Source organism: Nycticebus coucang, chromosome 1, assembly GCF_027406575.1.
Source record: "Nycticebus coucang isolate mNycCou1 chromosome 1, mNycCou1.pri, whole genome shotgun sequence".
NCBI classification, from domain to species: domain Eukaryota; kingdom Metazoa; phylum Chordata; class Mammalia; order Primates; family Lorisidae; genus Nycticebus; species Nycticebus coucang.
Window position 1 is genome coordinate 172688068 of NC_069780.1, and position 72089 is coordinate 172760156.

The window sequence follows — 72089 nt, forward strand, 5'->3', positions numbered from 1 at the left end:
TGTGAATATATATACACTTACATGTATATGTATGTATGTGTGTATATAAACACGAACACACGTATTTTACTTCTGGCGGTTATTGATTCCATAATCTTGTCTTTTATAATCAAGATTGGAACAGTGAAGGGAAATCTAAAGCACGCATTCCTAAACTCTTTTTAAATGACAATGGAATTCTTAGAGGACACTGCAATTAAGCAACAAATTTTTTTCCCTATGAATGGATTTGCTTTTAAAATAGAGTTAAGATAATGTATCAGAATATATTTGAAATTTCTTATTCTTGTCTTTATGTTATGCCTTTAAAATTCATGCCATCCATCATTTTTATTCTGCATATTAACATGGTTAAAATTGGCATTCCCAGAAAAGTAACTGTGGGTGTCTAAGCAAGTGATGAATGTTACCATCTCAAAAAATACTCACTTGAGGCCTCATTCAATTTCTTTGTATATGGAGAGCTGCCACAGCACAAAGACAGCAGAAGTAACTAAGATATAGACACTATGAAGTGCCTAGTAACATAAATCTAATATGCTTAGATATCTAGAAACACCTGTACTACAGACTACTTATCCAAAAGCACAATTCAATGATGTGGTATTTTTGGTAGGCATAATAATGCTTTTCCCACCGCCACAACCCCTGCCATGCCCATAATGGGACCATCCTCTGAAACCTGTAAATATGCTGTCATACCTGGCTAAAGAGACATTACGGATGGGATTAAATTAAGATGTGGCCATTGGGGATTATGCTGAATTATCTGGGTGGTCCATGTGTGATCACCATGGAGCATAAAAGAGATCTAGAGGTTCTGAGTCAGAGACAGAGATGGGACAGAAGCCGAGGTCAGAGATGTAAGGTCATAAGCCAAAGAATGTAAGCAGCCTCTGCTAAAAAAACCAATGAAATGGAATCTTCCTAGGCCCTCCATAAGGAACACAACACTACTAATTCCGTGATTTTAGATGTTCTGACCTATAGAACTATAAAATAATATTTTTGTATTATATTTAAGACATTATTTTCATGATAATTTGTTAGAGCAACAAAACAAAAATGGTATAGTGTTTAAGACCATAAATTAGCATAAATATTAGGATTATATGCAAAATAGGACTTTAAAGCAAATACAATTCCTTATTCTAAAGGGTCTTAGTTCAGGAAATTCTATTAGATATGTTGGGAATCTAAATTTCTTTCCATTTTTTTTTCCTCAACAATATATAACTTTGATCCTAGCTAGATTCTTTGGGAAGTGCTTACAATGCAGCTTTTCAGTTTTTTTCTCATCAAGAGATGGTGTCTGAGTCTCTATTCAGTGAGTACAGCTTTGGCTAATAGAAATGTGCTGGAGCCTGCCCTTGGCATAAAAAAAAAAAAAAAAGAAAAAACAACAAACAAATGAAAACCTCAAGACCTCATATTAGCCAATAAAGATATGGAACAGAAGCCAGGGAGGGATTCCAACAAAAGCCAACCTGGCCCCATTGGCCTCTAGTCCACACAGCCGGTGGACTGTGGCTGCAAGAGCACATTCACCTGAGATCACTCAGCACCAGACAATGACCCCAAATAATCCCATATTAAATTATCTGAAGAAAACAATTGTTTTAATCTACAATTAATCGGTGAGATTGTTACAGAGAAGTGAGTGATACTCATCTCTTGTCATTAAAAACCACAAGCCTTTCAGTGTTTGAAATATAGAGCCCCAATATTCCCAGATAGATGAGAAATCAATGCAGTTCACATGGTTGGCATATTACTGGCATTTATCTCAAATATAACCTTGAAGTTTCAGTCTACATAGAATAGACGTTTTTGTGAGAAATCAACTTTAGTATGATAAGTACCTTAGATGTTTATCTGTACTGCATATTGCATCCCCATTTTTAAATACATAGACACAAATATAATTTATTTAAATATGCTATGATAAGAATGGTCAACATTTACTAAAATCTTACTACTTGTCAGGCACTATCTTAAGGGTTTTGTGCACATTTTAAATGTTTTTAATGCTCTCAAAATGATATGACTTAAGTGTCATGATTATTTTCACTTAAAAAACAAGAACACTGAAAGACAAACAAATGAAGCAAACTTGCTCCAATTACATGCCTTGGACTTTCCTTGGCAAATACTGATGAGTAAAAAATATTTCTAATCAATTTACCACATTTGTCTCCACAAAAACATATAAATAAACTATGACTGGCTTCTAATGTATTTGCTTTGAGTTGGTTCCATGTGCAATAAACTCACTCATTTTTTTTCCTAGATGTCATTTACAAGCTTCATGTAGTTATCTTTCTAATCATGTTTCTTTTTCTCAAAATCATTGAAATTTCCTGGAACTTATTAAGCTTCAGTGAGATGATAAGACCTGTTGGGGGTTGAATGAATCATGGGTAACATAAAAACCATGGATAACATAAAAACCATAAAAACCATTCCTAGCCCCAGATATGTGACCTTTGGGAATAGAGTCATTGCAAATGTAAATAATCAAGAAGAGGTTTTAAAAGTTAGGATTGCTCCCCAATTCAATATATCCCTGCTTTTATAAGAAGAGATAAATATATGGAGATACGCATAATAACAAAGTCATGTAAAAATGGGTGTAGAAATTGGAGTGATGTGTACATTTGCTTAAGAAATGCCAAAGAAAGCTGTCAATCACCAGAGCTAGGAGAAGAGCATGGAACAGATTCTTCCTCAGAACTGTCAGAAGGAACCAACATTGTTAGCACCATGATTTCAGCCTTTTAGACTCCAGAACTGTGACAGTATGTTTTTACTATAAGCCACTCTGCGGTATTTTGTCACAGGATTCCAAGGAAATTAATATAATACCCTTGACCTAAACTTTGCCATGAATATTTTTGTTCACCAAGCAGTTTTAGTGATACTAACCCTTGAATTATTCTTGCATTCAGGCACTATATTAGACTGAAAGACTCCTAATTCAAAGCTTACTTGAACTCTTAAACCCTACCTCTTACCTTTTAGAGATAGTGCCAGCTATTCTAATCTGGCAATACTATAAATTTGTGGCCTGTTTTTCTTCCTTTCATTTCTGCTTACAAATTGCCATTCCCCTTGTCTCTCCACGCTCATCTCTTACTTGTAATATTTTGTCAGATGCAGCCAAAAGTAACTAACATGGTCTGCAAAACTCCTGTTTTCCTACTTTTATCCCAAAAGTTTTAGGCTCAATAGTCATACAGGATACTCGCTAATTTATCAGAAAACTAAAATACTAAGTACATCATCACTGCAGTTTGCTAAAAATCTTTTCCAGCCCCAATGATCATTTTTGCTGCTGTTTACCCCCTTACTCACTATTCAATATTTAAGACCAGATATAATATCAAACCCTTTTGCTCATAAAATATTGATCTTTCTAGTTATATGGCCCTTTTTAAGGAGTTCTGGAAAGTATAGATTTTAGCAGCCCATATAGCCTATGGTTAGAAGGAGTGAGAGTTATTAGAAATACCTGTAAAGCTCAATAATGGAACACCTTGGTGGAAAGAGCATGGAGAGGGATTTAGCTCTCCTAACAAGTATGACAGCTCGCGAGATGAGAGCAGTGGTGAATTGGCAGTCTCTATACCTGTGGTGTCGAGAGGCACGAAATCAGCCTTATATTAAGCTGGAGGAGCAGGCAGTCGGGAGCATGTGCATTCTATCATGGACTCGCTTACTTACACTCTGTCTCCTCTCCTGCCTGCAGAACGCCAGCAGGGCGTCTCTCTGTTGAAGATTACTAAGCTCTGCTAAAGTCTAAGATCTATCTTTCTAAGACTGCTTTACTCTAAGACACACACTCTCTCTCTCCAGCTAAAGTAGATAGCCCTCATGCACCTACCAGACCCGAGCAAGGTAACTTAGTGGTCTGCGTCCGGAACCTAGTTAAGCCAGTCTTTGGCCCTGACAAGTGGTGTCAGGAATGAGATGTGACAATAGATGTTTTTATCTACGTTTAAACATTGGGAAGTATAGAAAATATACTTAGTATATTTTCAACTTCTTGCCCAAGTTGAAAAATAGAATATGGTATCAGTAAACTCTGGTAAATATCTACCAAAATACCTCTATTAAATGATACATTTATGGGTGGCACCTGTGGCTCAAAGGAGTAGGGTGCTGGCCCCGTATACCAGAGGTGGCAGGTTTAAACCCAGCTCCAGCCAAAAACTAAAAAAAAAAAAAAAAAAAAAAAGATACATTTAGTTAATGTTTCTGACTAACAGATGAAACTTTGTAAAATTTAAAGAAAACCATTCAAAAGACAAAACACAACAACAAAAATATCAGGCCTCTATAAAAATCAATAAAACATATGGTTATTTAGTGAATTAACATGAAGTTTATCAACAGTTTTTTGAATATTTCAAACATTTACTGGTATATTTCATATCTTGGATTTCTGCAATACTAGCAGGAAATATTATGAAACAGAGAATTAATAGCATACTTAAATTCATAGATGGGTGTAATTATTTTACCAAACAAGATAAAGCATATTACATACATATATATCTATGTTAGCTTATTAGTTATATATATAATTTTACATACGTTACTACGAAGATATGCCTTTTTCAACTCTGTGTGTGTGTTTGTTTATGTTCTTCTAGATTTCTTGAAAAATTGGCAATTTTAAGATGGTATCCAGCATATAGTTCCAGATGTCTTGTCCCAAGGGTTATTGGATGTGATTACAGCACATAAGGAGCACAGCTAGGGGCTCTATCCATCATCTATACTGGGTTATATTTACGAAGAACAGACTAAACTTCTGAATAATCATACTGACTAGAATTTCACTAATTTTCCAACATCTGCTCAATGAAATTTGCATAGATACCACATGTGATATCTAGCAGACAAAGCTTCAGACACTGCAGACCTTTGAAACTAGATTTTTGCAATGTTCTCTAACCAAACTACCGGGTCTACTTCAGGCCTCTCATGCCAGAGGGAAATTCAAACTCTTCCATTATTTGCAGCAATCTTACAGCTGGCTACCATGGAAAAATATTTAAGGCTAGTGGAAACTAAGAGAAAAAATTGATAACAGAAAACAAAGGTACTTAAAAAAACCCTTAGAGCCCTTAATCAATGGTAAATGAAAAAAAATTCTTAGACATTAGAAGGTCAAGTAAAACCTCAGGAAAATAAAAGATTTCTGTGTTTGTTTGAGTTTTAATGGCTAAAGAAGTATTCCGGCACTTACACATTTGAATGTATTCATTTAAAAGTATTAGAACTACATCTCTTAAAATATTAAAATAATGGAAATAAGGGATTAAATTGAATTTGATATTGCTGTTTGAATAAAAATGACCTGAAACTCTTCCATTTTATTGGCCTACTCAATTTACTTTGGGAGATGTGACAAATAAACAAACAAAATGTTTCTCATCAGAGGAATCAGTTTCTAACTTTGTGAAATTTTTTATTATTTTGAAATGTTCAGCTACAAGCTAGAAGTATTGTCAAAATTTCCAAAGTATTCACGTGGATTTTTTAAAAGTCACACAGTGCATATAGCAAATCCCAAATGTGAATACTTTTCTTTACCAAAGGATATGATAGAATACTCTGTACTACTATGACTCTTTCAAATGACTTCTCAGTTTCAGAAATATTTTAATTGTACATATATAATTAATTTTAATTGTAATTATTAATATAAACTTCCTGAAAGCATATATGGTTTTACAAAATGAAAAATAGTAGATCAGCAATAATGGAAGCATTTCAACACAAGAAATTGGCTTCACTCAAAATCTTAGTAATCATTTTTGTTTTTGTTTGAAATGAATTATCTCAGTGACATATACGAGGTCTGACAATTATGTTCACGACCTCATCCCAGAAAGAGTGCTGCATACCTCGTTGCTGAAGATCATTATGGTTACCTTCGAAGTACTTCTTTATGCCCTCACCCCATTGCCTAGTTTACTCTTCAAAGCAATTTTGGAACTCTTTTTCTGGAATGACTGTCAAAGCTTGTGCAAAGGTCTGACAAGTTAGTGAACTTACAAGCAATTACGTTGTCAGGACTGCATAAATAAGGACGTAAGGTTTCGTAACCTTGGTAGATCAGGGTCTTGCAGCTGTGCTGGTGCTGACATGTGCCATCTTACTGAGGGGTGTTCATTATTATTTTTATGTGTTTTGTGCAGTACGATGACGACTCTGATGGCCATTCAAGAAAAAGAGTTCCAAAATTGATTGAAAGGGTGGACTAGACACTGGCATTGGTGCATAACTTTCCAAAGGGAGTACTTCAAAAGTGACCATAGTAATATTCAGCAACAAGGTATTTGGAACTTTTTCTGAGGATGAGCTTATGAACTTAATTGTCGGATTTATTAATAGAAAATAGTAGAAATGTAGTAGATTTTCTTTTTGCTTATTTTTATTAAAAATGCAGATATAGTAAAAGCTAATGCCTGCATTAAATTTAACATTTTAATGAATGACTTTTCCATATAAAGGACCAGCCTACATATTATATGAACATTTACAAAACTCGAACCTCTGAATGTAAAATTATAAGTATATACACTATAAAATTTATTATAAAATTCAAAAAGAAACCACAATTTGTAAGATTTTTGCATATTTTTCAAGTGAATATGTATTTTTCTAAAGGTCTTCAATTCATGTTGCATTTTTTCCAATTTTATTTAACTTGATTTTTTTTGTTTTTTGTTTTTTTCACTGAAAAAGAAAAATAACCTTTCTGAAATTCTGTCTTTAAATAGAGAGTATAGTCCTAATATGTTCAAAATGTTCCTAGCCATAATTCATCTTCCATATAGGATTTTTAACCCTAAAATAAATACTAATGGTTTTATACCCACTCAACACTCGGGGTTCCCCAGGAATTTTTCTTTTCTTTTTTTCTTTTTTTGTTTTTAACATAAAATTGACCATCTTAACCATGTTTAAGTGCACAGTTTAGTAGTGTTAAGTATATTCACATCAGTGTGAAATCAATCTCCAGGTATTTTTCATCTTAAAAATGGAAACTGTGTACCCATTAAACAACAATTGCCACTTCTTCCTCTTTTCAGTCTCTGGAAACTATTGATCTTTTTTATTTTCCTGTAAAACTTCATATATGTGGATTCAAATGCTATTTGTCTTTCTATAACTGACTTATTTTCACTTAGAATAACATCCTCAAGTTTACTTTATGTTGTGACATGTGTCAGGGTCTTTTTTCCTTTTAGAGGCTGAATAATATTTCATTGCATGTGTGAACCACATTTGTGAATTCATTCATCAATTGATGGATATTAGGTTGCTTCTCCATTTTGACTATTGTGAATACTGCTTCTATAATACATAGAATGAACAGAGTTGTACAAATATCACTTTGAAATCTTGTCCTCAAATATTTCATTCATATATATATATATATATATATAGAGAGAGAGAGAGAGAGAGAGAATTTCTGCATCATTTTATACTTCCGATTCTTAATGTTTTGAAGAACTTCTGTACAGTTTCTACAGTGCCTAAACCATTTTACATGCTGGCCAAAAAGTATTTAAGGGTTCTGATTTCTTGATAACCTCACCAACACTTTCTTTTTTTTAAAAAAAAAAAAAAAAAAAAAAAAAAAAACAGCTATCCTAATGAGTGTGAAGTCATATCTCCTTGTGGTTTGGCTTTCCCTAATAATTAGTGATGTCACGCATCCTTTCATATACTCAGTGGCCAGATGGTTTTCCTACATTTGGAAACATTTTATTTTTGCTTTTGATATCAGATAGGTGTGTGAAAATGAAATGGATGGATGGATAGGTTGATAAGTAGGTAGATAGATTTGGAGAACAGTTTGAATCTACAATGTACTTATCTTATTTATCTCCAGTATTTCTCTATAGATAATCTTGAGTTTTCTTCATAGGAAAAATACTTCATCTGAGTGTAGCATTTTATTTTCTTTACTCGTATGCTCTTTATATGCAACTTTTAATTTCAGAAGGGTAAGTACAATTATCTTTCTCTTCAATACAATTGCATAGGTAGGGCTTTGGATTCAGAATTTATTTAATAAATATAATGTGACAATTTTTAATATCCTTCCTGAAAGCCAATTCCTTCATCCATTGACTATTGTGAATACTGCTTCTATAATACATAGAATGAACAGAGTTGTACAAATATCACTTTGAAATCTTGTCCTCAAATATTTCCTTCATATATATATATATATATAGAGAGAGAGAGAGAGAGAGAATTTCTGCATCATTTTATACTTCCGATTCTTAAAATCCATTTCTACCTAACACCTATCATTTCCCCTAAAAATAATGTGATATAATTTTAATTCCATTTGCATTGAGCTTGGACCTTTAATCAAACTTCTTCCTTTTCACTAACATCCTCCTCAGTAGAAAACAATGCAGTTTCAGTATAGGGAAATTTATAAATAACTATGCCCTCCTTAATGACTTATCTCCATCTCTCCTGGGACTAGTCATCAGAAAAAATGTATATACACATATTTCTTCTAATTTAAATTTTTCTTTCTCTCTCTTGAAGATATAAAAAATAAGTTTTAATTAGGGACTTGAAAAACATATATTACTGTTCTTAGCTTTCATGAACGACTTAAATCCTCAAATGTCTGCATATACTTTCCCTCATTTTATTAATGTAGGTCTTTAAAAAAGTTAATTTTCATATATCACATACATCATTCTGTAACTTAAAATTTGGGGGGGTTCTTTAATACCACCTCATAAGAATTATATTTGTGTACTATAAAATGTTTAATTTTACTCTTTTATGTTTAATAGAAAGTGCTCACTTCTTTAATTTTAGTATCAGTAAAACATCTGTATTAGTGGAACATATTTTGTTATTCTACTTTTTAATTCAGAGATGTAAATTTTGTAGAGCTAAGTGATTTCTTCAAGATTTCTCAATTGTGTGTCTGTGTGTGTATGCCCATAGAGACATACACACAAATATAAATATCAACTGGTAGGTCAGTAAAATACTTTCTATGAGCCCATGAGAAAGCAAATATTTCAAATCAATTGTGTGTCTGCATGTTTATGTTGGATTTCCTCAGATTGTACTGACATCATCATGCTGGTATAGGAAAATACCTCTTTATATATCTGAATCACAAGGAAAGAAATAAACATAAGTAAAGTTTATCAAGCCAGACATCTCAGTTGGAAATACATTACTCACTTGTGCTGTGTGTATTTGTGTATTTATGTATGTTTCCATATATGTGTGAAAATTTACTTATTGAAATAAAATATACTATGATTTCCTTTACAATGGTAGGCTTTAGGACTAGTATATAAGACACCATATTTCTTTAATTAGCTTATCTATGTTGAATATAATTAAGGAAGCAAAAAAAAGAACATGAAAAATATAACCTTCTGGGGATTAGAACATTCCTATTAAAGTTGGAGTCACTAATAGAGTCCCATGAGTATAATTAAATGTAAAACAAGTCAGTTGCATATATATGTAGCTGGCGAGGTAGCAGTTAGGTCAAGACCTGTTTAGTAAAATAATAAGAAAGCTAGTTTTTTTTTTGTTAAATGCCATGGTAAATAACATGCATAATTCCCCCCACTTATCTCAGTTTTAGCATAGTGTGGGATTAAATATATTTTATGTATTCCTAGGTGAAAATTAATAGGGAAAATAAATCTGTAATCATCACATATTCTTTTATAGATGAATAGTCTTCCTATTATGCTGAGTTAGTGTACAGAATTCATATTTGATGTAACTTAAACATTGGAGTTTGTTTATGGTTTATTACATAACAAGTATTGGTATAGAAATGGCACAATTTATCATCAAATGATCTTAACTTTTAATTGATTTAAAAGTTCTCAATATTTAAATATTTGGTTCCAAATACATTGATCCATCATTATAAAATAATTTCCTGTCCTATGAAGCACAATAAGGGTAAGGATTAAATAACGCCCTCATTAATTGTATTAAGGTTTAGTTATTATCAATTTCAATCTCGGTCTATCTCTCAATCTTGTTATTTTCTCAATTCTTCCAAAGAAAAGTTTTGTTATAAATCAACTAAAATTGAATTACATAATCAGATTACATACAATTATATTTTATCTAACATTATAACATACTAAGATTGCTTGTTTGCAGCTAAATATTAAACCTAACATATGTATCAATAAGTGTGTTACAAAGTAGGGCTCAAGAAAATTTAAATCTAATCAAAAATGTTTAAAGATGATGTCAGATTTTTTCTGAACCCTGGAGAAAACCATAGGAAGATTCCTCGCAAACAATAATTTTACTAATTTATTAATCTGTCTCCAAAATATAAACAAATATAATCATGAATTTATGGTCTATAAAAAGTAGTTTTGAGTAGTTCTCATGAATTTATTCTGACAGAAGCACTTCTGACAGTCTATGTCAAAAACCATGGATCCATTCTAAGATCATATCAGAATTAACCTGTTTCCAGTACAAATAATAATTAACCTGTTGCTTTATCTTTCTCACATAATTACTTTTTCTTTAATTTTGTGAACAATATTTCCTTTTTTAATTTTTAACCTATTTCCCCAGTTAATACTTGTCAGAATTCTTTGTTAGATTTGTTAATTTTCCCAGCTGTTAATGGTGGTGATTCCTTCCACACCTTCTATTTTTTACAAAAGTTCTCAGTGACTTCCTTTATTAGCACACGTACCTAGAAAACTGACTAATTTTAGCTTCACTCAAAACATCTGGCAAAAAGTTAAGCACATATTTACTTCTTCCTGATTTTTTTTGAACCCACAATTTATTGATTCAAAGTTCCATATCAGAGTACATGAATTCACTAGTCACAGAGCTTGCAATTGGTGACATTTTTGTTCTATAAGGCAAAAAGCTAAGGAAGATCCTCACTCAAACACTCAAGAGTTCTTCTGAGGAAAACTTAGAGGAAGAAATAGCTTTGAAGATTTCCCCATGGGACACAAACAAATATCACTAATGTTGTAGAGCTTTGATGGTGATAGCATTAAGTGCACAGTAAGTGGCCCTTGGCCCAGCAGAAAGAAAGAAGACTCATAGAGAATCTTCTAGAACTGTGTGGCTTGGAGGCCAGATGGAGTCAGCACGGGGCCATTGAGTACAGTAGAATATGTGTGACGGTTGAGTACAGGGCAGAATATAAGGTGACAAGTGTCAACCCAGCGATTGCCACTGCAGCCAGACAAAACAAACTCAGAACAGTGGGATCTAACATGCCTGGGTAGGCAGTGGACTAAAGACAGCAGCAGTGGCACCTGCAGCCAGGCCACCAGCCACTGGTCTGGATGTCGCTTTAGGGCCAAGAACTCATGCAGCAGCAGAATGTGAGATGGGGCCATCCCACAGCCAGGACCCTGTACCTCATGGGGACATCAGCCCTGGCATTGGCTTTCCTGACCTAAGACCATCTGTCTGTCCTGGAAGATGAAAATCAAGGCTCTCTGCAAATGGAGCCCTCCCTGAGGAGGGGAGGGTTCCAATGCACCCAATGAGGGCCTCTGAGACTTTGAGGGACCCTTGTTCCTGTCATTTTCTGTACAGTCAGACTTGAGAAGTGGAGGCTTTGACTCAAACATTCCTAAGCTCACCTTGTCTAGTGGAAAGCCAGGATCAGGGAGGAGCAGGTTGTGGAAGGGGGCAGGGGCACCCCACACCAGCATCTGCAGAGAAAAGCCGTCATAGCAGCGAGGGGTTCTGGCATCGCTGCAGGACAAGGACCATGGGCACCAGGTGGCAAGACTACTTCTCTGGAGCCAGCTGCTCTGAAAGCCATCAAATGACAACTCTGGCTGAGAAATCTAGAACAAATGTATGCTGATCCCTACCTTCTCCTTTCCACATGTCTCTGAGGCAGAGAAAATCAGGTCGTGCCATGCTCTTGGGGTCCACCCTACTGGGCAGCAGAAGCCACTCTGAGTCACCCAGGTGTCCAATGAAGTTCACACTGAACCAGTGGCTCTGCTCGCTGGACTTCAGTTCACACTGAACCAAAGGCTCAGTTGGCTGAACATAAGGTCTCCTCATGCTCTTTCTCCTTCTCTCTTCCTGCCCTTAGTCCCTCCACACTTGTGCTCTGCAGTAGGTGGAGCCCACATCGCCCAAGATCAGAGAAGGTTCCTGAGGTCTACTTTCCCACAGAGGCCTGAAGTTTGCCTTCTCATAAATTTCTGAATATATCTCAGGTTTAGGCTGGGTGTTTGCTGAGAGCAAGCTGGAAAAGACACTTCCTTTTCTCCATCACCATGAAAACACCTGAAACTCAGCCCTTTGCCCATGAAATCTGCTCTCACTGCCTTCATTGCTGTGGTGAAAACTTGGGCCCTGGGCCCCACTGTGCCATCCCGATGCTGCTCATGAAAAGCCAATCTTGACATCTTGGACACCATCTTTCCGACCCCCATTCTCACACAGAAGGACAACGGTCTAGTTAGTGGGCCTTGGTCCGGCAAAGAGCCGTGTGTGGAGCGCTGGTTTCTGGATGTGGCAGGCAAAGGCCTACATCTGCCCCAGGATGGTCAGGACCACTGGCACCTGCAGGGGGCTACTGACGGAGACCTGCAGGGGTTTGCTCTTCAGCAGGAAGTAAACTGTGTTAAAGAAGTGACTATCTGGAACGTGTCCACACAAGTGCTGTCTTGGTGCCTGTGTCCTCTGTGGCCCTGTGGTAGTGGCTGCTGGAGAGTTGCCTCATGCTCGATATGGCCTCAGCCAGAACCACGAAGAAGCCCAAATAGGGCTGAATGGTTGCATAGGTGTATTAGGCAGCTTGTCATTCCAGAAAGGCCAGGATACCCCCGTGGGCAAACAATTCAAGAAACTGTTTCAGTGCCAGGAGTTGTGAGGATGGAAGTCTACAATGGATTCATGTTTTATGGTCAGCTCATTTGCAGAGTTTTAACATCAGCATTGTGGTGAAGATCCTGAATGTACTCTGCCACGAGAGATGTGATTCAATATACCTTCCGCACCATAAGAGTGTCCTTCCAAGACTGAGCACTGGTAGAAGCAGACACACATTGATACAGACCCCACTGAGACCCTGAGTCCTCAGGCTGTCTCTGTGCTGTGTGATGTGTAAGACCACAATGGCCCATTTGCCTCCCAGAAAACTAGTTGGTGCAGAGGGACCAGAGCCGAGCTAAACCTTTTGTCCTTCTGCTTTTCTATGGAATATTTGTGCCACGCTGCTGCAAGACTGATGTCCACTTGGCTAAAGCCCACTGCTCTCACGGCCCCTCAACCACACTTGGATGGTCACCGCCACATTGCTGCAGCTATCTGTGCAATGCTGTGCCCTTGGTCCACCATACTTGCCAGTCCCCTCTGCTCATCTGTCCTTTGGTCCCAGTGAGTACCCTTATGATTTTCTGAATAACATTTTCTTTTTTCTAGTTTGCTTTATGGTAAGAATACAGTATATAATATATATTAATTAACATATGAAATACCTATTAATCAACCATTTGTGTTATAGAAGACTTCTGGTCAACCGTAGGTTATGAAGTTTTAAGTTTTAGGGGAACCGAAAGTTATATGCAGATTTTCAATAGCTTGAGTCTGTGCCTCTAACACTAGTGTTGTTCAAAGGTCAACTGTAAATCTGTCACTAAGCGATTTGATATTTTTAGTTCCTTATTGCCTGTGACCAACTCAGACCACTGTTCACTGTACCCAAGGCAACCAACCACTCTGGTTTAAGCCACCCTTAAGATAATAATGACATGGTAGGTGTCACCTAACCTCCAGCTTTTACCTTTGTTCTAGTCTAGTTTAGTCTCTATTACCCAGAGGGATCTTTTAAAATATTTTTAATTTTTAAAATTATTATGGTTATATAATAGATGTATAATAGATAATACATGTAGATAATAGATGTATAATAGATAATACATAATAGATGTATACACATGTAAGTTACATGTCATGTTTTGATACAGGCATATGATATGTAATAATCAAATCAGAAAAATTGTTCACCATCTCAAGCATTTATCATTTCTTTGTTTTAGGAACATTGTAATTCCACTCTTTGAGTTATTTTAAAGTATACCATAATTTAATATATATAGTCCCTTTGCTGTGCTATCAAATATTATTCATTCTAGGTAACTGTCTTACTATATTTTGAACCCAGTAACTATGAAAGGATCATTTCTCATTATGTCAGTTGTGGTCACCCTTAGTTCGGATTCATCTGATGGCTTCTGTCATATTCAGAGTAAAGTCCAGAATTATTCCTACAAAGCTGTGTGCGCTCTTGACCTTTTCATTACTGCCATCAACTCTGACACTACTCCTGTTTCTCACAGTGCGTCATTTACTTTGACATTTCTTTGGTTTCCAGCCTCAGACAACTTTTTCCTTGTTACTCTTTGCAATGACTGGGGTGAAGGTGAGGGGCCAGCCTTCAAATATGCAATTGATATACAGAAATATTTTAAATACATACTAAGCTGTGTGCCATGGAAAAGGTGAGATTTACCACTCCCAGAATACTCATTTTTTTGTAATTTAGAACAAAAAAAAAAAGAAGAAGAAAGAAAAGAAAAGTGAAACAAAAAGAAATTAAAATTCCGTAGGAAATCCTGTTGAATAATAATATCTTCCTATATATTAATAAGCATACACACATGCACATATATAATTAAGAAAACATGAACGAATTCCTATTTTTTCCAAGTTCATGTCTGTGTGTGTATGTTTGTATGTGTGTATGTTTAATTTTGATCAAAGGGATTTTTTCCAGCAGTGGTGGAAATGCTATTCTGTGCCCCGGGAGGCAACCCTGTAAGAACTACGACAAAGGACAACCTTGGTCACACAGTGGCAGTGAGATGTGGGTATATTCCTCTCGCAGAGGAGAGATGGATGAATGATTTCTTCCACCCAATTCTCCCTGCCTTCAGGTTTTGGCAGTTACTCCATCTTCTCATCCCTTGTGCTTCATATTAGATATATTTCATAGCTGATTACTATCCCCAAGATATTGTATTCTCCTGTGTAAAAAAGTTTTCATGAGATTTGAATTATTTCCTCCCTGAAGACTTAAAATATATCTACCTGTAAAATCACCAGGTTTGCTTTACATTTGTGTTTTGTTTTGCTTTTCCTTTTGGATGAAAGGAAAATGTTGTCAATTAAATGTATAGAAATTGACATTTGATGCAAATGTTGTCAATTAAATGTATAGAAATAGAGCCATCTTCTTGAGTTGATTTTAATATGCTATATTTTAAGATGATTGGTAACATTTCAAATTCATTGGCATACATGTATTTGTTTTCATTTTAATATGCATTGTATCTGCAATTATGTAACCCTTTCAGAAATACCTCTAAAATACTTGAAATAAATCTTAAGGACTGAATACATTTCTAGAATCCTTTTTTGTTTTAAGTTTTTCACAATTAAGTAGGAATGAAGAAACATTTTTGATTTTTTTGTATTTCAGGAATAAGTTAAACCATTTCATCAAACATATTTCATTTATTAATATAGTATAAAGTAAAAGTTTGAGTAATTCTACTTTGCTAAGAACTATACAAATTCTACAGGAAAAAATTAAGTGCTTTTGCCATTGTGTCGTGTACAGTTTTGTGCTTATAATAATGTGCATTTTTTGACAAAATAATTTTCGTAAGTATTTTTAACTATTATTGGATCTTGTTACATATATGTGCTTGAAGATATGTGTATGTGTATACATGTATATATTTTGAAGTTATCTGAATGGAACTTTAGGACATTTAGATAGCATGTGTTATTGAGAAACTGGGGATTATTCTTAGTCAATTAACTAACACCAAAAATAATTAAGGAAAATAAAATGTGAGCAATCAGATTGACTAATGTTAAGATCTCCCATATAATGAAGACAGACAGGTTCCTTAAGAATTTGACAAACTAGAGTTATTGGACATAAAATAAATAAAACCACTTTAGTGGAGGTTATGGTACCCTAGACATGGCAAGATGCAATAGAAATTAGGATAAAATACCTCAAGAACCATAGCATGAGTCAGTAGTCCTAAGGACATATGGTTAGACGAAAGAGGTTTTTTTAATATTGTGAGTGCCCAAAATTTGTGTGAATGCTAATAAAAATAACAAGAATAGAAGAAAATACGGTGTCAAATGAAAAGGGAAACTGTTTGAGGAGGCTCGTTCTGGAGTAGGTGGAAGTCAGTGGAATCAGTACAAGTAAGTGCAGGCCTTCAAAAGAGCAAGGCCTGTCAGGACACACACTACACATCTCTAGCAAAGACACACTGTGAACACCAGGACTAAGAAGGTAAACGTGCTGGGAAAAAATGTGTAGATTCTCATCTCCTTTCTTAAAATATTAAGATTTAGGTAACAGAAGAAAGAGCAACAGCAAAATCACCTGCTGAGAATATGAACTAGATCTCATAGGAATAAAAGGAAGAATTGTGGACAAAAGTAAGAAGTTACTTGTGATTTAGTGTCTTTATTTCTAAGTGGTAAGTTCACCTATTATGTTTCTTTTTTCAAATATCCTTTGAAATTCTGTTAAAAATGCAATATGAATATTATTGCATTCAACAAGGATGGGGTGATGCAGGTTGTTATGTGAACAGTGCCATATACCCTCCAAATTTATGCCCATGCAGAACCTCAGCCTTTGTTTCTGAAATAGGATCTTGGCAGGTATAATCAAGTGAAGATGAGGTCATACTGGCTTAGAGTGGGATTTAAATAAGATGACTAGTGTTCTGATAAGAACGGGGAGAGTTAGACAGAGGGACCCACATGGAAGGAACCTGGTCATGTAAAGAAAGATGCAGAAATTGGGGTGAAGCAGCTGCAATCCAAGTAATGCTAAGGGTTGTCGTTGTCATCAATTCCCACAACTAGGAAGAGGAAAAGAAGGGTTCCTCTTGCAGCCTTCAAAGGCAGCAGGACCTGCTAACATCTCAATGTCAGACTTGAGTTCTCCCAAAATGAGAAAGAAAATATTTTTGTTGATTTAAGCCACCCAGTTTGTATCATTTTGTGAAGGCAGACGTAAGGATACAGTCAGTCAAATACACAAAACAGGTAGAAAACTCAAGAGTGGAAAGTGAAGTTTGCTAGCGAATGGAGGTGCCATTTTATAAATTCCAGGTTGAGCAAAGAGGAAAGAACATACTGAAGAAAAATGTGAACTATGAAAGATGGTATGGTCAATGGATTCTATAATGAAATTAGGTAAAAATCATTATTAAGGAGGGATATTTAAATTAGAAAGGTAGAACAATAGCTCATGGTGATTGTGGCAATGTGGCTTTTATCCATATTTTAGAAATTTTATATTACTTTTCTAAAGACAAGTTCTGAGGTCTGACCCATGGGTTTGTCTAGGGAAGGCTGGAAAAAAATCACAGGACTTTGAAAGGTCAGGATTTTGGGCCACTGAAAACATTGAACCAGGCACATTTGGGGAAACACAAACTGCCAAACTCTTCAAGGAACACATTTTACTGTAAAAATGTATCCACATAAGAGAAAGAAGGACTCATAACAAGTGGCGTACTTTAAATTCATACACTTCAAATATAAATGTTATTATGTCAAAATATTAGCAAGGAATAATATAGACACATTCTCTACTGTCAATTTTTAAGGTCAAAATGTCAGAAACTAGCATTTACACATACATAAACACAACTTTATATTTTGATAAAAATTTAAAAAATCATTTATTTAACCAATTGAAAACATCAACTTGTCAGGAAATTATGACATAGTATCATCTTTGGAAATTTTAAGTGCTAAGTATATTTTTGCAGGGGTCATTACTTAGTCTGATACTATTAAACATTTTTTAAATTAATGATTGGGGTGATGAACCAGAGTGTATCTTTAGTAAATTTGCTGATGACACCAATTCCATAGGACAATTAACACATTTAAAAGCTGGATTAAAATTCAAAATGACCTTGATGAGTTGGAGAGGAGCCTGGATATAAACAAGATGAAGTTGATTAAGTTCATGTGCCATAATTCATTTAGACTATTTCACATTCACAGTGGCCAAACCATTATGCAACTCTGATTGGAACTTTTAATCAAAAGAGTTTGAACTATCTATCTTCATTGCAATGCAGTCACGAAAATGTGAAGTCAAGATTTTTATGCATCCAATTGGCATAAAACCTCACTAAATTATTAGCTTAATCAAAATGAGCTGCTGCCAGTGTTCTTCAAGACATGAATGCTAAGGATTAAATGGAAATATATCCAACAAAATCAAACAGGAAAGGTCCTCTTTCTGAACTGAGGAAAACAACAACAAAAATCTGTATATTGAAAAAAGCAAAAATACCATGTAAACTGATAATGATGTTCTAAAAAAACAAATGCATAAGTGTAAAAAATTTTGGTTATAAGGGTTTAGAATATAGATATACAATATTTGGGGGAAATTTTCATAACTGAATTATGGTGATGGTATCAAAGCTTTGAAAAATGAATTATATGGAAATAAAATAATTTATGTATGAGTAAATTTACTTAAGAAAATGCTATGAAAATTTAAGAAAACAATTTCAGAATTAACACTAACACTTTTTAAATGCATAATATTTAAAACTTTGAGGTCCAGCAACTAATAAGAATCTCACAAAAAATAGATGGACATTGTGGTGGGCAACTATAGTCCCATCTACTTGAGAGGCTGAGGCAAGATGATCTCTTGAGCCCAGGAGTTTCAGGCTGCTTTGAGTTATGACACCAGCACTCCACAAAGAAAATCACAGAAAATTATAAATTATGAGGATAGAAAATTTTCACACACATTCAGGAGTTTGTCAGTACCCTAAAACTCACCCATGGTACATTAGATCCCACTAGAGAGAACATGGTAAGAATTGCCTTCTCAGTACAGGTGGTTCCAAGACTCTTTTTCTTTAAAATAATAGACTATTTCTTAGAGCAGTTTTAGAACTACAGAAATATTGAATTCAGATACAGAAAGTTCCCATATACAACCTTCATCTCATATAACTTATTATTAATAATAACATTTTGAGTTAACATAGTACATTTGTTACAATTGATGAGCCAGTATTGGTACCCTATTATTAACTAGAGCTCATAGTTACCATTAAAGTTCCCTCTTTATGCTGGACAATTCTATGGATTTGCTAAATGCCTAATGTCATGGAAACACTATTACCTATCATACAGAACAATTTCAACTGCCCCACAAATCCTCGATGCTCCCTGTCTTTACCTTTCCTTTCCGCCCCTCAATGCTGGCAAAAATGAATCTTTTGACAGTCTTCAGTTTTTCCTTTTCCAGAATGTCATAGAATTGGAATCACACAATGTGTAGTCTTTCAGACTGTCTTGTTTAACCTAGCAATATGTATTTAAGGTCCCCTGTGTTTTTTCATAGCGTGATTACTCATTTCTTTGATTTGCTGAAAAATATTTTATTGTAAAGACATATCAGCCCATTTGTACACATGCCTACTGAAGAACATCTCAATTATTTCCAGTTTGGGCAATTATGAACAAACCTACTATAACACATCCATGCGCATTTGTGTGGAGGTAAGTTTTCAATTTGGGGTGGGGGGCAAATGGAAGCACCATAGCCAGATTATTTAGTAGGATTATGCTTTACATTGTAAGAAACAGCCACTCTGTCTTTAAAAATGGCTGTATCATTTTTAATTTTCACCAGAAATTAATTAATTTTGCTACACTTCCTCACATTTGACACTGCCATGGTTTTGAATTTAGCCATTCTTGTGGATATTTTATGGTACTTTTTGTTTTAATCTACAATTTCCTAATGACATTATGATAACCACATTTTCATGTGCCTATTTTGCCATTTCTGTATTTTTTTTGGTGAAGTAGCTAATCAGATCCTTTGTCTACCTTTTTATTCAGTCATTTGCTTCTATATCATTGAGTTTTAAGAATTAATTTTTCATTTTAGGTACAAGTCCCATATCAGCGGGACTTGTCTATTATGGATCATGCTTTTTATGTTCTTTGTAAAAACTCAATGACAAATTCATGGCCACTAGCTTTAATCCTATATTGTCTTCTAGAGTTCTATAGACTTGCATTTACATATATGTGCAATTTTGCCTCTGTTCTTTAAAGAGCCTAGAGATTTTCACTTTCACTTTCATATTAACAACAAAGCTGAACAAACTAAAAATTAACAAGTATACTTGTTAATCTTTCTGTTACTTAAGGTAACAGAACAAGCTGTTGCCCTGCAAATTGGAGAGACAAAGAGACAGAGAGAATCACAGCTGATGGCAACAGAAGTGCAGGAGCAGACTGACATTTGGATCCAGTATTGGTAGGAGTACCTTGAACTGTAATGTATGGATTGCTGGAGGATCAGTGTGGCCTAGCTTAAGACTTAACATTGCAAAGGGCCTAGAGGGTATAAAACAAAACAACTTACAAAGGAACAAGAATTACACCAGAATATTTCTCAGAAATTGTGCAGGCAAGAAAAGAGGGAAGTGAAATATGTAAAGTGCTTAAAGAATTTTAAAAAATCACCAACTTAGAATTCTATAACCAGTAAAATTATTCTACAAAAGTAAAGGAGACTCTCTCAGGCAACTGAAAATTGAGAGAGAATTTAACATCAGTAGACCTGACTTGCAAGAAATGTCAAAATAAGGTCTTCAGAGAAAAGGAAAATGATATAAGTCAGAAACTCTTATATGCATAGCAAAAGAAAGCGATAGAGGAATTACAAATTTAAAGTTAAATAAAAGGTTTTTTGTACTTATTAATTGTGGTTTGCAATATTATGATAATTCTTTATAAATGACATTCTCTAAAAATGTTAGAGATCATTTTTATTTATTGATAGAGATAATTTTAGAAAGGGATTTTTCTTTTATCTACCATTTGGGCTATAGTTGATATGATGATAAAGGCATGATTCTTTCCCTATTTCCAATTTTTAAAGTCATTATAGTTTCATGAATTTTAAAAAACTCTATACTGATTTATGATTAGAAAAATCTCAGCAAATTAGCAATAGAAGAGAATCTTATCTTGATAAAGGGATACTACAGAATAACTATAGCTAGCATTAGACTAAAATAGTGAAAGAAGGGAATAAAACTTGTGAAAAACATATGCTTGATTACGGATATGTGTTTGGAATATATAAAGACCTTTGCAATACATTTTATAAAATATAATTTGATAAAATTTGCCAAAGTGTTTAAAGGTATACTTCACCCAATCAGATATTTGGATGATACTTAAGCACAGTGCAAGGTACTGAGTCTTATTACTAGAAAATGCAAATCGAAAACATAATGAGATACCCTAACAAGCATTATCAGAATGTCTGAATTTTAAAATAATGACTTCCTAAATATTGGTGAGGAACTCCTTTGCATTGTAATGAGCTAGTTATTTTCAAAAACAACTTTACAGTTTCCTAAAAAGTTAACTCTATGATTACTATGAAATTAGCAAAGTCACTTCAAAGTAATTACCAAAATGACTTAAACATGCTTACCCTAAAGGCAAGACCTCATACTTTTAGTTTTTTATTGAACCATCTAAAATTTTTATAGAGAAATTATTATACATGCATTTCATGAAATCCGAACCAATACTAAAAGTGAATTAACTTTGTATACACACAATAACATGGACAATTTCTAAAGGTATGTGAAAGAAGCTAGTCTTCAAAGATTGCATATGATATAATTTTATCTAATACAACATTAGGAAGCAATTTATTGATTTTCAATAGCCAGAGAGTACAGAAAGGAGTCTTAGTACAAAGAGCCATGTGGAAACTCTTTAGGTGATAAAACAATTTCCAGACCATGATTGTGGTAATTGTCAAATAATTGTACACATTTTATAAGTGTATTAAATTGAATGTCAAAAATCGATTAGTATGATTATATGATAATCATACTTTAATAAAACCTAACTAAAATTAAATTAATAAAAGAATAAATTCTCTGACAAAAGTCATCTGAGTCTTAGAATAAAATGTTTTGCATTATTTTATACCTCCCTCTTTGGCATATGCTATGACATATAATAATAATTATGATGATGGGCGGCGCCTGTGGCTCAGTCGGTGGGGCGCCGGCCCCATATGCCGAGGGTGGCGGGTTCAAGCCCAGCCCCGGCCAAACTGCAACCAAAAAAATAGCCGGACGTTGTGGCGGGCGCCTGTAGTCCCAGCTACTCGGGAGGCTGAGGCAAGAGAATCACTTAAGCCCAGGAGTTGGAGGTTGCTGTGAGCTGTGTGAGGCCACGGCACTCTACCGAGGGCCATAAAGTGAGACTCTGTCTCTACAAAAAAAAAAAATAATAATAATTATGATGATGTGCTCAAATAGCACCTAACGCCTAGGGAAATAATTGGCAATGTTACCCTTTCCATTAGCAAGACTGTTCTTTCAGGCAACTGTCTCTTTGAGAAATCAATTTAGTCTAGTGCCACAGAAAAAAATTGTCTTATTTCAATATATTCTATGTATGACTTCTGAATACAATTTTAATTCTATGTTGAGCCATATTCTGTGGTCATGTTTTGTCACATTGTTAAGCTCTGCCAAGCCCTTCATTTTATTTCACAAGCCCCGGAAACATCGTCTTAGTCACTGTGCCCGCCCCTAAATACCCGCAATTTAGAAAAACATGTGATTTAAATTTGAAATCCTTTTCTTCCATAGGAGATCTCCCATAAAATCTTACTTTCCTGTGTGTTAAAGCAGAAAAACAAGAAATGCACAATTATTAATAAAATGTAATGAGCACATAATTAATTATGTATCTATACTTTAGAAATTGTAGGGGGTTCCAGTAGCTCAGTGGTTAAGGCGTCAGCCACATGCTCCTGGGCTGGTGGATTTGAACCTGGCCCAAGCCTGCTAAACAAAAAAAATAGCCAGTTGTTGTGGTGGTCATCTGTACTCCCAGCTATTAAGTAGGCTGAGGCAAGAGTGTCACTTGAGCTCAAGAGTTTGAGGTTCCTGTGAGCTATGATGCCATGGCACTCTACCAAGGGTGAAAAAGTGAGTCTCTGTAGAACTAAAAAATTTTTTAAAAAAGAAAGAAATTCTACACTGCAGAAATGACATATTGTTTTAGTATTGTTAATACATACGTACGCCATTCAAAATTATATGGACATAAGTATGTTGTTTTTTATATTTATATTTTATATTATGTTATTATATATGTTATATAAATATGTTATTTATATGTATGTTATAAATTGTATGACATAATAAGAAAATTGAAATATGTTAGAAATAGATGTTAAATTTTTAAGATATGGCCAATAGCCTAATTATAAAAGTAGTTTTACTACTATTTTAAGTGATTATAAACGATGTCTCTCCCTTTCTCTCTCTCATCCTTCTTTCCCTCATGCTCTGCTTCTTCCTCTTTTTCTTTTCACTCCTTCTCTCAATCATGAAAACAACCCAGAAAACAATAACTAAATGGCACAACTATGAAAAAACAATTACACTATTTTATGTGGAACAATATTGGAATGTCTTTAAAATTCTAGAGTCTAACCCTGCATTAAATATCATACAAAAATAACATCATACTTCCTTATCTCTTGTTAATAAATTGCCTTGACTTCTAAAAGTGGCAAAATCTGCTTTTGGGGGTGATAACTGAATAGACCTGTCAGAAAGATCAAATTTTCCTCAAAGTATTAGACTTTGTCACAAAATCCAGCAGTATCAGTTCCCCTGAGGCAAATGTAAATACACTGTCAGTTTTTTTGCGTGTGTTTGCTCCAACACTGTGTGATGCACTGTCCCTTGGGAAATATATATGCTTCACTGCCTTCTCCAAAGATGTACTTTGGACTAATAAATATTATTTTAGAAAGTTCAAGGTAAAATGATTCTCAATCGACAATTTAAGATGGATGAATTTTAGTCTTCAAAATTATTAGTTATCAACTCAGATTATTTAAATGATTAAAACTGTAACATAGGAAATTTTTATCAATAAACAAATTGATGCTATTCAGTTTAAAATCACTGTTGGCTGCAAATAATCAAGAATTGAAGGGAGATTTCAAAGAGATATAAACATTTTTATTCTGAACTAACTTGTAATGATAAATAAAGCCATGATTATTTTACAAAATATAAAATGATTAAATTCTATAACACTTTTCTTTTAAATTAACTATAACATTACCTCAACAAATTACTAAAATTAAGAGTAACAAGTCCAAGGCCATCAAAATATTTAAATATAGTCCTTACTGTCTAATCTTCAAATATTTAACATATTTTAGATATTATCTAAATTTTTAGTACATTTTTATGCAGTGTCTATCAAAAGAATTAAGAAGTATAAAATAGAATCTAAAGGAAATATATAGGTATAAACACATCCATCCATAAATAAATATATCCCATCTAGAAAGTCCAAGCTTTATCCAAATGCCATGTGCCTATGTGGGGATATTTACTAAGTACTTGCCATTTGATTTTATTCTTACAATGCTACTTCAATGTATGTTCTCTGTTGGACATTCAGCAAATTAGGGCACCAGATATTACTTATTATATAATATATAAAATCTTATAAGTAACTAAAGACTTGGTAATTTTGTTGATCTTGTAAAAAAAACACCATTTTTGATTATTAATATTCTCTACTTATTTTCTGTTCTCCATTTCATTTATTTACTCTTTAAACTTTTCTTTCCCTTGCTTATTTGGGGTTTAGTTTGTTCTTATGTTCCTTTTACTATTTTAAGGTGGAAGGTTAGGTTGTTGATTTGAGATCTTTCTTTTTTTTTACATAGGTATATTGTGGCTATAAATTTCCCTCAGAGCACTGATTTACCTGTATCCTATCAAGTCTGGAACATTTTGTTTTCATTTTCAATCATATCAAAGTTATTTATAATTTCTGTCATGATTTCTTCAGTGACTTCTCACTAGCAGTACTTTCAAATCTCCACATATTGGTGAATTTTTCAATTTCCTTTGGTGTTTGATTTCCAATTTTATTCCTTCATACTTCAACAATGTACTTTTTCCCAGCTATCAGCTTTCTCAAAAGAATTTCTAGTTTTCACCCAAGTTCCTAATTCATTATAGTTAATGGGAACACATTTTTAAAAAATAAAACACATTTTTTATCTGTGTTGTAAGAGTGGAGGAGCAAAAGCATGCACTTATTTTTTCTAAATTCAGATTTCTAAATAATACCCATTTTAATGCATGCTTTTCACTCTTGCCCTTGATGATTATAAGGTCAAATTCCTGCTAAAATTAATGGGGCATATTGGTTTCACCCACTAAACAGTTACCTTTGAGTATAGTTTTAAATTGCAGTATTCTATATCATTGTTTGTCAACCGTTTTCAAATCAGTTTTATGACTAATAAATTGTCTAATTAAAATAAATTTCCCCAATAAAAAAATTAGTAGAAAAGTTACACAACCAGTACAATTAATAACTTCCAATCCTTCACTTACACTCACCAATTTGTCTCAGGGAATACATTTCCTTAACCATTTCTTAATGTTTATTTAGTTTTTCTTGCCTTTAGTGTCTGTTTTTTTTTTTGTTTGTTTGTTTGTTTCTTAATTGAATGTTTAATTAAAATCATGAAGTTTAAGGGCAATTGCAAAACCTTGGTAACACCTTTTTTAAATCAAAAAAGACTTCCCTATTTCCAGTCTGCTTGGTGAGATTCTTTTCTTTTATCTTTTATCTTTTATTCTTTACTTTTATTTTAAAATGTATATATATACCCACACCGTTAAATAAACTACCCAGGTCAAGACACCCCTTTAACTTTTACTGACCCTGCTGTTATAGGTGCATATTTCCTCACATCAAGGACAAATCTTCTTTAACCAGATGCATTACCTTCTTGAAAGACCTCATGTACTATTTAGTGTTTTTACTGAGATCTCATGTGTTTATTGACTTATTATTTTTTTTAAAAAACTCATAAATTCTGCCAATCCATGCAGTAAAAATATCAAAACTTACAGGAAAAAAGTATATGGCACAATAATTAAGATGTTGGCAGCTTTGTAATAAGGGCTTCAGCTAAGCCTACAAGTGTCGTAGTAATTAAACAAGCATATTAAATACCAACTGGCATTTTCACCCAGAATCAGCCAGTCCATCATTTGCAGAAACCCCAGAGCTTTATCCTTCTTCATCAGGGACTGTTCCTGAAGGTCGCTACTCAAAAGAAGCATAAATTCCATCACAATTAAAAATCTAATAGAGTCTATTTTTCTATTAATCAATTTTTTATGTAGGCATTTATTTTTAGCACAAAGAAAAAAAATTTTATTTATTTCATTTACATTTACAGCTTGGTATCATGAAAAGAAGAGCAATGCTTCTGGCCATTAAAATAAGTACTACTAACTCTTTTTTTTTTTTTTTTTTTTTGTCTTTCTGTATTGCTGAGTCTCATTTTCTATGAGAAAGGGTTTTTTTTAATCATTTTGTTTAAATTATTTAAATCTGGGGCAATTGTATTTGAAACATTGTAACTTCTCCTTATACTTTTATTGTTTCTTTACAGCATATGTTGTCTGAGCCCACGCATGCACCCTGGGCAGGTGAATTGTGCTTGATCATTCCACATTGAGGCCTTCTGACTGATGTTAATATTGGCCCCATTTCTGTATAAACAGATGATTTCTCTTATGCAAATCTTTATCTTGCCATTAAAGCTACTTTTTCTGCGCCGTGATGAAAAGAAATTATAATTCTGGCAGAATAAGACTTGCATTTATTTTCATTGCCACTTCCAATGTGGTTAAGTCAATTGGTTTTATGATTGTTGTGCTTCCTTCTAGAATACTTTGTGAAACGTGTATGCATACATATTTCCGTTATCGAGTACTTTGTGAAGTGAAGGTTCTTGTTTTCTAATTTGAAGTTTCTGTTTGTTCTCTACTGGCGTTACATCATTGAGGCTTCAGTTAATTTCTTCTATCCACATATTTATTTATTAAACATTGTAATGAGCATAGGGCCATTGAAAATTTTGTCTTTGAGGGTTGCCTTTCTATTTGTGAGACCTTGCTACATTTATTCCACATCATAGTAAATCTATATGAAACTAGTAAGAATGTATTTCATTTTTCACAAATTATGGAACAATGTTTGGACTACAGAAACATTCCATGGTAAAAACACAAACATGAGAATAACATAAGGTATATTATAAGATCGATCAGGAATAGAATTTTGTATTAGGCACTGTTGTTTATTTCTTTTAAAAATTTTTCTCCTATAAACAATCTAGTGCAAATGCAGCTCAATTTACAATCGCCAAGTTGTGGAAACAAATTAAAATGCCCACCAACCCAGGAATGGTTTAACAAACTGTGATATATGTATACCATGGAATACTATTCAGCCGTAGAAATGGATACTTTGCATCTTAACAGATAAACCCAGGTACCTGAATACCAATCACTGAAATGTGGAGAAAAGGGATATGCAACAGTTGCTAGATTTTGCTGTTAAATTGTATAATATGTGACCTGCTATTAGCTTTTCTCATTGCATGGCAAAATGAAGAAAATGTGGTTAAGATTATGGACACCAACAAAGGAAGAAACCGCAGTCATAGAAAAGCTGTATAGGCATAAATAACGTAATAACCTGAAACCTAAATAACCACTGATGGCTTGCAGCGAACTCTGTGTTGTGAGAAATCAGTGTTTAGTGTTCCCTAAGAAGATACTGGTGGTAATAGTTGCAAGATGAGTACATTGATAAACTACAAGGTGCAGAAAATAAAAATGAAAGAGTGGAAGTTGCTGATCTGGAGATATCTGTGGGACAGAGTGGCCAACAGCAATAGTCCCCAACCTTTTTTGGGACCAGTGTCATGGAAGACAATTTTTCCATGGGATGGAGTGTGGGGTGCAGATCTGGCAGAAGGTAGAGCTCAGGCACTGATGTGAGTGACAAGGAGCGGGTGTAAATAAGGATAAAGCTTCACTGACTCCCTGCCACTTACTCCGGCTGTGCCGCCTGGTTCCTAACAGACTGTGAACTAGCACCATCCATGGGCTGGGGACTGTAGGAGTATGTACTGTTTAGATCCTTTACTTCTGCCCTATTTAGCGAAGTTTATCACTAACGTTTTATAACATCACAAATGTTAAGTTCACCAAAACGTTTTATAACATCACAAATGTTAAGTTTACCAAAGCGTTTTATAACATCACAAATTCTATCAATGCGTTTTTCTTGTGGTGGTTGTTAATGTCCATCAGCAGTCCCCATGGATCATGGGCAGACCTGCGGAAGTGCCCTCTGTGCACTTGTCACCATCCTCAGGAAGGTTTTATCCCCCCTTGTTAGTAAACTGTGTTATAGTAAGAGGATATAATTTGGAACAGTAAGAATTAGAACTCTAATATATTTTAAAATAAAATAGACACTGAGAAATAATTCCTTATTTCAGATGCTACACTCATGTGAGACGTGGAACTTCTGCCAGGATCTATGAAAAGCATGGTATTTTATATAAGAAGTTCAGTTTCAATTTAGGAAACTAAATTCATATCACAAACTAATCAGGACAACACAACAAGAAGTGGCGTATAATTGAATTTCTATAGAATAAAGGTTTTTAAGTTACTAGAAGTGTCTCAATACCTTTGGAACGCCTTGGTAAATCTCATCTCTTTATTATATGAATCATCCATCAGAAACTCTTTATTGTACATGTTGATGGGAACAGTGACAAATATCAGGTTTCTCACCCAAAAGAGATTGATTCTCCAAACCCCTTCCTCATAGCAATAGGGGAAACAGAGCCCTGATCTTTAGCATAAGACTTCCTGCCTGAGGCTAAGGAATAGGGCACCAGCCCCATATACCGGGGGCTGCAGAAATTTTAATAAGATTTAGTGATATTTAAATGGCAACCTTCTCTGCTATTTTCAAATTAATCTAGGCTTTTGACCATTTTGACTTTTTAAATGTGTGACATTTGTACCAAGTGCATTGCAAGGTCTGTTACTGGTGAACAGTTTAGGAGACAGGAAGAACTTATGATAAATCACTTGATAATCACTGCTAATACAGCATGTTTTTATTTGTAAAATCATAAAGAGAACATTTGTTAACCTCCAAAATTTGTATATACTTCTAGGCCATAGAGTTGATTTATTTATGACTTTATAGATTAAGTTATTTATGTATGAAACAAAGCAGGAAAATATATTGAGAAAGGATATTGTTTACAGAAGACTTCTTTAATGTGTCACAATTCTTAAATGGAAACATACATTTTTAATGCATACTTAAGTAATATTTAAGAAACCACACAAAATAATGATAACAGTTGCAGTATTGTGCTTCTTGTCAATGACAATAATAAAACCCTTTTGGTGGTAAAAAAAAAAAAAAGACTTCCTGCCTGAGAGGCCTGGAGAATCATGAGAATGGCAAGTGAGTCTTGTGTCCAGGAGATCAGAAAACTGGCCTCCAAGGAAGAATGTGTGTGAGGTGCAGCAATAATAAAGATGGTAAAGGTTCTCTAGATTCCGAAGATTTCTTGATGCTGGAGGAAGAGGTTGTGCTCGTGGTCTGCAGTTTTGCAAAAACAAAGGTGGAGACATTCTGTCTGACCTACGCCACGTCCTCCCCAGTCAGTGCCAATGTGGGACAAGCAGCTTTTATCTACGTCCCCTGTTTTGTGATAATAAATGTGGACCTGAGTTTTACTCGAGAGAGCTCCTCCCAGAGTTCCTCAGTCCCCCAGCACAGACTTTGTGTCAAGCCTCTTCATTCCTCAGGCCAAGACCCTCTCATCTGGTGCCCCCAATCTCCTTCAATAGTTTCTCAAAATGTCTTTAATTGGCCTATATTATGAGCATCATTGTACTATACATTTGATTTTTATGCTCAGTAAAATTAAGACAGTTGTGTTTGTGAAAACCCTAATTCTAAAACACAGCCTGGTTCACAGAGGGGAAGCTAGCTGCACAAAGCCAGCATCCTCGGCAGTGATGAATCTTCTCAATATTTGACAATGGGTTGCATTTCCTGCAGCCAGTGTACATTTGTATTACCACCTAATGTATGTGCCGGCATCCGGTATTTGTTTGCTTACCAGGAATAGGCCGATTTCCCTGTAGGGTACCATTTGGGGCTACTCTTGGTCCACATGCTTCAGACCAGGCATCCTTTCACCTTTAATGGTGTAGCCCAAATTGAGCCCCTAGTGGCAATTAAATTTCTCCTTCTTGGAGAAATGATTTAAGATGAGTACGTGTCCCAAACTGAGCATGTGTAGTCTCGAGAGTTGTAATACAAATATTAAGAAAGAAGTGTATCATTCTAGTTGCGATGATGGGATAAAAACCTGGAGATCCTGGTGGCAACTTTGTCTCTATATGGAGAGAGACTTCCTGAAAATAAAGCAGACTCAGAGGGAAGCGATGTTAGGAGTTGGACAAACAGAGATTTCTGATGACAATTTTTAAGCACTTAGACTTAATCTTATTAAAGTTTGCTTTCCTGTTGACTTTTATTTTCTGTGAACCAACACTTTTTATTCCTGCTTAAGCCAATTTGAGTTTACTATCTTGTCTCCGGAAACTGAATCCTGACTAATTTAGGGGGAAATGGTGCTCTGATTTTCAGATGAAAATTTATTTATTTTTTAAATTTATTTATTTATTTTTTTATTGTTAAATCATAGCCGTGTACATTAGTGCAATCGCCTGTACCCATTCTAAGATGCACCATAGATGTGGCCCCACCCATTACCCTCCCTCCACCAAAACCTCCCCCCTCCCTTCCCCTCCCTTGGCCCTAAAGTGTTACTTGACTTCCTGGGTTTTTGTAGAGACAGGGTCTCACTTTATGGCCCTCGGTAGAGTGCCGGGGCCTCACACAGCTCACAGCAACCTCCAACTCCTGGTCTGAAGCGATTCTCTTGCCTCAGCCTCCCGAGTAGCTGGGACTACAGGCGCCCGCCACAACACCCAGCTATTTTTGGTTGCAGTTTGGCCGGGGCCGGGTTTGAACCTGTCACCCTCGGTATATGGGGCCGGCGCCTTACTGACTGAGCCACAGGCGCCGCCCTCTTCCTGGGTTTTTTGAATAAGCAAGTTAAGTCGGGAACACCAGCACGGTTAAGTCATGCTCCATAAAGAACCAATACTGTGAAACCTTTATCCAATCAACGGAAAAAACTGAGTATAATGTTAGGCATACTTTGGCACCAAGAATCAGAGATTACACTTAGGGTGGGAGGATAGAAGCAACCTGAGCTTAGGAAAACCTTTTCCTTCTGTGGTTGCGACAATTCTAATTAGTAAGCCACTGTTTAACAATCTGGACATACATCTACTTTCCTCTGTCACTTTTTTCTTTTAATTCCTCTGTTCAAATGTCCTCTAGTACATATACTATCTGAAGTAACAGTGTTAGGAATCCTATACGTCCGTGATAAAATATTGAATATATAGTTCATCATACTTTCTAACTAATTTACAAACCATCAATTTACCTAAAATATCTGCTACATAAAACATAAAAATATATTTGCAGGAATATTAAACACTTTTCTGGAATTTACCAGTTTACATTTTAATGAGAAATATACTAAAAGTGAAAAAAAAAAAAAGGAAGAAAGGTCCATAATTCACAGATTCTCTCTGAAATTGTAAAGGTCACAGACACATTGAGGGGTCGAAGTTAGACTTTCTTTTCTAATGTTGAGAAAGTGGTACACCATATACCAGTAATATTTGCTGACAGTATATATCTAATACATGCTGTCATATGTGATTTTACATTGTACTAAACATGGTCAAATGATTCTGACTGTTTCAAGATCAAAATGTAAAATTTGTACTTACTATAAAACTATTTTTTTTTTAGTTTTTCCTTAAAAGAGTATGAACATCACTCAAAAGTGATTATGTTACAACCCACTATGTAAAAGTTTGTGTGCTATCCTTTTTATAGATCTGCTATCATTTCAGAAGTCATCTTTTAATAATTTATATTTTACAATGATACATGTGAATTACTATTTACTTGTACCAATGAGAAGCGAGGACTTTACTAGTTTTTAATAGAGGCATGTTATGTAATTAGAACATGTACTTTTTTAAAAAAAAAATGTGTTCTGCTGTGCTATAACCTGAACTATTATCTTCACTGATTTTCCTGATGGAACACATAAATCTCAAAACAATCACTGATTAAAAAGTAAAAGCAAAACTGGGATGCTTTAAGTGTGCAGGAATATAGTGAAATGTTAGTTGCTCATTCACTCAAGTTATGTGCAAATCTCTAGAGATGTTCAACATGATGTAATACTGCAGCCTTCTGCCCAAAGTGCATCATTACAGTGACAGTCCTGCCAAATGTTTTCTTTTATCACTTATATTTGATAATACTGATCAAAATGTCCCTTCTATTTCTCAGAAATGCACACAAGTGCCCGTTGCAGACATTGACTTGAAAAGAAATGATACTTCCAAAGGCAACTAATTTGACAAACAAGTGAGCATGCTAAAAAATGCCACCAGGTTGAATAAATACTATATTCTGAATGTATCTGTTTGTTTTTTATGCCACATATTTTTAATGGACAAGTTCACATGCGCACATATATCGATATGTGAGTGTGTGTGTGTACACATATGCACATATTCTGCCCATTTTAATTTGTCTGTAATTAGAGAAAAAATATCATAGCTACCAGGGAATTTGTGAATTAATGCAGATTGGGGTGACTTCTGCGGTAAATTCTAATATCAAAAAAATGTGAATTTCTTAGGATTCCTTGAGAAGTTACTCATAGAGCAGCACAAATTAGAACCTGAGATTGCAAATCAAACATTCTGTGTGTACTCATGTGAAGAACATATGGCCCTGTAAACAAGGAGATGGGGAAAAAAGACAAAAAAAAAAAAAAAACTGATTGAGACAACTTTGTGATTCCTACTCTACACACTGTATCCACCGTTATTACCTTCCCATTAACAAACACCTGCAGTGTAAAGAGTGGAGCCCTTCTTTCACTCTCATCATCAAAACATGCAGTCCTGAATAGTAATTGAACTTGGTTTCTAGAAATCATAATGTCTATAAAGAAACTATCTACTTGTCTTAGTTGGTGAAATTCTCAGAATGATGCCTAAGACCCTCACCCTTGATTCTCAACCTCTTTGTCTGAGGAATGGCTCATGTCGTTCCTATGAACATCTCACTTTATACATGGGAAAGAGACGTTATTCAGGTGGGCTTAATCTGACCACATGATCCCTTCCTAGGCAAATTTTTATGCCGTTGGTAGGCAGAGGAGGAATCAGAGAGATTCAGAGAATGAGCTGTCATATTCTAACATGTTTGTAATACAAACCCAAGGAAAAAAAAATAAAAATAGTGATTTAAAGCAACATCACTAGCTTTGAAAATGTAAAGGCTGAGATAGACATTCAAAATATTTCCTCAACTTGACTCAGTTTTAGAACATTTGTTTCTGGTTATAAGCCCTTGACCTCCCTTTTATTAGATCTTTTATTTTAGAAAAATTTCAAAGGTGATATTTTTTATCTGCCTTTTTGAGATATGAGTATTTTATAACCCAGAAATGCCTTTATCAAGGATATGAGTCATCCTTTTAAAAAGCAATCATTGAATGAGAAGGAGATAATACCCCTTTTCCATGCTTTTGTCAGAAAGTAAGAGCCTGAAAGTAGATTCTTCCACAGAATCTCCAACACCTTGTTTTTGGAGAACACCTTGATTTTGATCTAGCGTGATCCTGACAGGTACCCCAGTTGAGTCCACGTGGATGTCTGGCCCACAAAATTTATTTCAGACATTATATTTATAACAATTTGTTATGGAACAATAGAAAATTAATACACCATATTGGAACAGAAGAGAATTTTAAACTTTCTAGTTTGAACATCCAGAACATAATACACAGAGATTGAAGACAAAACTTTGTAAACAGTTTTGGCAGCACTCTAAGTGGCATGACCTGCTTTATAACATCCTAAATTGCATGAATTGATTATGTTTTACATAAATCAGGTGCTTGAATGTTTAAAAAAAAATTCTGTTTTAAATGTTGATGTTCTTAGCCAATCTGTGCATTCATACTTGCTTGTTTTCCACTATACACAATAAATAAAACTTGAATAAAAGAACTTCTACATTAAATAATTTAAATAATTATATGTGTCTTAACCTTTTTATATTGGTAGATATGCATGTTGGAAAGATTTATTATTAATATTGCATAAAATAGGTAAATACCTGCAGTTACTTTTCATTCAAATACAAAATATTTTAAAGAATCTTTAAAGTTTGTCTTTTAGGATAATGTGGCACAGGTTATCTGAAGAAACATGGAATCTAGTCACTTTTGAGAATTCTTCAAAGTGCTTCCAAGTGGACATAGTGTGGGATGACGCTCTTTTAAATCAGATAGCTTCTATGAAAGAAATAGGAAGCCTTTCAATTGATCACATTTGTGGTCTTTTTGCCAAAAAGGAAAAACTCATTCTTCAGCTAGAGGACATTCTTATATTTAGCATGTATTTTGATCTAAAATGAATATAATTCATTAGGCAATCAACTAGAATACATTAACAAAATGATTTTTACCACAATTACATTTAAAGTTGAAATTTTATGACTTCATTTATGCAACAGAGAGCACAATCATCTAAACTATTTACTGAGTCATAACTGTGCTCATATTTCCTAGAATGTACCATGTCTCTTTGCTCTAAATATTACCTTGCAATTAATTCTGGGAACATTTTAAATGCATTTTAAATTACATTATACATTTTATTACAACAAAGGCAGCAGAAGTGTTGAACCTCTTCACATTTTACACACTAATGTTGCTTCATTAAAGCCATTATTTACTCACACCAAATGTTTACTCACTGCACAGACTGTGATCCCTTGAGTTTTGCCACAGATTCCCTGAGACATGAAAATGAGAAGTGACTTTCAAGCCTTCATTCAAGCTTTCAGTCGTCCCATCAGAGAACCTTCTCAAAAGATGCACTTTCCAGACTATACACAGTTACTTTCTTAAACTTTTCAAAAAGTTCCCTTCATTGGAAAAGAATTATTGGGTATCTAATAGTTATACATATTTACACAGCACACGTGATGAATGTGAATTAGTCAAATTAGGGTAATTGGGATAGCCAATCGCTTCTTTACATTCCACTCTTTTAGTTATTTTAAAATATACCCTAACTTATTGTTGATTATAGTCACTTTGTTGTGCTATCAAATATTGGTCATTTTCTCTATATCTGATGGTTTAAGTTGGCTAAATACCCATCAGCCATTCTGTCTCTATTCCTATTCCCTGTTACCCTTCTTCCCAGTAGCAGCCGCTTCATTCTTACTTTCAGGTTTGGTAAAAACATTCCCATAAGCTTAAAAATGAGAGCTCTACCTATATCATACATTTTCTATATTTGAATATTTTTTTATTAAAATACTCTGAGCCATGTATTTTGTTCACTAACCCTTTTATTTCTGATATCAAATTAAAACATACTGCAAATGAGTAATGTCTATAAGTAAATTACTACAAATCTTTGTTGTTGTAAAGCACAGTCACACTTTTATTTATACCTTCAGAAACACAAATTGCTGAGGCTATTAAACTGTGTTCATTGAGTTCTAGTTATTTTAATTTTTCGCCATCCTAATATTTATTGAGCAACCTCTACATTTACAGGATCATGACAAGCACTTATAGACACTAAGTTTTAAAATATATCCATTGTAATATTTTATGTGACAGAAAAAAGTAGAACTTCTACACATTGTGTTTGCGAACATGTGGGAGGTGTTATGTAATGAGAAAAATAACAAAGTAATACTTTATAGAAGGGGAAGATGTAATTAGAGAAAAAGGGATGGAAAATATAAATTGCGATCTTAAATTTCAAGAACTGAGCTATAAAGTGGGTCAGAAGTTGAAAGATTTGAAATATGTAATGTTATTAGAAGATTACCTGACCCATAATCACTGCACAATGAATTTTAGATGTTATTATTATCATTAAAATTATTAATATTATCTTTAGCATGAATATGTAGTAAAAAGAAATTTCAAAACATTACTCACCATCTGCCTTACATTCGTGATTTTGTTTAGTCATTCATAAATCAATACACTCAATGAAGTATGAATTTTAAGTCAACTACCTGCAAAGCACTGATCACTGTACGGGGCATTAGTGTTGTGAGTAACCCCAAAATGGCCTCTGCTTTTATAACCTTACAGTCTAATTAGAGAGTTTGACAAAACATAAAATTATTTAGATAAATTAGGACATAATTCTGACATTTTCTTTGAAGGAGAAGTAAAAAGTACTATGAAAATAGAGCCAGGAAGTGTTGGTTAAAATAAAGAAAGTGACATTTAAAGTGGACTCTGAATTGAAAGTGTCCCTGGCAAAGGAAAGAACATGCATGAAAGACCTGAAGCAGAAAGAAAAGAGCCTGGTGCATTTGAGAGGATGAAAATACACCGTCGTGACAGCAGCCATTTTCTGAATTCTGATACTGGAAGGGCAAGAGCTGAGAAGCTGACAAAGGCAGTTAGGGCCTTACATCCCAGGTTAATAATTTTAGACTTGAGGCTTATCACACAGGAAATTGCTGCAGGGTTTTAAGTCTGAAAGCGACATGATCTGTAAGACTTTAAGGAAGTGACACGATCGGTAAGACTTTGGGTCTGTATAAAAATTCATTCGGCGTTGTGGTGGAGTGATGGGGAAAGCCTAAGAAGATAGTACAGTTACAGAGGCAAGAGCTCATAGTTTCTTAGTTAAGGGATTGGCTGGATTGACTAAGAGAAGCCGATGCATCTGAGGAACAGTTAACATGTAATATTAACAGGAAAATGGAATGATTGACTAGATATGACATCAGAGGGAAATGGAATTGTTCTGATGGCAGACTAATGGCGTGACAGATTAGGTGGTTAATGGAACCATTTACTGAGTTCAGGCACACTAGGGAATCATTCACTTGAATGATATAAAATATAAATACAAATGTGCTCAATATCAAGTGTGAAATATTGTAGTTTTTTGTTCATTCTGGGAATCAGAAGGAAAGTTGACAGTAGAAATTAATTCCATAGCGAGTGTGAATAGAGTGAACGCAAAATCATAATAGATGAAATTAATTAAGCAGACATTACAAAATAGGATAAGGGAAGAAAGAGCATATAGGATTCATTGTATAAAAATTGGATCATGGAAAGTTTCCCATAGCAGATTAAGGCTCATAGGCCAGTGAGTTGTTATGAAAACTGGCAACTTGGGTGAAACTTAAGAGAATTCAAGTAGGGTGAGGCTGGTAAGTATCCAAAAGATTTAGCCTCATAGAGGTTATTAATGAGCTCAGACAATTTTTTTTTTTTTTTTAGTAAAGTGCTGCTAATTAGAAGCCAGATAACGTGAGCCAAGAGGGAAATAGGCAAAGAAGAAGTATAAAGTATTTGAGAGCACCTGTTTCTAGAACTTTGCCTTTTAATATGATAACAAATAAACAAATAGAAATAACAAGTAAAGAGGGAATTGGGCTAAAGCGTTTGGAATTGGTCAGGTATGTGTGCTTGGAAATAGGTCACTCATTATATAACAAAGTTCTCTAAATGTTCTAGAGTTCAGAAGATACTCTGTAGTGTCCCAGAGCAGTAGTTTAACCTTTAATTTTATGTATTGTTTACCCTGCCAGTATTTCTGGAAAACTACCAATAAGGTACTGCAAATGTCTCTTGGCCAACTATTTACTAGCCTCTCCCTCTCCTGTGCTAAATGATGCTATTTGGAGCCAAATGTAGATATAGGTAACTGTATTGCACTTAGTAAAATTTAATAAAGGTTTCTGGTCCACATATGCAAAGTGCAATTCAGAAAGTAAAAATTTTAAATTGGATATTAGATAGTATTGATCCTGGAAATTCTTAATGGACACCTCACCAGACATGTTTTTACTTGGCTTCCTCTGCTGACTTCCTCACTGCTACCTTTTCACAACCTGTTTCTCTCAGTGATAGTTTCTTTGACTGTACTCCTTAGTTTGAGATCCACCCTTTCCAACAACAGGCATTAGCCCGAAGAGAGCAGAAGGAAGCAAAACCTTTATTTTTTTAACTCTGCTTCTAGAATCCACTTTTATCAAAATTCAAATAATCTTTAAAAATGCAACTAACATCAGAAACAAATTCTCCCATTATTCAGCTGATCATCTTTGCCTTTTATGTACTAACTTTCTCCATTTGTGTTTTGGTCTATGATTTTCACATTTTGTATGCATAAACAAAACACCCATTTCCTACTTGCTAACTTAGAATGTTTTACCCAGTATTAAAAAGAAAGTGTGATTCATCCTCATAAATAAGTGTTAATTGATCTACTGAAAAAATATCTACTTCTGGCAGATTAAAAACAGCAAAGTTTTATTTTCCTTCTATGTATGAAATGTTTCATTTGGATTATAGTTTTATATTTTATAATTGGTACGCCATATTACACTTGAGTCAGCTAGGCAAGTCAAAGGTATTGTACTAGTTTGATAAAAAAAGGTGTTTTTTTTTAAGAAATTAAACTTTAGAAATGATGATAAAAAAAGAGATTCAGAGTTTATCCTGAGAATACAAATCAGATAAATTTGAAAAAAAAAAAATGATGAAGATACAGTGTTAATTCTACAGGAAAAAAATAAAAAAACCTTAGAATGGAACATTTATTTGTACACTAACCCTTGCCTTCCACCACTAATATTATCTTTCTTATTATAATTTGTTTGGTAAGGAAACAAACATGGAAGTTCTTCTGAATCCTAAATGTAAATCTGCATAATATGGGTGTGTGTGAGTGTGTGCTGTGTCTTAACTGCTGGCTACACAATTCACATAATCATTTAATCATCTTTATGTCAATTAAAATAAAACACAACAAGTAAAAAGGTTCATTTGCAACCATCTGTAGATGGGGTATAAATAAAAAGTACCAAGATAACCTACAATACAATTTACTTTACTCCCAAAAAAAAAAAAAAAGTTACAATTTCTGCGTAATATGTGGTACTAACTGGCCCTGGAAAATTTCTTCCAGTACATTTTTTATGGTCTTCGACAAAAAAATAGTCTTTGAATCTTTGATTTAAAAATAAGCCAGCTTTTATTCCTAAATCAAAATGTTCTTCTCAACATGATTGGCCTAACCTTTAGAAAGAATTTAGCATCTCCCCACTTGATTCAAAGTATTCTTATATGCTTTGTGAAATATTCTTACATGCTTTGTAAAAGGAACAAATAAAAATTACCCTCCAATTCTTCCAAAATTTCCCCTAAATCGTGTTCACCTTTCATTCTTTTATAAAGAATAAACTAATAAATTTTCAATTTATGGGAGATAAGACAAACCATTTTTACACTTTTAATTTTCTTTTAAATAAAAAAATCAAATAATTATTTTTGATGCTAAGGAGAAGTAGCCTGAATATATTACAAACGATTAGCTCAGGCTTAATTTCACTTTATGTAAAGACCATCAAGGCTAATCTATACCTAGCACCGCCATAAAGCAAAACTTGCTTTTCAATAAGCTTGTATTTTAGGCAGGAGGAAGGGCATTCTAGATAAATTTCCAAGGTAGTTTTAGAAATGAATAACAATAAAAGTTACTCATATAATGGAGAATGCTTAATAATTTACAACTGTTTAAAACACAGTTTTAAAATACAGAACCAATAACATGACAGCGAAATAATGAGTAAAGGAGTCCGCATAATTGGATATCCTTTTATTCTGAGGATATTAGGTAGTGTAGCATAATTATTGCAAAAGCTGATAAAATCAGATGTTGTTGCTTTGATAATCATTATGAGCATAGTAATTCTGTGGTTAGAAAAAAATTACCAAAATTGTACTTGCCTGACCAAAAATAATAATAATAATAATTTTATGTTTGTCAACTTGTTTATAGAAGTAATGGTCTACCTCTTTGTAGAAAACTAGCTCAAAACTGGGCGGCGCCTGTGGCTCAGCAGGTAGGGCGCCGGTCCCATATGCTGGAGGTGGCGGGTTCAAACCCAGCCCCGGCCAAATTAAAAAAAAAAAAAAAAGAAAACTAGCTCAAAGTGTTTTTATAAATATGGAGATACATAGACAGTTTATAATCATGTCTTGTGTAGTTGATTAGATAAATGTGTTTAGGAATTCCATAGGGATGTGAACTGATGGAGGCTTATTGACATGAGCATCTGTGATCATCACAGCCATGGGACGTGTCTGCGGTAAATTATTGTCTTTTAAAGATTCTGTACTAAAGTAAGCCATATCATTCTTACTCATATCCCATTGGCCAAAGCAAGTCACACGGCCACATAAAACATCAAAAACCTTCAGAAACTTCTTCAAAAAGAAAACTTCAACGATGTCTACCATGATGCTGCAAAGAAAAAAGCTGGAAAGATTCAATGAACAACATCAATGCCTATATGTTCCTGAGCTGTTCAGGTTACTGTTCTTCATCTAGGCAAAGCACTCTTTCAATGGGTGATCCAGTGATGATGTACCGTCCTGAATCCGAAGACCTAGAAATGAAAAGGGAAAGTACCCATCCACCAGATAGAATTTGAGGAATCAGGACAATGAAATTGAAATAAATACCTCCACATAAAAAGAGAAACAATGGGAGAGTAAAAAATGTCCACGGTCCACAGCAATTCTTTAACCCTAGAAAAAATTAAAAGTAACTTATCCTAGGGTGATGTTTTCCAGTGTTCCTTTTTAGACACCCAAATCTTCTCCCTCAGAGAAAATTCTAAATCTACTCTTCTCTATGGTTCTTATTTATAAATTGGGATAAGATCTCCACTATTGTTTTTATTGTATCTGAAGTGGACAATGTGCCTTCCTTAGTTGCTGAGAAATTTCAGTCATCTACTTACCATTGATTACATATCATTAGCTAAAAAGATTGTTACAGATGTGAAGATACATGGACATTTTATATCTAAATGCCTGTTGTTAATAGAAGATTACTTCTCTATAGATATGATAAGTTTTTAATTTCATTCTACTCAGTTTTATGTGCCAATATACACTCATGTATTTTTCTATATACATGTCTTAGGTTATTTCCTTTGATTTTTTTTTTTTTTTGGTTTGTTTCTACATGTCTTCTCGATTAAGTTGCAGAAGCCCTGAGATTCAGACTTTGCAATTCAGTTGTGCTTTTAATATCTTTCCTTGAACTAAGTTTTTTCAACAGAAAAATGTATCAAGTTCTACCATAACCCTATCAGAACTATTAACAATAATAAGATTGTTAATACTTTTTATTTGGCCCTTGTAGGTCTGATCTCTTATTATCCAAGTACAATCTAAGATTATTTTTTATTATTTCGTAGTTGTAAATGTTTCATATAACTGACCTTTTTGACTCAGTTCTAATTTGCTTTTGATGATCCATTTTGTACATTTGTTTCTGAGCTCATCCACTCTAGAAAAATTTCACAAACTGCAGTAAACAGCAAGGTCTCATTGCATCAAGCAAGGTTTTTCAAAAGGAAATAAATCAGAAATGAATGTGCCATTGGGTAATAAGAAATGAAATAGAATATAGTCTGTTTTTCAACCTAGCCCTTCATGGTACTTGTTATTATGATCTTGAAATCATGAGTGCATGTGAACACACACACGCGTGCACACACATGGATTTTCTGGGGGAAGACTTTACTACTTTGTCATTGCTTTCTTTCCAAGCTACCTTACCCATTCCCTTGCCCTCAGTGTCTGCTTTTATACGTGTTTTAATTTTCCCCAGAACATCCTACTTTACTTGGAAAGAATTGGCATTCCAAAGAAATTCATAATTCCTACAAATGAAAACAAAAATAGATATCATGATACAGCAAATAGCACAAAACATAAATTATATAAATATTAAAATCTCATGGGAATATGTCAAACATGTTACCACTAAATAGAAACAAATTAAAACAACCATCAGGATAGCACAAAACAAAACACACAAAAATACTTCACTCTGGATAAGAAAGTAAATTGGTTCAATCATTTTAGAAATGAGTATTACATAGTTATACATATATTAAAAGTCACGAATAATTTATGAATGAAATTCTACCAGATTGCATCATAATGCATCTAAACTAGAAGAAAAACTTAAATACACCAATCACAAGATGAATAATTATTTTATATTGCAACATAAATTACAATAAAAATAAACTTAATTTCTTTTTTTGTATTTATATTTTGTTCTTTTTTATTGTTAAATCATAGCTGTGTGCATTAGTGCAATCAAGGGGTACAATGTGCGGGTCTCATATACAATCTGAAATATTCTCATCAAACTGTTCAACGTAGCCTTCATGGCCTTTTCTTAGTTATTGTATGTAGACATTTGTATTCTGCCTTTAGTAAGTTTCTCCTGTACCCGTTCTAAGATGAACCCTAGGTGTGCCCCCACCCATAACCCTCCCTCCACCCCAACATCCCCCCTCCCTTCCCCTTCCTTAATTCTATGCAATAATTGCTAATTTTCACAAACCTATTATTGACATAAACAAGATATAGGATGAAAACAGGCATCATATTATTAAGGGAAACAGACAGAACCAAGTTAAGTTTCAGAATGGATTCATAGGAGACACAAAGGAGATAACAATCACAAATTTCAGGGTAAGGGTTACGCCCAGGTCCAGTTGCAAGAGAGTTTCAGATAGTTTCAGATGCATAGCTCGGGGCTTTTTGAGTACTGAACATAATCGTGGCTCTGATTCTTAGCTTTAACTTATTTTTTCTAGGCATATGTATTTTTATCCATACTTCCCTATGTATGTCAGAATCATAATAAAACAGATAACATGTTTTAAAATGCACTAAGTGGAGTGCAATAAAATAAACCTGTTAATTATGATTCAATTGCATCAGAAACTAAAATCCTGAAAAAAAATAAAGAAAATTCAAATCTCAAATAGTCTGGCTGAATTTTCCATCTGCAGCACCTATTAGCTGTTTGAACTTGGGGAAGTTATTTTATGTCTCAAAGACTATTTATCATTTCTATAATACAAATAATAAGGGAACCCGTATTATTTGATTGTCATGAGGATTCAACAATACATGATAAGAAAACCACTTTGTAATATGGATTATCATTATTATTATTAATTTATTATTAATATCACAGAGTTAATTAATAACTGAACAGGGACCTTTCTTGAGCCTTCCTATCTTATGATGTAACTCATATCTATAAATATTCTGCTTTCAGATTCCTCGGGGCTCTGTGCAATTTAGCTATACTTTCAGAATCATAAATTAACTCTGTCAAGTCTAGAATGTCTAGAAAAACATTCTATTATGGTTAAATTAAATTTTAGTATTTTGGAAATAAAAATTATCCAAAAAGAATCATACCCTCATTAGACAAAAATACATTTCCATGAGCTCATATCAATAATTAAAGTGAGGTGGGCGGCGCCTGTGGCTCAGTTGGTAAGGCGCCGGCCCCATATACCAAGTGTGGCGGGTTCAAACCCGGCCCCGGCCAAACTGCAACCAAAAATAGCCGGGCGTTGTGGTGGGTGCCTGTAGTCCCAGCTACTCGGGAGGCTGAGGCAAGAGAATCGCTTAAGCCCAGGAGTTGGAGGTTGCTGCGAGCTGTATGAAGCCATGGCACTCTACCGAGGGCCGTAAAGTGAGACTCTGTCTCTACAAAAAAAAAAAAAATAAATAAATAATTAAAGTGAGGGTATGATTAGCACTCTGTTATAGAATCTTAACACACAAATTCTACCAACCAACAGAGTTATCTTCAATGATTTATCTTTTTGAAAAATATAGAGTATAACCCGTTTTGAAATGTTTGTATATGACCCTTACTAAAAAATTAATATGAATGTAAAAATTTTTATGGCATGATAATGAAATAAAATCTTGGCCTATAAGTTAGGATATAAAAATCATAAGTAAAGCCACATAATCACCAATACACTGTTTATCTATCTTTTGAGTTTTCATGTCTTTCTTAATCTTCACAATATTAAATTCATCGTGAAACGAGTAGGTGGCTATGACAAGCAGAAATATACTTGTATCATTTAAAAAATATTTGTTTTTATTTTCTATTAGACATCAGCTCATTAATTTAATACATTTTCTGCTGTACAAACAGAATGTTTATCATCATGCTCATTAAAACAACATAAACAAAGAAGCTACACGAAATTACATTAATAGAGTGTTAAGACTTAAAATACCCACCAGATGGCAGGCCATCCCCTAAAATGAGAGAGCTTACTAGAAAGAGTACTTAGAATGAATGTGAAAATTTAATGCTTAAAAGAATATGTTTAAGAAACTGAAATAATCAAATACCATTTATTTAGGATTTTAATTCAAAATGAGTTTGGTATTTAGAATCTGTGGTTATGTAAGTATGTTTATATACAACTATTTGAGTCTTGATCTTATTTTATAATTTGAGTAAAAATATTAAAAATATATTAAAAATATCTTCTTGTGGGTGGTGCCTGTGGCTCAAAGGAATAGGGGACCAGTCCCATATATCAGAGGTGGTGGGTTCAAGCCGGGCCCTGGCCAAAACACACACACACACACAAAAATATACACACACACACACACACATACATACATATACATATGTATCTTTTTGTTAAAAATTACATATTGTTTTCAAAAGTAAATAACATTCAATAGTATGTTTTCCTAAATTATGAACTCATTTCAAAATATATAATGTATATAAAGATTAGTGGAGGCAAGTCTTGTTAATTACACGAATGCAAAGATATTAAAAAAACACATCCTTAAAAATTCACACTCTGATACAAAGATTATAAAATAATGAAACACAACTTGCAAGACATTATGGTTATGCTTTATGAGCATAGAAAGAAAATTAATTTTAGTGCAAATATTTGTTTATTTGGGGAAGAAGGAGATATTTTAATAAATAATGGTTTAGTTGGATCTTAAAGTGAAATTAAAATCAGTCTATTTCCAACTGGGAGAATGGGGAAGGTTACTCAAGAAAAGGGGATCAGTCACTGTATGAGAATAAAATGAGAACACCAAGAGAGGAGGCAGAAGAGAGTAAAAGATGGTTAGCAAAGCCTTGAAAACCTATCAACAGATTTTAAAGAATAAGTTATTTTAAATAAAGCCCATTGAATATTTTTAAGCAATGAAAAATTAAAGTGGAGGCTGGAAAATTGGAGGCAAGTTCGGTACCCTGGGATAGAGTAGATAAAAGCCTAATTGAAAACACAGAAGTAGAAATGTCATGGAGAGAAGGTGACAGATATAAGAACTCACATCAATAAAGGACATCTCATTGGCAACTTGTTATATGCCTTTAGTAATTCACACAAAACCATCACTTGATAGGTGCCAAAGATTATCCAAGGTGCTTGATATCCATTTTACTGATTTAATATGAACAACCATCAAATGACTTAGAAAAGAGAGAAAAAGCAAGTATGTTTAAGTGTTTTTTAATCTGAGAGATAGGATCAATGTTGCTTTAACAATGTAGAAAATACATAGACAAGAGGCCAAAATGGTGTTACTCCAGAGGACAGTAAGGCAGTGGTAGTTATTTTAGATTCAGTGCATTGATCTTTTAAGAATAGCCCAGTTGTTAGGTCTGAACAGGTAGCTGGGGATACAGATGAGACTGAAGCTTTATAGTGATCTGGGTTGTAACAAAGATTTTCCATTCAAATCTGAATAACAATCTTCTGGGAAGGAATGAGGTTGTCCTTGATGGTGGTAGGGAAGAAAGTAAAGAAAGACCACAGAGAAAGCTAACACTAAACTGAAAATTCATACACGCACATATATACTAACTTAATATTAACAATACTTTATATGTGCTGAGGATTTATCATGTGCCAGGTACTCAGTAAGATGCTTTAATTTTTCTAGCCCTTTTTATGCTCTATGAGGCAGGAACTTTTGCTATTCCAGTTATATATATAAGGAAATAGGTACAGAGAAATTACAAATTTTGGCCAACGGGACCCACCAAGTTTGTGGCAAAGCTGAGGACTATGCCTCAATTATTTACTCTATACTTTGACCTTTTCTTCCCCAGCTTGTACTGTCTTCTCAGATAGAGTTCATTCCAACCTCCTATTTATTTTTCTTTTTTGATTTAATAAAATGATGAATTTCATGAACAATGACCAAACTATAAAACATGATTTCATTTTTGCTATAAACTCTACTTGGGTGTAAGTTTTTGGCATTATATCGGACTTCTACCATAGTATTGTTTTTTGCTTTATTTTTTTTCTATTTTTAATTTTATTTTTTCTTGCCATTTTGCATTGTTTTTAGAATTTTTACTTCTGTATCTATAGGTAATATTGGTTTAATTGTTTGTTTCTGTGTGTGTTTGCTTGACTTTTCCTGGCTATGTTTGCTCAAAAGAGATTCTTGGAATGTAGCCTGTCTTTAAAACTGACTTACACATATTTCAGAACACTGAAAATTGGAGCAAGTGATCACGATCTTATCATGGGAGTGTCTGGTAGGTTACTGTTGTTGTTGCTGCTGCTGTTAATTCTTATTGCTGCTGTTGGTTTCTGTGGTTCTTGGTTGGCAAAATAGTATTTTTTTTTTTCTTTATGGACATGAGTGGGGTGAAGGAATCAGTGGAAAGAGAAGTTGACATAACATGTGGGAGGGGAACTGATGACTAATCCAGATGTTGAAGAGATACTTTTGGAAAGAAATGATAACAGAAGAACACAGATTGACCTTGGGACAAAGGTATGCATCTTTTAAGAACAAAGGAAGACAAAAGAAAGGATGAGAACATGGAGAAATTTCTGCTGGAATTTCTGCCATCTACAAAAAAAGAAAAAAAAATGGATTCAACAGCAGGGAAATAATTATAGGCCTGGGCATTTAACCCTATCACTCATTCAGAATAAAAGGTAAACAATAAATAAGAGAAAAGATAAGGAAAATTGGGAAACTTCGGATTTGAAACACAATATTGTGTAACTCAAGCACTAAATATGGAACTATGTTGTAACCAGAGTATAAATGCAAACTGGGGAAGCTTATGATTCTCCCTCAAGAAATTCCCTGATGCACCGCAACCCTTTTTGTATTTGGAAAATGAATAAATATTTAATACACATATTTGAAAATGAGCAAGTTAATGTGTGTTTAAGTTTGACTTTTATTATTCATCGTAAGTGGTATAACAGGGCAATAAACAAACAAAATATGGAGAATACGAACAAAAATAAATATATAAGATATCCTAAAAACAAACACAGATGATTTAATATCAGCTAATTTTCATTTCAAATAAGATTTTACCTTTGCTCAAGATATTAAGCATTAACTATGTATTGATCTATGCCTGTTCTACCCAATACTGTAGCCACTAACTGCATTAAGTTTAACTTAACGAAATTTAAAGATAATTAAATACTCAATAACAGAATTATAATAGCCACGTTTCGAGAGTGCAGTAGCCTCCTGTGGCTGGTGACTCCTATATTACCCATTGGAGGAACAGAATATTTCCATTAACAAGGCAGGATGTTTTTCTCATCTTGATTAAACATTAAATAGGCTTCTTCCTGTCTGTAAGCTCTGATATCCCTTTTCTTAGAGCATTTTTAAAGAAACTTATAAATCCTTTTTCTGCACCTTCAAGATGTATGTAAATCTACTTAAAAGCCTCCTGCCAGTTTTCCGACCCTGCTATGTCTTCCTCAAGTACCTGAGTGTCCTAAGTCAGCCCTGCTATCTCCCAGTTTCTATGGGAGAGTAGGAACCACGTGTCAGCAGGGATATGATAGGATGAAGATAAGAGAAAGTTTGCTGTTGCTTTAGGAAAGCCGATTAGGAAACACAGATTAAAATCTTTCCCCATCACCCCTTTCAGCTCTTAAAATGTGCCACTTCTTATTTCATTGGAGTGAAGATCAGACTGAATTCAGGCCTCTCTCCTTGAATAAAATCTTCATTGCCTGTTTAATATTGTCTGGAGCAATTTTTGCTTTGACATCATCAACGTAGAAAGTTGTATTACAAAATGGTTGCCTAGGTTAAGGATAAATAAGGAAATAATATTTTGTTAAAACGCGGCTGACATTAGAACACAAGAAAAAAGTGTTATCTCCTTTTCAAATGTGTGCTTTCATGTTCTCTGTGATAAAGTGCTAATGCCTACTAAAAAGAAAAAAAAGAGGAACCACATCAAAATGGACAAGATTTGATGTCACAGTGAGTTAGGAACATAAGAGTTATTTTTCTTTAGGATATAATCTTTTACTTCACTTTTCAATATAATTTTAGTGATCAGAGATGTAAACCAGAGATAACACAATTCACGTCTCTGAGTTTACTACCAGTAAATATTAAACCTGAGCCATCAGTTTGTAAACTGAAAATGTGCTGTCCTAAAGAGATAACTGACGAATGTTTTCTTTTGTTTTCATTGATCTATAAAGACTAAGCCAAAGAAGAGTAAATACATGAATAAATTAGAGTAAAACACTTACATATTTGTTTGACTTCTTGAAATAGTGAATTCAGAAGTGGATAATTAAAAATACAGGTAGCTGTGTACATGTGTATGGAGTATATTTGTGTGTGCGCATGTTTATGCTTATGACTACAGATAGGAATTTATGTATTTTATTATACAATAAAGCATACATTATTTTATGAAGAGAATATATATGCACAGACAGATTGGGCAGATGACATTTGATATTATCATCATTACATAAAACACACTCATGATACATTATTATTATTTATTATTTCTGTGTTTATTTCCTTTACTCTGCAGAGAATACAAAAACTCATGTGCTAATCTAAGTGCTGTACATTTATAATTGTTTATATTTTTAGGTCTCTAAACTTTCACAGTTATCTGGTCCATGCTTATTTTTCCTCTGTATTCAATTTCTTGCTTTACAAAATGATACAACATAGCTTGTATTAAAATAATGAATTTCTTCTATTTCAAATACCTTTTAACTTGTTTTTATACATTTAAGTGACATTGATATGATTTTAAGTGTAGATGGCTTAACTAGTTTTGAGTAAAAGACATCCCATTTTCTTTATAAGTTTAAAATTAAAGTTGTAGAAGCAGAAGTTAATGGTTATCCAGAGAGAGATCTGATGGGTTTTTGGTATTTGGTATGCCCTAGGCATCCATCAATTTGATTTACAGAGGCAATGAGGCTCATGGACTGGTCCAGCAAGTGGTTAAGTGAAGAAGGCTGTCTGATAAAGTTTGCACTTTTAAAAAAAACACTCTGCAAAGAAAAATCATTCTTACTTGAATTATCTATATTGATCAATATATTAATTATATATCCCAAGTTGTTTTGTAATACTATAACCTAACTTCCTTACACAGATTCAGAAGGGCATCATTATAAGAATCTCTCTTCCCGTAAAAATTAGTTCATCTATTAGTACATAATATTGATTTAGTTTTTCCAGGTTGCATCATGACACATATTTAAAACCCAGCTGTTGTCTAAAAATGGGTGATATATTGCACAAACTAAATTATAAATATTAATGTATAACAGGCATATAGAAAAGGTCAATATATCGCTTGCATTCATAGTGTGTAATAATGGGAACATAAACGTGTCTGACAATCCCGATTAAAATCCTGTCAGGCTTGGGGCAGTTAATGAACAGAGTATGAGAGGCACAAATATATCCTAGCAGAGGGTAGCATGCAGAAAAAAATTATTTGAAGTTAACAAAGGATCCAAGGCATGAGTCAGCCAGGAAAAAAAAAAAAAAAACTAGTAGGTTATTAAGTATAGAAGAGTCTTACATGGTTAAAAATAACTTTCTTAGAGATAGTATTCTGTTTTTCCTCTAGGAGAAACTGAGTTCATAAATCTCTTATTAAGAAGGAGGAAGCCTGTGCTACACTCACCAACCTCTGTAGACAGAATCACCACTGTACAGATTGATCCTACAGAGGGGCTGGGCTTCATTTGGTTTACATCCTCAAATTCATGATCTATGTTTAGCTCACGTTTAAATTACCTTCTCTAGTTATTGTCAGGATTCAAATTCAAGTTCAGTTTGACCCAGTAAAATTAGATACATTTTGCAAACTAGCTTCCTGATGGTCTAAAAATCTTCTTCAGTTTCAATTTCCTCAAAGTTGTTCCACTATGTATGACTAATAAACTCATTGTCTGTGTTGGAGACACAATTCTGACCAAACTAGAGAATGTTTATTTATGACGGGTTAAGAGAAATGTCACAACAAATACATTTATAAAGAGGAGAATTGCAACCTAAATTGAGATGTTTCCTTAGGTTTTCTATCAGGGGAGGGAGGGAGTGGATGTTAGAAAGGAACTTTGACGTTATGATTCCATTAGAAAAGTTCTCAAAGACAAATGATTTAGCGAGATATATTTTAACGATCTTCAGTTAATGTAAAAACAACTCACTTTTTCTCTGTATAGTCAACTACTTTCATAATACTTACCTCTGTGTATACTGTTTATATATTACTAAGGCCTTATATGGTGGCCGTGTGCCACCTCTTAGCATTTGTCTATATGATCAGAGAAAGAGGCCTCTAGTAGAATCTGACTTTAAATCCAGAGGCTCTTACACTAGACTCACACATGCGCCATGTAACCCGAGGTCTCCTAGCTTTCCTTGATTCATCCAAAATTATCAAACACTTAATTGGGATGGAGCGATTGGAGCAGTCTCTTAATTGCGGTGAGATCACGAAAAGAAGACATCTTGGAACGGGAAACAGCGAATTTTAGCATTCTGAAGAAAAAGCTACTGCTTGAGAGTCTCTTACTGCCCTGATCCAGGTTCTTCTTGAATCCGACTTTTCAAATTTCGTTCTCCCAAGTTTTAATTTCTGTTGTTCAACCAATATAATTTATACAGTTTAAAAGTGAGAATAAGATTCTATTTCTGCATACTTCATGTCCAAAATGAAATAAATGTAGCTGAAAAAAATTTTAAAAAGAAAAAAAGACAGGTATATAAAAGAAGGATTGATGTATAATCAATTCAGTATGCACAATGACAAGAAGCTAATGGTTCCAAAGATGACATTTTAGACATTGAAGTGGACAAGACACCATGGATTTTATTCTTTGTGGGTAATAATGCAGAGAATTCTCCAAGGCTATTGAATTGTCTGTGGATGGGTAGAGACTGAAAGGTTTGTCCTAAAGGACTGGGGCGTTGACCAGTGTGTCCTTGCATTATATTCTGAGAACATTTTGGTCATAGACTCATACGTCTGAAATCTATTCACATGCATAGACACACACAGATGAGACCAGGGAACAATAGTCTCTTAGGTCAGCCTAGAGTACCTTTAAAGCAAAGATTGTTGGCCTGCGTCACATTTGAAATAGATGGTGCTGAAGGAGGAGTGCCTTGCTGTATGAATTCACTTTTATCATCTTTGCTTTCAGATGAAAACATAATTTATCTTTGAAAGGAGAATAAAGATAAATTTACTGTAAGAGACAAATATATCCACATGCATTTAAATAAAATGAAATTGCAAACATGATAAGCCCCTGTAATCTCTTTAGTCATATAGAACAATGCACATTTACTCTGAGGAAATGGTTTCAGCCTCATTCTTTATTGTGATTTGATTTGATTTGACTTTTTACCTGACAGTCTTAGACTTTTACACATACATATATTGGAGGAGCACACTGCATTATCAATTTAGATAAGGATTTAAGAAAATCATAAACAAATATAAAAGTATTCAGCAAAAATGCATTTTATAAGAACAGAGTAATTCAGAGCTATATCATGAAAAAAAATAAATCAATCTGTAGTACGATATGTACCTATGTGACTGAAATGAAATTAACCTGAATACTAGATCCAACAACAGACCCACGTGTCCAGGTGTATTTCTTAGTGAATTCAAAAGTACAGAAAACATCTCAGCTTCTGAGAATAATAACTAATTGAAATAAATGAGTAATTTTTTTGTCCTTACCAGCAAGGAACTGTTCCTGAAAACAACCAAAACAGATGCAGAAATACAAATAGTAGAGGGTTAGTAGTCAGTGTTCCTGCAGGAACGTTTCCCCTGCATCAGTCAGTTCCCACTGACTCCTGGCTGCTTGTAGCAGGAGATTTGTTTTGAAACAAAGTTTCTCTTTTGTTTTGACTTTGGACCACTCATTACAATGTGTTTTGGAGATGCTCTGTTTGTGTTTTGTGTTGCGATAACCCCCGTTTCAATATCCCTCTAAAAGGAGCGTGTTGAAATTTTTTGTGATGCTTGGGAAATTTTTTTTTCCCCTTTGGAGACAGAGTCTTACTATGTCACCCTTGGTAGAGTGCTATGGCATCACAGCTCATGGGGCAAACTCAAACTCCTGGGCTTAAGCGATTCTCTTGCCTCAGCCCCCCAAATAGCTGGGACTACAGACACATGCCACAATGCCCAGCTATTTTTTGTTGCAATTGCCCTTATTGTTTAGCTGGTCTGGGCCAGGCTTGAACCCTCCACCTTAGTATGTAGTGGGCGCTGTAACCACTAAGCTACAGGCACCATACTTGGGTCATACTTCTTTCCCTTCAGGTATACCAATAATTCATATGTTTGAATGCTTCATGAATTCCCAAATTCTCTAAGCAATCGCTCTGCTGTTTCTCTCTTTGTCTCTTTAAATGCCTGAGTTGGAACAGAAGTCTTATCCTCTAGCTCTGTGATTTTTCTTCTCCGTGGTCTAATCTGTTATTGATACTTTCCACGGAATCTTACAGTTCTCTGATTGACTTCTTCAATTTCTTAAGGTCCACTGTATTCTTTCTAAATTCTTCATTTCTTTCATTCATTATTTAGGTATATCTTGGATTTCGTTTTTTATTATTTTCCACTTTCTCTTCTATTCTACTCATTGTTTTCACCATCAAAATTTTGAATTCCCTTCATGCCATTTCCATTAATTATTTATAGATTGAATAGTCAGTGGTAGCTACCTCATGATCTCTTTGCAGGGGTTGCTCTATTTTGGTTTTTCATGTTGCTAGAATTTTTCTGTTGGTTTTTCTTCATCTGTGCTTCCTTGTTCACGTCCTTCCCCTACTTTCCCCTCTCTCTTCCCTCTTCATTTTAAATCCCCTTGTCTCTGTGTTGAAGTGTCCTTTGGTATAGAGATAAATGGAGAAGAGTAAAGAGTAGAGGGAGAAAAGAAAGAAAAGGGGGTTGAAAAGAAAAAATTAGAAAATAGAGAAGAAAGAGAGAGACAGGAGAAATGGTGGTGAATGGCAGGGTAATTTGACCCACACTGAACATTACAGGACTCGGGGGGGAAGGGGCTGGTATTGGAGTGTCCCTGTAAGGTCAGGTGCTCCTTTCCAGCATGGGCAAAAGAAGACACCAGCCCTGACAAATACAGAAAAAAGTCAGCAGCATGTCCTAGTTGGGACCTACCAGTACCATCTTTCCAAGGCCAAAGCCAGAATTGCACACTGTACAAGGGGCTAGCCCAAATAATACTATGACCCCCCAGGCCAGACTTCAGAGTGAGGCTCTGTCTCATAAATCGAATATAGGATGAAATAGAATAAATCAGATCAGAAAAAAGGAAATAGTAATAGATAAAGTAAATTATATAAAATGTAAAAAAGGGATATCTTAGTATTTTGAAAAATGTAGGAACCATGAGAAAAGAATAAAAATCTCTACCAAAAGAGTGAAAAAAGAAGAGAGAAAGAAAAAGAACAAAAGGGGTGAATAAGCATAGCAGAAAGGAGCCTTTGCTATTGAAGAAATTAAAAATACATCAAAATTAAACTAAAGAAAAAGCAACAACCACAACAGCAATAACAACAACAAAAAGGTAAGGGAAAAATTGGGAAAGGAGAAATAATACATGTTGCAATATATTTCTTGACACAAGGTGGCGCTGTTGTGTTAGGAGACTCCAAAAACACTGGCTGATTTTGCTGTTTAAGATGGTGGCCAGAAGCCTAGGAGACCTGGCTCAATCTTCCTTTTTTTTTTTTTTTTTTTTTGCCTTTAGTCAGTGTTTGGTCCTTTCACTAGCATTCAGTCCCCACAGGATTGGGGTCCTAATACTCTCACCAGATTTCTTAGAAGGCATGCCTCAACCTTCCAAACAGTGCCCCTTAGGCACAAAAACAACTTTTGGGGGTGCGCAGGAGCTGGTTCAACTCACCCTAAGAATGGATGCAGGAGCTCAGTAGGCGCACCAGAGTTGGCCATCCACTGGGACCCTGTGTACTGTTTCTTCTGGGCAGCCCTCCCACAATGGCCAGCACCCTGCTAATAGCCAATCTAACAGGAGTTCCATCCCACTGTGATTTGTTCCCAGCCACCAGACACTGTTCAAGTTCACTTGATCCTTTCCAAGGCAGGGCCAGGGAATAGTTTCTTTTATTAAACCTCATGAACCAAATTCTGGTTGATTCAGTATTCAGTGATTCAGTTGATTCATTTCTTCTGTAGCTTCCTCATTTCTCTCACCCTTCCTAGAATTGGGAAGAGTTAGAACTTGGCTCTGTATTAGGCTTTGGTTTAATACAATGTTGTGGCAGGTTTGATCTTCTATCTAAAACTCTCAACCTTTCTCTGTATTAATAATATGGCTGCTGCTTCACTTTCTTATTATCTGTGTTTTGCCAAAGTGCTAGTTTTGGTTTCATTTAAGAACTTTTTCTTTGCATTCAACACTTGTCTAAATGTTCGGTGCAAGAGACCCAGCTTTTGGCCTACCTTGACTTTCAACGTGGCTCCCCCACTACATTTAATCATTTCTAGTTGTGATTTAAAGTGAAGATGCACGATTCTTTCTTTCACTTAAACACTGAGAGTCCATTGCAGGTTTATCCATTAGCCTAATTTTAATATTAATGTGTCTCAGAAGATAAGTAAGCTGAGAAGAGGGGTAGAGATAGGGTACAGCTGGTGAGTGGAATAGTCAGAACACACTTATTCCTTAGCTCAGTCATACAGGTGTGATTTGTGATGACCCAAAACAGTTAACAACAGTAATGTCATACCTCATTGATCACAGATTATCACAGCACATATAATAATAAAAAAAATTCTTGAAATATTTTGAGAATTACCAAAATGGACACAAATACACAAAATGAGAATATACTGTTGAAAAAAATGTTACCACTAGACTTACTCAACTCAGGGTTGCCACAAACCTACAATTTACTAAAATAAATAAATAAATAATAAATATATATGTCTATAAATTTTATGTGCAATTTACCGTGTGCCGCACCCACGGCATATAGCCGTAGTGAGGCAGTGCTGTCCGCGTTACAGAATGACGGGAAGGTGGTTTGTGCTCCCCGGAGCTTTGCCCCCAGCGTCCTCAGTATGCACAGCATCAGAAATGTTGTCTAGCATACTCAGTTACTCGCTTAAGTTTAAAGATTGTGGCGTCTACTCATGTGTTTGTCATCCTGTACCAGAAGTCTGTTTGTTCTAATAAATTGTTAATATGTGCTTTCCTAAGAATGAGCACAATGTACTACTAATTTAGATAAAGTACAGCCTTGTGAGTTGTTAAAGATGTTTTCCCACCAGTGAGCTAAGACGATAAGCCCAAGGACATGAAATACAAATTATCTACATAAGTTACAAAGTCACTGAAACACATCCACCCACCATAAAGTCCTGTTCAGAACATCTTGTTTCACCAATCGTCACACATAATAAAAATCAATAGGAAAAATAATACTTGTCAAAAAATTTACTCTAAATCAAAATTATAATTATCAATAACAATAAGATCAAATAATAAATGTAAAATTAGTCAAACATTAACATAAAGAAGATGTCAAGCTGTTCTAAAAAGATAATAAGAAACTGAGATAGGAGAAAGCGGGCAGAGTTGACTAATAACCGCCACCCTCCGGAAGCGGAACGTTAAAACATAACATGATAAATCACACTTGTAAACGCAAAGATAACCCGCACACATAAGCAAAAAGATTGCATTATGTAAGCTCTGTAAAAATGTATAAATACCAACATGTGTACCCAATAAATTTACAGCTGCATACTTCACCCGTGGTGTGCCAGACTGTCTTTCCTGCGCCGACCTCTCAACTTTCCTCGTTCCTTCTCCCTGCACTCCCTCGGACTGAAGACCACCGACAGGGCGGTCCGTTACAGGTGGCGCCCAAACAGGGACCTGAAGGACAGGTAATCTTCTCTCTCTTTCTTTCTTTTTCAAGGTTGAGGGCGGCTCTCACCAGGGAACTGCAGTCCCGCCGGTAAAGGCTGACTGGTTAAGTGTGAGCAATCAGCAGGTACCATGGGACACGCATTAACCAAGGATATTAAAACATACATGGATGCCTCACCAGCGATAGTCCAAAGTATGGCCTATGCTACAGCAATGCAAGGACAGAAATTCAGCGCCTATATTAAAAATACCTTCAATAAGGGAGGTAAGGGGCCGAGAGCTCCTGCTGACACTTGCTACAATTGTGGCAAGCCAGGTCACATGCAGAAGGACTGTAAACAGTCCCATGCCAATAAGCCGAGGGGGGAACCGCCCGGCTTATGCCCTCGTTGTAAGAAGGGGCGACATTAGAGAAATGAATGTAAATCAAAATTTCATAAGAATGGAACCCCCTTAAATAACAAGGGAGACACTGATCCTGAGGATCAGGACGTACAGAGATCAAAAAACTAGATAAGGGGCATTCTCCCAGCCCAGGCCCCAAGGGAGAGCAGGCTGTAGCTTGTAACACACAGCCTTTATCTACATTGAATCCTCAAGCCCCTGAATTTACTATTCATGACCTTTCACGGAGCACTCCTAAAAGTGCAGGTTTAAATTTAACAAATGAAAAGAATGTCTTATTATCCAAATGGGACGGTGTTACTTTAATCCCCACTGCAATGAAAAGGCAACTTTTACCTAGAACGATTGAAATTATAATTAGTAAAAGTTCAAATTATACTAAAAACTTTGAAGTTATTCCAGGAGTAGTTAACTCAGATTCAGAAAAGACAACGCAGAAGAAGATGCCAGCGGCTGCTGCAAGATCTCACCCGCCGCTTGGAGAAAATGAAAGTACACTCGCCGATAACAAACAAAACCACCGGGCGCATTTCCACTGGCTCCAAGACGGCTAAAAAGACCCAGCGGGGAAGAAAGCTGAGGGCCCCCCTGCCCTTCGTGGGGCGGGCCTGCCTCCCAAGTGTTACAGCCCCCAGACAGCAGCACTGGCAGAATCCCAAGGGTGAGATTTAGAACCTTTATTATTGGCCCTTTGCCACTAGTAATTTGTATAAATAAGAAAAATATTTTTACAAACTGAATCTTTGTCAACGGATAAGATTCTTGCCTTTTAAACCTTCTAATTATCAGTTTAGCTGAATGAATAAGTAACTTCATGGTAAACTGGGATCCTGTTTAGTAGAAAGTGAGTTTTTGAGAGTAAGAGAAATTAAACAGAAAGGAGAATGACATTGTGTAAAGAAAGAATCTTGTGTGATAAATTTTGTCCTGAAACAGAATAGTTATGTAAGAAAGTAAAAGGCAGGGCAAAAGTTCAAAAAAGTTTAAAATGTTTGTAGATGGTCTGTGCAGGTTAAATGAAACTCATAAAAGAAAATTTATGAAAGAATTTACATGTAATCCAGTTAACTATATATTTCCTTTAAAATCTTTTAACTTGTAAAAATAACTAATTGTATTGCGTCCTTTAATATGCAACATGATAAACAAGTAAATGTTATGTTAATTGTAAAAAAAACCTTCATATGTAATGTTACCTGTAGATCTACAAGACAATCCATAGTATAATAATGCAGCATTACAAGTGTTAGAAACACTTAATGAATTCATTAGACCTAAGAAATTTGTGACAACTTTAATTTTAGGCATTGCAGCTTTAATTTCTATAATCACTACTTTTGCTGTAGCTACTACAACTTTAGTGCAACAAATGCATACAATATACTATGTCAATACTCTTGGCAATAATATAACTTTAACATTAATGACACAAGCTAATATGAATAATAAGCTTAAAACTAAATTAAATGTGTTAAAAAAAGTAGTCTTAACTTTAGATCAGAACATTAAGTACATACAACAGAAACTACAAACAAAATGTCACTCAACATTTCAAGCCATTTACATTACACCTTTACCATATAATGTATCTAACTCATAAAACAAAGTACAAACACATCTTCAAGGTGTCTAGAGAGACAATAATATAACACATAATTTACACAGCTTACAACAAGATATTACAACCATGAGTCAAGCTCATTTACCAATAACTTCTCTTAACACATTAACTCAATCTTTAACTAATGGGTTTAGAACACTCAATCCTCTTGACTGGATCCAGTATATTGTGCTCATAACCATTATTAATTATTTGTTATTTTGTGTTGTGTTGTTGTTGCCATGTCTCATACGGTGTCTGTTTTCCTCTATTAACTCTATACGCCAAGAAGTCTTTAAACTACGGTTTAAAAACAAAAAAGGGGGAAATGCCGCACCCACGGCATATAGCCGTAGTGAGGCAGTGCTGTCCGCGTTACAGAACGACGGGAAGGTGGTTTGTGCTCCCCGGAGCTTTGCCCCCAGCGCCCCCAGTATGCACAGCATCAGAAATGTTGCCTAGCATACTCAGTTACCCGCTTAAGTTTAAAGATTGTGGCGTCTACTCATGTGTTTGTCATCCTGTACCAGAAGTCTGTTTGTTCTAATAAATTGTCAATATGTGCTTTCCTAAGAATGAGCACAATGCACTACTAATCCAGATAAAGCACAGCCTTGTGAGCTGCTAAAGATGTTTTCCCACCAGTGAGCTAAGACGATAAGCCCAAGGACATGAAATACAAATTATCTACATAAGTTACAAAGTCACTGAAACACATCCACCCACCATAAAGTCCTGTTCAGAACATCTTGTTTCACCAATCGTCACACATAATAAAAATCAATAGGAAAAATAATACTTGTCAAAAAATTTACTCTAAATCAAAATTATAATTATCAATAACAATAAGATCAAATAATAAATGTAAAATTAGTCAAACATTAACATAAAGAAGATGTCAAGCTGTTCTAAAAAGATAATAAGAAACTGAGATAGGAGAAAGCGGGCAGAGTTGACTAATAACCGCCACCCTCCGGAAGCGGAACGTTAAAACATAACATGATAAATCACACTTGTAAACGCAAAGATAACCCGCACACGTAAGCAAAAAGATTGCATTATGTAAGCTCTGTAAAAATGTATAAATACCAACATGTGTACCCAATAAATTTACAGCTGCATACTTCACCCGTGGTGTGCCAGACTGTCTTTCCTGCGCCGACCTCTCAACTTTCCTCGTTCCTTCTCCCTGCACTCCCTCGGACTGAAGACCACCGACAGGGCGGTCCGTTACAACCGTGTTAAACTATTTTAAATTGCACACACACTTTATGTCCACCCTGTTTATATGTTCAAATTGCTATAGAGTGTAGCAACATAAAATGAAGTGTGTCTATATTAGCTTCCTTAGGAGCTTCTAATCATAACTACTCATGGATACTACATGCATTTTTAAGAAATGCATGATCTAATTTTTTATTCTAATAGAGGCAAGAACTTTTTATTTCTTTTTACTACCACATTCCTGCTTTGAATTTGTAAGAAAGAGAAAAATCCTCCTCCTGCCCTAGTTCTTACTTGCCTACAGAGATACCAGTCAAAAGTCTGTTCAGCTGAAGAGCCACTTTTCCAGACTTCTCTCGTTCTTAAAGTGCTTGATGTTAGAATGGGGCACTTCTTGTGCCATGAAAAATTTTTGCTGGGTTTCAGGAACTATTAGAAGTGGCTGAACCTGGTCTCTGTAGTTTTTTGACAGGGGAAGATTCTCCTCTTAACATGTAGAAACCTTAAGAAGGCATCCACACCCTCAGCAACACTTGTTTGAAGCCTCACATCTGCGAGTATCAGTCTCCTAATATCACAATACAAATAATTGTTAACTGGTATAGAAACAGATCTAATTTTAATTCGTCAACTAATTTATATGTGTAGGGATTATTTCATGCTAACACAGTACATTATTTTAAAATGTCACTGCTAGAACCTATCGTATTTTAATATATGCTTCTAGAGGGAATTCCATCTATGCATTATTCACCATTTCATCTCACTTGGAGCCATGGCTGGCTGAGGGGGAAGATGCTCTTTGTTCCACTGATATCTCAAAGGCAGAAGAATAAAATAGAAGCTCCCACATTTTGCTTTGCAATGCCATAGGATTCCCTTCAGGCTGTTTTACATTTTGTGGTATCTTGGGTAATTCTTAATACATTTTAAAAATGTTTCTGTTGGCTATTAGATAATATAGGCTAGTTATAAAATTCTGGAATCATTAGAAAACCACAAAGAGAGTCATGTTTAACTCATTGCACCTTGTGAGCAGTGTGTATATATACATCTATATTCTGTATTGTGTTTTTGGGTTATGTATGTATGTATGCTTAAATTAACATGTTTAACATTTAACTAATTCATCACAGGGCTCCCTAATCATTAGAGATTTTTAAAGTAAGCATTTTAAGTGACATACAGTATTTTAATACACAGTTGACCCTTGAATAACTTGGGGGTTAGAGGTACCAACACTCTTGTAGTCAAAAATTCACACATATCTTTTGACTTCCTAAAACCTTAACCACAGTAGCTTAAATGTTGACTGGAAGCCTTACTGATAACAGTTGATTAACAGCTATTTTGCATGCTATATGTATAATATACACATATGACATTCTTACAATAAAACAAGCTAAAGAAAACATCATTAATACAATCAGAAGGAAGAGAAAATGTATTTACTATTCATTAAGTGCAATTGGATCATCATAAAGGTCTTCAACTTCATCTTCTTCGCATTGAGTAGGAGACAGAGGAAGAGGGGAGGTTGTTCTTATCTCACGGATCACAGAAGCTGAAGAGTGGAGAAGATATAAAGAAAGGTAAGCACGCACAGTATAATTTTTATTGAAAAAATTTGTATACAGTGGTCCTACACAATCCCAACCCATGTTGTTCAAGGGCCAACTATGTACACACACACATACACACACACACACACATATATGGGAACCCATATTGCAAACAAACCACTTCTATATACAGCATATTATCATTATTACTATTAATATTATTCACTTTTAAATTCCTTTACATGATAGCAGAAAATCAGTGTTGTAATTTTTGTATTTTTAATGACAATATTTGATAATAAAAATAGATAAAGGATTCTATATTATAGACTCGTGTCTATGCCATAATTATGCCCATTTAACTTTGTTCATTCCTTTTTTCTCTTGTGTTCCATTCCTCCAAAACTTAAATCTTTTTTCTTTTTCTTTTTTTTTTATTGTTGGGGATTCATTGAGGGTACAATAAGCCAGGTTACACTGATTGCAATTGTTAGGCAAAGTCCCTCTTGCAATCATGTCTTGCCCCCAGAAGGTGTGACACACACCAAGGCCACACCCCTCTCCCTCCATCCTTCTCTGCTTTTCCTCCCCCCCCCGCCCTGACCTTAATTGTCATTAATTGTCCTCATATCAAAATTGAGTACATAGGATTCACGCTTCTCCATTCTTGTGATGCTTTACTAAGAATAATGTCTTCCACTTCCATCCAGGTTAATACGAAGGATGTAAAGTCTCCATTTTTTTAATAGCTGAATAGTATTCCATGGTATACATATACCACAGCTTGTTAATCCATTCCTGGGTTGGTGGGCATTTAGGCTGTATCCACATTTTGGAGATTGTAAATTGAGCTGCAATTAACAGTCTAGTACAAGTGTCCTTATGATAAAAGGATTTCTTTCCTTCTGGGTAGATGCCCAGTAATGGGATTGCAGAATCAAATGGGAGGTCTAGCTTGAGTGCTTTGAGGTTTCTCCATACTTCCTTCCAGAAAGGTTGTACTAGTTTGCAGTCCCACCAGCAGTGTAAAAGTGTTCCCTTCTCTCCACATCCACACCAGCATCTGCAGTTTTGAGATTTTGTGATGTGGGCCATTCTCACTGGGGTTAGATGGTATCTCAGGGTGATTTTGATTTGCATTTCTCTAATAGATAGAGATGATGAACATTTTTTCATATGTTTGTTAGCCATTCATCTGTCTTCTTTAGAGAAGGTTCTATTCATGTCTCTTGCCTATTGATATATGGGATTGTTGGCTTTTTTCATTTTTTCATGTGCATTAATTTGAGTTCTCTATAGATCCTAGTTATCAAGCTTTTGTCTGATTGAAAATATGCAAATATCCTTTCCCATTGTGTAGGTTGTCTCCTTGCTTTGGTTGTTGTCTCCTTAGCTGTACAGAAGCTTTTCAGTTTAATGAAGTCCCATTTGTTTATTTTTGTTGTTGTTGCAATATCCAGTCAGCTATACAGTACTTATACCTTCAACTTCTTTTCTGAATATTTCCTTCATATTTTTGCTGTAATTGAAGGCTGGCTCTTTCTCGGTGGCATTTATTCTTATAAAATCCTCTCACTAATTTTTCATTCAATATCTTTCTTGCCATTGATTTTGGAAATGAGATCAATATTCTCATTGAAGCTTGCAGGCTGCTCTCCTTCCTTTTACCTAGAAGCACCTTCTTTGTAGTAGCTGTCAACCGATCCCCAAACCAGTACCCCTCACTGCTTGATGTTAGCTTCTGTTTCACCATCACAATCTCCAATTTTCCTGATAGAACACATAGTAATTTTTAAAGCCATTTAATTGGCATTTCCAAAAATCTGAGAAGCCAGGTCCTCAACATCAATTTTCCTAATGTGAAGAGCTGAGAATGTGGAATGAAATTTTCCATTTTCAAAACCCACCGCTCTTCTACCACCACACAGCTGTGTGTCCTTGGGCAGGTTAGTTATTGTCCACTTGTGTCAATTCCCTAATTTAGATAACAGATGCATGTGTTTTATAATACTGTTGTGAGTATGACATAAATGTATATGTGTATATATGTCTATAAATGCATTAGATCCCTTCCTGTTTTGTAGTAAGTTTTAGATTTTTTTTTTTTTTTACAGTTTTTGGCCGGGGCTGAGTTTGAACCCACCACCTCTGGCATATGGGGCTGGCGCCCTACTCCGTTGAGCCACAGGCAATCTCCAACTCCTGGGCTCAAGCTATCCTACTGCCTCAGCTTCCCAAGTGGCTAGGGCTATAGGTGTATGTAACCATGCCTGGTTATTTATTTTTATTTATTTTTATTTTTTGTAGAGACAGGTCTCACACTGTTGCTCCAGGTAGTCTCAAATTTCTGGACTCAGGGAACTTTCCTGCCTCAGCTTCTCAAAGTGCTAGGATTACAACTTGAGAGCCACCATACCTAGCCAGAACTACCCAAATTTTGACATCTTATTATCAATACCAATATAATTTTAATACAAACACCTGAATTTCCTGAATTATTGCACAAATTTGTAATTGATCATCTTGCTCCACAAGGTATTCTCAAAACTACAGCCCAAGTTAATAGCCGGGCGTTGTGGCAGGTGCCTGTAGTCCCAGCTACTCGGGAGGCTGAGGCAGGAGAATGGCGTAAGCCCAAGGGTTGGAGGTTGCTGTGAGCTGTGTAACATCATGGCACTCTACCGAGGGCGATAAAGTGAAACTCTGTCTCTACAAAAAAAAAAAAAAACTACAGCCCAAGTTATCTTTATAATTCTTAAGTCAGATCCTCTGCATCTTAATGTTCAGATTTTCCAGTGGCTTTCTCCCTTTAATAGTTTCAATATAAAAGCTAACAAATTACAAGTTTCCAGGGCCCCACAAACCATGGTATTAACTCTTTTGCCTCATCTATCAAAACCTCTTATTTATTTCAGTCTTCATGCTTTCTGCAAAGCAAGAAGATTGTCTAGCCTGAGGTCCGTTCCAGTTTGTGTCTCACTCTTTGTGTCTGGAAATTTTTGTCCCACGTACTTCACAGCTTGCTATCTCATTTTTTAGTTCCCTGCTCAAAAGTAACTCTCGTAATGACATCTTTTCTAATCTTTTTTTTTTTTTACCATTTCATAGTATTTTACTCAATAATTCTTACTATCCTGTGTAGAATATATGGCATTGATTGTATTTTGTAAAAAGTTTATTGGCTCATGTAAGGCATTTAATAAAAATGTATAGTTGAATGATGACTAAATAAATTGACCTAAACAGATAATTTTATTTTTTTTTTTGTAGAGACAGAGTCTCACTGTACCGCCCTCAGTAGAGTGCCGTGGCGTCACACAGCTCACAGCAGCCTCTAACTCTAGGGCTTACGCAATTCTCTTGCCTCAGCCTCCCGAGCAGCTGGGACTACAGGCGCCCACCACAACGCCCGGCTATGTTTTTTGTTGCAGTTTGGCTGGGGCTGGGTTTGAACCTGCCACCCTCGGCATATGGGGCCGGTGCCCTACTCACTGAGCCACAGGTGCCGCCCTAAACAGATAATTTTAAAAAGAGAGGTCTTAATAACATGTTTGACAAGAAAACTTCCTGATCATGATTATTTCATATAAATTGTCCTTTTACGTCTTAAAAATATCCAATAATATTATGAATTAATTTTAGCATGTTTTCTATCAATACTTTGTCTCTCCATCTTCACATTTTAATTGGTTCAAGAAATGTAATAATCCACGAATTGAATGTATTCCATCTAATTCAATAATTACAGATGTAACTACATATAATCTACATGGTACTTCTGCCTCAATATCTAAGAGTTGACTTAGGAATTAGAAAAATTCTTCAGCTTCCTTGCATAGAAAAATATGCACCAAAGGAGAGAATTATTACTGAAGCAATTTCCTTGTTAAAAGATAAGAAAAATAAAAAGAACTTCCTGTTTTACATGTAGTATGATGGCGTATTATACTCAGAATTGTATTTAGGATGCAAAAGCCAAAATATAGGCTTGGTGTAGTGGCTCATGCCTGTAATCCTAAGACTTTGGGAAGCCGAGGTGGGAGGATTGCTTCAGCTTAGGAGTTCAAGACCAGGCTGGGCAAGAGTGAGACCCAATCTATTAAAAAAATAAAAAATAAAAAAAACTAGGAGGCATTGTGGCAGGTTCCCGTAATTCCTTCTACTCAGGAGGCTGAAGCAGGGGGATTGCTGGAGCCCAAAATTTTGAGATTGCTGTGAACTATTATGCTACGGTCTTCCCTCTATCAAGGGCAACCAAGTAAGACTCCATCTCAAAAACAAAACAAAACAAAGCCAAAAAAATCAAAAAACAAAATGTATACCTCCCCACACACAAAGAAGTGACAAAAAACATGGAGGAACAAGTAAAAATTGTAATGTTAGCATTAATAGTTATGCTATCAAGCTAGCTCTACTTCCATTTTCATGTGACACATAGTAGGTAATCAGGATTTCTCAATTTAAACTAATCAGCCTCTAGTCTTACGCTAACCAGGACTAAATCTTTATTGACACATACATAAATATCACAAAAAATCCTTCTTCACCATTGTTCTGTTTTCAGGTTTTAACATATTTTTTAAAAACACTGTACAGTGGCAGGTTTTCTCCTTCTTACTAAGACAGACTTAATTCTGTCTTATTTTTTCTTAGTGTTTGCGATGTGCTGAAAGAGTATTCATGTCCCAGGAAGCATTTGGTTCATGTATGTGAATGTCATTCTTCAGTTGGTGATTATCAGAAAGATTTGAAGACCGTATTAGCGTGTGTGACCGCTTCTTCGCTGTCTTTCTCTTGTTACTGTGAACTGAGGCACCTCCTTTTGGACTGCTGACACTGAGACTTTCTACTTGTGTTACTACGAGATGCATTCACATGTGGATGTTGCACTGCAGTGATCCCTTAGAGATTCTTCTCTCCTATACAGTTACACCATTGTACATTTCCCAAAGAATAAGAACTACAGTCCATTCCTACTCATATCCTGCTCATTTCATTGCTAATCCCAGTACTGGCGTTTGCAATCACATGGTAAAGGAGTTCTTTCAAAATTTGCACACTCTGCAAAATTGCACAATAAAACCACAGGCTCCTGGGGAAAAGGAGGGATTAGGAGCACAACACTCAAACTTCCTCTGTGACACATGACTACTGAAACACAATAGCACTCTTTTACATGTTAAGTGGTTTAGCATATATAAAGGTGGCTTCACCTTGAAAAAGATCCAAAGTTGTTTGCTAGAAATAAGCATAAGGATTGAATTTTGTGCGTTATTCCAAAGTGGTGAAAGGAGGATTAGTTGATTTGGACTTAAAAGTGTAACACTAGATTTGAATGGGTGAGCTCATAAAACTTGTAGTGGACTGAAGGAGCTGGTATCTGAAGTATGTACATATGCGTCTTTTACACGTATATTCTGATGTGACTCTGTTTAGGTGGGTACAGATTTCTGTGCTCACTTGATGTTTCTTGAAGACAAAATTGCATATAAGCAAACTTGACATTCACATTGTGTTTGCATTGTTTCCCAATGCTACAATGGTTTTAGAACAAAGTCATATTTACAAAGAAAATATTATAATGAAACAGTCTGCACTGATTTCTTATAGGTGAAATTGCATTAACTTAGCAAGGCTAAGTTGTACCCAAATCTCATTTCCAAAACTGTGACTTTTAAATAATTTCTCAGATCATTCCAACGAGGTGCATTGTGTTAATATAAAAGAGAAAAAAAAAAAAAACAGGAAAGGATAAAAACAAACAAGGAAATCCAATCACACAATTTACTTGATGAACAAATTGCCCATTAAAACAAGTACCATTTGGTATCTCACTAAATGCTTGCATCAGTTACTACTGAAGTAACCCCAGAGTGAAATCAATGTGGAGAAAACATACTCATCTATAGAAACTGTTAATTTTGAAAGCAAGGAGTTTGGCAGCTGAAGGAATGTTGACAAGCAAACTCTCATTGAGGATTTGGCATTGGTATGTTTGAATGATGTTCTAAAAGAATGGTTAAGAATAAAAAAACAAAGACTATGGCAAATAAAAACAGGCAACAGGGCAAGGTAAGCACTTATTGCACCCAGAAAAATCCATCAACAGTCATCAGTTTATAACCAAACAACCCAGTTCTTCAGATGATCTCAATCTGTAGGGTGGATGTATGGCTTTGAGGAAAAAGAATAAAAATTCATGGGGGACTATCAGGCTAACATGTTTGAAATATGAGGGAGCAGCAAAGTCATTTAGCGCTCATATTTTTCAAAGGGAAGGCATTAAGCTATAGAAGATTATGATATATTGGAACAACAATATACCGCATTGTCTCATTGGGAAAAAAATACAACTTAAAATACCTACAGCTTAAACCAAACAGATTGTGTGTGTGGAGGGTTGGGGGGAGTGGTGTACATGATCAATATGGGTCCGTGGGGAGCAATTGTGTTCAAAATCAATAGGAACACAGATCGACCAAGTCAGACAGCCACAATCCTGAGGGCTGAGGCCACTGTCTAGATCACAAAACCTTTCTTACCATTGGGGTAGTAGAAAGAGGGCAAGGAAGGGTCAGGTGCCAGCAATTCAGTGTCCTGGCCTGGATGTGAATCTTATTATTCATATTCAAATCTCATTGGCCCAAAACATTTATAGAATACACCTTCCCACAACTGACATGGTAATAGAAATAGGGAACCAGAAAGATCAAACATGGCTGAACTCTAGAAGTCCCTACATCTTTACAACAGATTAGGACAGTGTGTCAAGAAAATGCAAAAACTCATTTATTAACACAGGCAAAATCTAGGGTTGAATCAGCCTTAAAGGTATGCCCTTGTAGACCATTCAGTAATTCATTCATTTATTCATTCATTTTCTGTCTAAGGAAAACCCGCTTTGCGGGCTAGCACAATGAAGACCTAAGCCAACTTAGAAATAACCAGGCTCATCGTATGTAATCTTGACCATGTATTGGCAGGGTTGTCACTTGTGTGTTCAAAACTTTTTTTCCTTGGAACGTTAGCTTTCACTGGAATGGGGAGTTTCTTTAGAATTATAGTTTATGGCCTTACTTTACTAACCTATGATGAATAATTATTTAATATTTTAAAATAAATTCCATAAAGAAAGGTTTCCTATTTCAGGCATTGTTATAATAGGTGCTACTGGATTTATGATTTGGCAAAAAATTCCAAAAATAATTTTAAAACTCCATTTCTAGCTGCACAATGATATTTTGTTCAAATAATTAATCTGCAAAGCTTTAGTTCTTTTCATTTTATTCTTCTGGTTTTCTTTTTTTTTTTTTTTCCTGCAAAGTATTAGCTCAGGGCTCATAAAATGCCGTTCTAAATTTTTTTCTTTTTGTATTACTCAGGATTTACATGTCGTGCTATGATTTTTCGAGTAAATTAAAGTAATAAACTCTATGTCCTGCCAAGAACCACTTTCTTTCCTCCACAATATGCTTCACTAGCTTATTCAAGTAAAGTTTATGACTAATTAGAAAAACCACATGCATTTGAAATTAATATTGTCAGTTCATGTTAGTGTATGATTTCATCTCTGGTCAGGTTCGTGGTTAATATCAAGGCACTCCAGTTGAAGTAGAGCATATGTTTGATCTCTGCACCATGAAATAGATAAATGAGGTACTCTAGCATTAAATCATTGTGCATAACGAATATTCACACTATTTAAAATAAATGTTAATATATTAAAGTATTAAATATTAAAATGTACATTACATAATACCTTCGTTCAATCAGAGGCGAGGCTATAAAATTAGGTAGTGGCAGTAGGCAACTGATAGCTTTCAAAATAGTGAGATCTGTGTTGGAGTTTAGAAGAAGAAGTAATATAAATTTAAATACATGTCCTATTATATGAACATAATTTATTTACGAGAAGACCAAATAGGTCATAACTTCTACAAAGATATGGAGAATTTCTTAAAACTTGAACTCAATATTTATGCCAGTCAAAGCTTTGACTGTGCATTTCTTAATTATGGAAAACATGCAAAAAATATTATATGTATCATGAAGGCATGCGAGCTCCCTATGCACTCAGAAGGATTTGTAATCTAGTTGGGAAGGAAAAATCAGTATGAAATGAAAAATGGAACAGAGGGTAATTGACATTTTAATTGGCAAATTTGTCACTGAGTTAAAGGTGATAGGGAGAACTATGACAACCCACCTAAACACACTCACTCACACGTGCACACACACACATATATGTATATATGTACATATTTCATGAAGACAGAGTCTCACTCTATTGCCCAAGATGGGGTGCCATGGCATCATAGCTTACAGCAACCTCAAACTCCTGTGATCAAACAATCCTCTTGCCTCCACCTCCTTGAGTAGCTGAGACTACAGGTGTGAGCCAACAAGTGTGGCTAGTTTTTTCATTGTTAGTAGAGACAATGTCTCACTCTTGCTCAGGCTGGGCTTCAACTCCTGAGCTCAAGCAATCCACCCGCCTTGGCTTTGCAGAGTTCTAGAATTAACGGTGCGAGCCACCACACCTTGCCTACATAATTTTAATTAGAGGATTACTGCTAGTTTGTGGAAAGACACTCAGACAATCCAATTTGCTTTTTATTAAACCCAAATACAAAAATGTTTAAAAGACTACTATTTTTGGTCATATCTTTATAGAGTCTATAGGTTGGGTGCCGTGGTTCATGCCTGTAATCCCAGCACCCTGGGAGGCCAAGACGGGTGGATTGCTTGAGCCCACACGTTCGAAACCAGCCTGAGCAACTTGAGACCCCCATCTCTACTAAAAATAGAAAAACTAAGGCAAGAGGATTGCTTAAGCCCAAGAGTTGGAGGTTGCTGAGAGCTATGATGCCATAGCATTCTAGTCATGGTGACAGATTGAGACTCTGTCTCAAAAAATTAAAATAAATAAAAATAAAATTATAAACTATGTAAAGGCTCTTGACTAAATAACTAACAATCATAAACCCTATGACAACTGGTCCAACTTGTTGCATAGTAAGATTATTTAATGATTAGTATTCTAAACAAGAGTCTTGGCCAGCCACAGTGTACTACATCTATAATGCTAGCTCTCTAGGAGGCTGAGTTGGGTGGATTTCTTGAGCTCAGGAGTATAAGACCCCATATCTACTAAAAGAGAAAAATTAGCCAGGCATTGTAGCCAGCACCTATAGTCCCAGCTGCTTAGGAGACTGAGGAACGAATATTGCTTGAGCCCAAGATTTTAAAGGTGCTGTGAGCTTTGACCCCATGGGGCTCCCCAGAGTGACAGAGTAAAACTCTGTCTCAAAAATAAAATAAAGTAAAATATATCAGTATTTTAGTTGCAATATTAGAACACTTGGTATTTGTATGAGCAATTTGACCTGAAGTAATGATAAACATTGAGATTGTTACTTTTAAAGTACACTATTTAATGATTTAAATTATTTAAGTATTATTATATGTAAACCTCTACTTGAGGTTGCCAGGTTGGAAAAAAAAAAAGAAAAGAAAAGATATAAAAGTATAGAAGGACTTAGGCTTCTAGAAAAACTCTGAGCAGCCAGAGCTGATTTTCTGCAGTATTGAAGTACTTTCAACCCAGTGTGCAATGGAGTCCATTGTTCCTTTTAATTTTTTTTTTTTTGAGCTAGAGCCTCAAGCTGTCACCCTGGGTAGAGTGCCATTCTATCACAGCTTACAGCAACCTCCAACTCCTGGGTTCACATGATTCTCCTGCCTCCGCCCCCCCCCCCCCCAAGTAGCTGTGACTACAGGTGCGCGCCACAACGCCCGGCTATTTTTTGGTTGCAGTCATCATTGTTTGGCGGGTCTCGGCTGGATTTGAACCCACCAGCTCGGGTATATGTGGCTGGTGCCTTAGTGACTTGAGCCACAGGTGCTGAGCCAGTTCCTTTTAATTTCCATGTTTTCTCCTCTGGTTCAAACTTTAGGCTCCCAAGGGAAGCAGGTGGTAACAGTGCCCATCTGTTCCAATAAACCCACTTGCAATAATAATAATAACAGAGCTTCACATTAACAATATTCAAACTCTGTACTCAAATGCTTATGAGTTTCTTGAACTCTTATTCACATTAAGAGATAGGTCTGACATTAAATTATAGCTCTCAAATATCCTCTCCCCTTATACCCCTCTAATTTTGACTGATTATATATAGAAGACAAATTTGTGGATTTCAGAGAATTAGACTGAACATATATATATATATATTTTTTTTTATATATATTTTTTTTTCCCCAAGACAGTCTCAAGCAGTTTCCCTGGGTAGAGTGCTATGGCATCATAGCTCACAGCAACCTCCAACTCTTGGGCTCAAGTGATCCTCTTGCCTCAGTTTGTCTATTTTTAGTAGAGATGGGGTCTTGCTTTTTTGCTCAGGCTGGTCTCAAACCTATGAGCTCAGGCAATATACCTGCCCTGGCCTCCCACCTTGCTGGGATTGTAAAGCCACCATGCCCTGCTAGACTGAGCCTTCTTCACCTGTGTATTCACTTGGTCCATCTTCATAGGCTGTTTCCTTGGTCTACTTGCCAGGTCATACATAATAAACCTACTGAGGCTATAGCTCGGTGAACCTGGATACTGACTGTTTGTTTTAAATCTCTCATCTGTTTTTGTGGCTAACCCTTGAGTTGAGTTTCTCAGAGTCATGCTCACTCACGTAAGCCTTTATGATCCATGGTTCTCAGAGTACGATTCACAGGCTTGTGATCATGAGTATAATCAACCCTCTGGCCAGCAAACACCACTCTGTTTCTGGAGCCTGTAAGACTTCTTTTAAACAGTTTCAGTATGTTTGTAATTGGTACAGTATCGCTGGGGCCAGATAGATTAGAAGCACGATCATTGTTTAATGGAATTAGTGGCTACTTACAATGTTTCATATTTTAAGTACATCAAT